The 64,961-nt window shown below is 42.4% G+C and overlaps 1 protein-coding gene and 1 pseudogene across 2 annotated transcripts; one reads left to right on the forward strand and one right to left on the reverse strand.

The window, feature by feature from the left end:
- Positions 1–13,631: 13,631 nt before the first annotated feature.
- LOC101717216 (putative RNA-binding protein 15B) lies at positions 13,632–17,271 on the forward strand (annotated as a pseudogene).
- Positions 17,272–17,347: 76 nt separating this feature from the next.
- On the reverse strand, positions 17,348–52,918 carry Bms1 (BMS1 ribosome biogenesis factor). Of its 2 annotated transcripts, XM_004874090.4 has the most exons (23): positions 52,723–52,918; positions 51,726–51,934; positions 50,558–50,748; positions 49,222–49,301; positions 45,726–45,914; positions 45,055–45,197; positions 44,361–44,482; positions 43,401–43,594; positions 42,543–42,679; positions 39,079–39,800; positions 38,772–38,873; positions 37,750–37,907; positions 34,541–34,622; positions 27,076–27,149; positions 26,191–26,367; positions 24,507–24,695; positions 24,223–24,403; positions 23,963–24,021; positions 23,065–23,187; positions 21,534–21,681; positions 21,048–21,223; positions 18,310–18,471; positions 17,348–17,872 (listed from the first exon to the last, which is right to left on the reverse strand). In XM_004874090.4, exons 2-23 carry the CDS (start codon positions 51,899–51,901, stop codon positions 17,648–17,650), a joined length of 3,810 nt encoding a protein of 1,269 aa, XP_004874147.2. In that variant the 5' UTR covers positions 51,902–51,934; positions 52,723–52,918; the 3' UTR covers positions 17,348–17,647. The 2 variants fall into 2 exon arrangements, with proteins under 2 accessions (XP_004874147.2, XP_021107272.2); XM_021251613.2 differs by lacking the exon at positions 23,065–23,187.
- Between the last annotated feature and the right edge of the window lie 12,043 nt (positions 52,919–64,961).

Raw genomic sequence — 64,961 nt, forward strand, 5'->3', positions numbered from 1 at the left:
ATAAACATTTACATTTTCACATTAGCTGTATACTTGCTTACAAAACCTAAAAGACAACATCAGAAATAAAAACCTATGTGAGTGGTTCTGCCGCCTGCCTCACAAGGTCAAGGTCCCAAGTTCGATCCCTGGTACAAAAAAAAACAACAAACAAACAAAAAACCTACGTGAACTACAATGTAAATACAAACAAAAGTCTACCACAGAAATAATCTTTACTTCAACTGTCACAACCAAGGCAGTCTTCACATATGACAACTGCATGTTCCATGCACATGTCTTGCTTACACTGACGGCACATGTGATTGGCTTTCCTTTCCTATGTGGCAGGCCATTCTTGTCACCTCTTTTCCTGTTTTTTCAGGAGCTTCCTACTATGTTGTACAATGCACACTTAGCAGTAAAATAAGATATCAATAAAATAAAATATCAAATGTGTAATGAACAACAACATTTTCACATCAGCTGTTTACTTGCTTATAATAGCTAAGGGACAATATCAGAAATAGAAACCTCTGTGAACTACAATGAAAATACCAATAGAACATGATCACAAAAATAATCTTTGCTTCAACTGTCACAACCAAGGCAGTCTTCACACATGAAAATTGAATGTTCCATACACAAATATTGCTTACACAGATAGCATGTATGTTTTATTTTCCTGTCCTTTCTTGTAGGGTATAGTTCACAGCTTTTTGGTTTTCCTGTTGCCCTAGAAAATCTTTGAGATGCTGTGCCTGCCTGTTCACCTTTCAACTCACCAGTGTGCTCCACAATTTTTTTGCATAGTTCCCTGGGCAGAAACATTTTGCTTTTCCTCTGCTATCAATCTCTTATGAGTTCCAGTCCCAATCCTCTAAGAAAATTTTTCCATAGTATTTTGCACTTGTTATTTTCCTTTTAAACTATCAAACTATTTATGCCACACACATTTAGGATCGAGTAAAACACAACAATGGGTCAATGATTTGTGTTTCAAGTGACATCATAGTTCCTGCATAACTCATCAACAACATCTACTCTACCCCTGGTTTTGTTGTAGAAAGTTTCCATGTCAGGATTCCATTTTGTTGAGGTTTCCCTGTCAATATTTCCATCATGGTGCAATGTTGACATCAGCAGTACCAGTTTGTTTTTCTTTGCCATATACAAGGCCAGTGTAAATCTTTCTGAAATCCAAACATGGTACTATACAATTCTCTGTTTTGAAATTGCAACATTTCATTTGGAATTTCTGCTCTGTTCCTGCATACAGTTCCTGTGCTGGTCAACTTGTGCTCTGTTAGCAATTGTAATATCAATTGGAAACTGGTAAACCAATTATCAAATGTTAGGTCCTGATTAGTTTGGGAGAGAAGAGCAACAAATCTGTTCACAGCATCATTCGGTTTATTTACTATATGAATAAGAACCTGATGGCTGAGTCAGGATAAATTTCTAAATTGAAAAGCATAATAAGTCTTGACATCTAAAAGGTCATAAATTTTTATGCTACATTTTGACCCATCACTTTTCCATTCCTATGATTACCATGAGAAATCCCTGCTAAGTACAGCAGATCTATGAATACTTCAGTTCAGCTAGTGAGGTGTTGTAATAAGTACATTTTTTAATATGGCTATTGGTGCATACAGAACATTTTACTTGTATTTCAACCTTTGTGTATTTCACAACATCATCTAGCATTTTGTCTGTTACAATTTCCAAATTTGAATGGCAGTGCTGGCATTCTGTTCAATGTCTTTCACCCCTGCTAAGACCCTCATTATGTGTTTGAGCCTAGTTCTAACATTGGATCATTCCATTTGGCTGTGCGACCATTTTGCAACATTTCAACTGGTCAAATATGTACTCACATTGGTGTTTTTTTCATCATCTGAAACAAGCAGGTCTGCATTCCCTGTATCTATATCAGTTGATTCTTGCTCCATTGCACTGTCATGGGAACTTTGGCTCACATGGCCAACATCAAAGTCATCATCATCGTCATTGTCACTGTCGTCATCATCTAGCCACACCACTCTTCTGTTATGAAAAATGTATTTTACCATAATAAGTCATCTTCATCATCCATTCATAAGTAATCTGATGATTCACTTTTGACCTCCTCTAAAACTTGTAAATCTGGTTTTCCACATGCCATTGTACTGAATTGGGCTACTTCTACCAGGAAAATCAAAAGAAAAATTAAAAAAAAATAAATTCTAGAGTGATGTGGGTGTATTATACCCTTTGTGGTACTCAGGTAAGCATACACAAACTTGTTAGATGGAGCATAATGTGGATGCAAATCCAGGTTTGGTACTTTTGCACATGTGAACACACCTTACTGTTCATCATACCAAGTGGATAAACACAAAGATTGCTTCCTGCGTCCCTCAAGGAAAGGTACTAGGATGACACACAGCCAGCCAGTATATGCTAAAGTAAAAATTTACAGTAGAAAAGTAAGGGATGGGTTTATGGAACCTAGTGTTATGCTTAGTGAGCTGAGGAACATAATGAGATCAGTTTATTTCTTCTACTGTCATGGGACAATGTGGAGGAAAAAAAAGGTGCACTTAAGGATCCATATTCTTAGGTCAAATGTCACAGACACCTGAAAACTTCTAACTGCCCTGCTGCAGCCCTCCTAGCTCCCAAGATTGCTGAGAACAGACTCAGAATCTCATCCTGAGGCTGACTGCACTCCCAGTCCCACACTGACAAGGAAGGAACATGGAAAAGGAAAAGGTGCTGGAGACGCATAAGTGAGAAGACCCTGGGAGAGCTGAAAACATGGAGCCTCCTAATCATGAGGAGCCTCAGTTGCCAGTGCAGGAGGCCTTGCTGTCCCCCATTGGGGTCACCTGCCCTGCATGAGGAAGCTGTTGTGGCCTCCACAGAGATGGGGCCACACAAGGCAGTGCAGGACTCCTCAGGACCCACCTCCACCCCTTCTGTGAGCTTCAAGACCCAGATACTGGATTATTATGAGGTTAACCAGGTGATTACTCCAATTACAGCTGCTGTACAAGATGTAGCAACTGAATATATTGACAGGTCTGCTGGAGCCCAATGAGCAGTACCCATCTGGTCAGTTTATCTTTCTTCACACAGAGCAGTTCAGCTTGCAATGCACCTTTGCTGTCCATTTTGCAGCACTCCAGCTTTCTGCACTGACTTAATTCAGTTCACAGGGATCTCATCTGACTTTTTCTTTTCACACTGCTTAAGGACAGCAATGACATTCTGCTGAATGAACCTAGAGAGCAACAAGTAGCAACTGTGCCAGACTTACTAGGACATTTCCCCATCAGAGAGCAGGAAATCAATTTGATAAGAGTCTAGTAGCTTTTCCCTCAGTGAAGTTCCTGAGGGTCTGGAGGCCTGGGGTATGCTGAGCCATCACTTACAAGATAAAGACAGTTGTTGATCTGTCCCCTCTTATAACACAAGAGAGGCACCAGGCCTAGTGGGCCTCTGGATTTTTGAGGAAGCACATTTCTCATTTGAGTGTGTTATTTTGGCTCTTGTAACAAGTGACTCCAAAAGCTGCTGTTTTGCATGAGGGCCATAACAGGAGAAAGCTCTGCAATAGGCCTGGGATATGGTGCAAGCTCCTCTGCCACCTGGCCACATGGCCCAGTAGATCTGAAGGTGTTGGCATCAGTGCAGGTAGGAATGCTGATCGGGCTCTGGTAGGTGAATCATAGCATAAGCCCTTAGGACTCTGGAGTGAGGCCCTACTATGCTCTGCAGGTAACTGGTTCCCTCTAGAGAATCAGCCCTTGGCTTGCCGCTGGCTTTTGTGGAGCCAGAATGCTTAACCATAGGTCATCAAGATACCATGCAGCCTGACCTACCCATCAGGAACTGTCTCTCATCTGAGCCACTCAGCCATATAGCTGGGTTTGTACAGAACCCTCTGTATTCTGTATTACTTTCTGGTTGCTGGGACACATTGCCTGACACTTGCAATTTAAAGGAGGGAAGGTTTGATTTGGCTCACAGTTTTAGAGGTTTCAGTCCATGGTCAGCTTGCTCCAAGGAAGGAACATCATGGCAGAAGAGCATAATGGAGCAAAGGGGATCACTTCATGGTGGCTGGGAAGCAGAGCACAGGGGAAGGGCTAGGAAGGAAGGGCTCAGGGGCCAGATATACCACCCCATGTTCCACTTCTTTCAACTAAGCCCCACCGCCTAATAGCCCATTCAGCTATGAACTCATCAGTGGGTTAACCCCCTGGTGAAGTCAGTGGCCCCTCAACCCCCTTCACTTTGCCAAGCATCTCTTAAAGCAGTAAGGGTGACAATCAGAGTAACCGGCACACCCTTCTTCATCAAATGGGAAGTGGTATGCATGAGATTAAGCCTAAGCACCCTGAAGACACAATTGACATGAACTGGCCCAAATGTGCACGGTCCCCATTCCTGTTACACTCCCTCTCTGCCTGTACCTATGGCCCCATGAGGAGCTGCCTATGACCAGTTAACAGGAAGAGGCATGGGCCAGGTATACAGATGATTTTGCATGAAATGCAGGCACTACCCAAAAGTGGACAGCTGCAGCACCACAGCACCCTAGGGGATGTCCCTGTAGGATAATCATGACGCAGAATTTTCCCTGTGGCCAGAACTCCAGGCAGACAGCTGGTTGTGCACATGCCTTAGTAGGAGAAATGGCCAAACATGGGATTATACACATAGGCTGTGGCCAATGATATAGCTGGAAGGTCAGGGACTTGGACGATGCAAAATTGGAATATTGGTGACAAAGAAATTTGATAAAGCAATATAGAGCTCTCTGAATGGGTGAACACATGAAGATATCTGTGTCTTATGTAAATGCTCACCAACAGGTGACTCTGCAGAGGAAGACTTTCATTATCCCATCGATAAGGTGACCTCCACTGTGGGCACCAGTCAGCCTATTCTCCCAGCCACCTGTCATCACCAGTGGGTCATGAAACATGGAGATTGCACGTAGACTCAGCATCATGGAGCTCCATTCACCAAGGCCAGCCTGGCTATGGCCACCACTAAGTGACCAAATGCCAGTAGCAGAGACTAACAGTGAGTCCCCAGAATATCACCATTACCTGGTGGTAGCTGATACACTGGACCATTTCCATCGAAGAAGGGGCAGCACTTTTTTCTTGCTATAATAGACACACTTACCTTCCCTGAATGCAGTGCTTCTGCCAAAATCACCATCTATGGATTTAGAGTGGCTTATCCACCATCATGCTATCCCACACAGTATTACTTCTGATCAAGAAACTCGCTTCACAGTAAAAGAAGTACAACAGTGGCCCAAATGCCCATGGAATCACTGGTCTTATGTTTCCCATCCTTCTGAAGCAAGTGATGTGTAAAACAGAGGAATGGTGTTTTGAGGGCTCACTGCTCCAACCGGGAGGCAACACCTAAAGGCTGGGGCAAGGTGCTCCTGAAGGCTGGATATGCTCTGAGTGAGCATCTACGCTATATGGTACTGTCTCTCCCATAGCCAGGATTCACAAGTCCAGGAATCAAGGGTGGCAATGGGAATGGTACCACTCTTATCCCCAGTGATCTACTAGCAATATTAGTGATTCTTGTTTCATTAGCTTATGACCATCTTGCCTGGCTCTTAGGTACAGAAGGGGGAAATACTTTCACCAAGAGACACAACACCAACCTACTGATTTAAAGGTTAGACTGCCCAGCCACTTCAGTTTCCTCATGTCTCCAAATCAATAGGTAAGGAAAGGTTAAAAAAAAAATAGCAGCTGGGTGTGGTGGTACACACCTATAAGCCCAACATTCTGGGAAGCAAGGCAGGAGGACTGCAAGTTAAAACTCAGCATGGACAACTAACAAGACCCTGCCTCAAAAAAACAAAACAAAACAAAACCAACTAGGGATGCAACTCAGTGTAAAGGTCCTGGATTTAATTCCCAGTATCACAAAGGAAAAAAATAAGAACATGACTAGAACATGGGATCCCTTGGAGTATGTCTTAGTCTTACCATATGCTGTTGTGACTAAGGCCAATGGAAAACGACAACAAGCTGGGCTAGCCAGGGTCAGTAATGGTCCAGATCTTCAGGAATGAATGTTTAGGTCTCTCCACCAGCTAGAACAGAATGGCCAGCTGCAATTTGCTGAAGGAAAAGGACACAGATGGGGAATTGAAGGTCATTATGTGATCATGTGGCCATCTACAGAATCAAGGATTACACTTGCCATGTCTTTCCTCTTTATTTGGTACACATGTTTATATGGGTATGCAGCTGTGTGTCTGAGATATACAGGTTTCAGAAGAAAACACAGGAGGAAATCTTCATGACTTCAGGTTAGGGAAAGAGTTCAGACATGAACCAAGTAGAAAATCCATAAGAGCAAAAATTAATAAACTTATCAAAATTAACTTACTTGGAAAAAGACTGATAAGACACCAAAAAGACAGCTATAGATTGGGAAAAGATGTTTGCAAACCACCTATCCAACTAAGGATCTATTCCAGCATATATAAAGAAGCCTCAAGGGGCTGGGGTGTCGATCAGTGCATAGCACTTGCCTAGCATGTGCAAGGGCCTGGGTATGATCACTGGAATCACAAAGGAGAAAACCCTCTTGAAGTCAAGTTAGAAAATCATTCAAATAAAAAGTGGGAAAAAGGCTTGAACATAAACTTCACCAAAGAGGACAATGAATATGGAAGGCAAATAAGCATGTTTGATGCTCAACCTTATTAGTCACTATGGACATGCAAATTAAAACCACAATAAGATACCATGATACCAGAAGGGCTAACATAAAAATACTGGCTCTAGGCAGGGAATGTAGCTCAGGAGTAGAGCACTTGCTTAGCACGTGTGGGGTCCTGGGTTAAAGCCATAGCACCACAAAAAATAGTACTAATAACAATAAAAAACATGAAAACTGGCAATGTTGGTGTTGGTGAAGACACAATTCAAAACTCTCATTCATTGCTGATGCAAGTACAAAGTGACAGCCATTCTGGTAATGGCTTGATAGTTCTACTAAGCCACGTGGCCCAGCCTCCTTACTCTTGAGTTTTACCCTGGAGTAACAAAAAATTATGTCACACAAAATCCTCTACAAAAGTGTTTACAGTGATATATTCATAATCACCAGTCTGGAACAACTGCAATGTCTTCCCATTGCTGCAGGGATAACCGTCTGTGATCTCACGGTAGAGCTGAACACCATTTCATAGTCAGAAGGAACATCACTGACATACAGAACTGTAGCGACCTCCATGCATTACATTTAGTGAAAGTAGCCAGTTACAAAAGATCACATGCTGCATGTTTTCCATCACATCACATTCTCGAAGTGGCAAAGCTAAAATGATAAAGAACACATCAGTTGTCTGGTCAGCAGTTGGGGAAGTTTGGGCCACAGCACCAGGGGGCTTCTGTGTGAATGACTCTGTTGTACCTTCACTGAGATGGCAGTTTCATGACTCAATAACTTTACACCCTAAAGGTGACAATAAAAACCAACCTGAGTCCAAGATGGGCAAGGATGTGATTAGATATTTCTCCAGAGAAGATACAAGGATGGCTAATACACATGTGAAAAAAATGCTCAACACCACTAGTCACAGGCACTCACTAGTCATTCAAATTGCCTATTCAAACAAACAGAGCAAAACAAGGGTGTCCACACTGTGAGGACAGGAACCCTTGTGAATGTAAAATGGTGTTGCTGCTGTAGAAGCAGCATGATTGTTCCTCAAAAAATTAAATATAGAATTATATTTGATCCAGCAATTTCACTTCTAGGAACACCTACAAAGAATAAAAGGAATAGACTCAGTATTTTTACACAAATATTCAGAAGTCTTATTCATGAGAACCCAAAAGTCCTTTGATAAACAAAATTGGTACAGTGGATCATTACATACTCAGGACATGGATGAACTTGGAAGACATGGTGCTAAGTGAAATAAATGGACAAAAAGACAAATATTGTTTGACTCTACTTTTATCAAGTATTTGTAGTAGTCTCAAGTTCACAAGGACAGGAAACAGAATGGTGGTCAACTGGCTTGGCAGGGAATAAGGAGTTTAATGGATACTAAGGTTCAATTTGGGATGATGAAAAGTTCTGGTGATGATTGCACAGCACTGTGAATATAATTAATGCTACTGAACTGCACAATTAAAATAGTTAAAATGATAAGTTTTATGTTTTATATTTATGGCTATTAATTGTGATGGTCAACTTGATTGGATTAAGATGCCTAGATTAGTGATGCACACTTCGAAGTGTGTCTGGGTCACGGAGGCCAGACTTTGGGTACTATATATGGTTTCTGGACCCTTCTCCTCTGGCACTGCTCCCCTCTGCTTTTGGAAAACACTAAAGTGAGCAACCCTACTCTACAAAGCCCTTTGCCATATTCTTACTTTTCAGCCAGCTAATCATTGACTAAACTCTCTAAAACCATGACCCAAATAAACCTCTCCTTTAAGTTGTGGGTGTTAGGTATTTGGTCTAGACAACAAGAAAACTAATACAGAAAACTGGGACCAGAGAAGTGGGGTCGTTCCTTTGACTATATTGTGTGGTTCAGAAACCTCTGGAACTAGTTTACAGTAGTTTGGAAAGGTTTGCAGATGTGGACTAGAGAAGCCCTAGAACCCTAAAAGTCCTAAAAAAGCAGAGATTGATGGATGATTCTGATTGGCATTCAGAAGATCAGAATATTGATAGAAATATGGATGGCAAAGGCCAAGCTCAGAAGGTTTCAGATGGGAACTCTACTGGGAATTGAACTAAAAGTCATGCATGTTACATTTAGCAATATCTACATTTTACCCATATCCTGAGACTGGGAGGCTGTTTATGGGTGGTGGACTAATTGATCTAGTGAAGGAAATCTCAAGGTAGACCAAAATTCAGGCTGAGGTGTGGGTAGTGGTGGCTTCTTTTAGCCATATTTATAGTTAAGAATTCAGGCAAAAAGCTGAGAAGAAAGACATGAAAAACTTAAATTTTGGCCCGAAAGGAACCACATGTACAGTTGCAGGCAAAGTAGGTGTGGTTGAAGAGATTAGCACCACTAAAAAGAAACCTAGCATGCATGAGGCTCTGTGTTTGATCCCTAGCACTACAAAAAAAAAAAAAAAAAAGAAAGAAAGAAAAAGAAAAAACCAAGAACTTTGTGTAGGAGAAGAAGAAAGGTGGCTTTAGGAAAACTCAGAAATCAAGACACCCACCCCCATCATAGGCTCAAGGGTGCAGAAGTGTAAACCATTCATTTAAATAGACAGTTCTGGGTCTCTTGCTTGAGAATGGCCACCAATTCATTTCACCATGCTCAACCATTCAGGCACTCAGATCCCACTGCCACCATGGTCCAAGGTGGCTACTACTCCAGTTGACAACAGACCTTGGCACCACTCACATAATCTAAGTTTTTTAGGCATGCAGAATGCATGGGTTATAGGGTCATGAAGCCTTCCACACAGATTTCAAAGGAAGGCCTGAGTAGCCGGGCAAGGGGCTCCTGAGGGAGCAGTTTGTGTAGCTGTGGGAAGGATGACCTAAAAAACTGGAGATGTCAGGAATGTGGAATGCCTGCCACGGAAAGGTACAGGCAGTGAGCAGGGCCAACCCAAGAAAGGTCATGTGGGCTGCAAGCAGCAAGGCCATAAGGGTGGACATCCAAGCTCCCTGGAACTCACATCTTGCCACCATGTGCTCTGGAGGTACACCATGGAGCTACAGAACTTAATGTTTGCCCTGTTGGGCTTTGGTCTTGCTTTCATCTGATTCTTTTTTATCTCCTTATTCCTCTCTTTTCAAATGAGAATCTTTACCTTATGCCACTGTACTTTGGGACTATATAACTTGTTTTTTATTTTTACAAGTGGTTCACAGCTTAATTTGCCTTGAGTCTCAGACACTGACTTCAATTTGTGAGCAATGCTGGAACTGTTGAGACTTTGGGGAAGGAATAGTGGGGAAGGCCTACTGGTTGTACACAGGAATGGTTGATCATGTTAGGTAGAACTGTTATTGCCTTCATTTGTAGATTAAGTATAGATTAAGGTGAGGTATTTGGGTGTCAAGTTGACAAGGGGTGGCTGGGGATTTAGCTCAGTGGTTCTGCCGCCTACCTCGCAACCACAAGGACCCGAGTTCGATCCTTGGTACCAAAAAAAAAAAAAGTTGACAAGGGGTGGATAGTGACTATTAATTCTGATTGTCAACTTGACTGGAATAAGAGACACCTAGAGAATTAATAAAGCATACCTCTAGGTGTCATGGGGCATGACCTTGGGGAGTCTGTGTGATTCCTAGCCCTTTCCTCTTTGATACTGTTCCCTGCTCTGCTTCTGAGAGATCACGAACTAAGCAGCAGCTCTACTCTACCACACACTTCCATCACGATGTTCTTGCCTTGGAGCCAGTCAACCATGGACTGAAACCTCTGAAACCATGAGCCAAATTAAACCTCCAAGTCATGGGTGTAGGGCAGTGATAGGAACCTTTTAGACTGAATGCCATACAAAAGCTCAGATGAGTCATGGCTAATGAGTTGAGGCTTGTGATATCATCACCTAGCACCATTACTTCTTTCTGAGCACACACGTGGTCTCTATGTACGCTGTTATCCGATGCTTGCCTGCTAGGTGACACTGGGTCAACTTAGCTCACATGCTGATGGAGAGGGCTCTGCATGCCCACTGCAGCATGTGTCTCATAGGTTCACCACTGCTGGTGTAGGACAGTGTGTCCCCAGTGATGGGAAAGATGACCAAACAGTGTCTTACCATACTTTTTGTTGTTGTTGTTGTTGTTGTTGTTTACTGAGACAAGGTCATGCTCCGTAGTTCAAGCTGACCTCAACCTCATGGCAATCCTACACGCTCAGCCTCCTGAGTGCTTGGATTACAAGTGTGCACCACCATGTCCAGCTACCCATCATTATTTCTAAAAATTGAAATAAATACTTCAAAAAAAAGTTACTACTTACCTAGTCTAACTAAATGTATGAAACATCTTTCCCTCTCTACAAAAAAGTGGCAACCTTAATTTAGAGTGTCTTAACTTTGCTTAAAAAAATATTTTAACTATTCCTCCAAAAACCCACCTAAAACCGGGCATAGTGGCATATGTCTGTAATTCCAGCAGTTGGGAGGCTGACATAGGAGGATCACTGTGAGTTCAAGACCAGCCTGGGCTACATAATGAGTTCAAGTTCAACCTGAATTAGTCAGACCATCTCAAAAACACAAAAACAAAAAACTCACCCAACAGAGGTTTCCTAGCTTTCAATCACAATATACCAGCACAAAATAGAAAATGCTTGGCACTCAAAACATATTTAGAATTTGAAGTCCAGCAATTCAGTTTTCTATCTTATTAGTTTAAGGATTTCAAAAGTGTACAAGTCTGAACTAAACCAGGTAGTGAACTAAACTAGGTAAAACTAAAGTATTTTTCAAAGATTTAAAGTACTTTTAAGGTAGATTCTGAATTATGGTTTTGAACAATATCTCCATCTGGCAAAACATCAGAGAAGAGGAATAAGCAGTCGGGGCCACTACGCAGATGGCCCCCATCAGAGGCAAGCTCTGAAGCCCCCAGAGCTGAGCATAGACCACTTGGCTCTCTTCATTTATTTTCAAAAATGATAGCATGTCCCAAACACTACTACAGCAATTTTAAATAAAGTAAGTTCATGTGATTAAAAGAAGAAAAAAAACAATATAGTATGTATGCCAATAGGAAACAAGCTATCCAAGCAGATCCACCATAACCTACTTTAATGGTATGGAATGACAGGCACACTACAGGCCAGTTTAGCGGAAAAACACCCCAAACCTACGGCTGCAAGTCACAGTAAAAAGATCCAAAGGTATGAAAATCTGTGGTTATGGTATCAATCTGTGTCATAGTATCACAACCAAAAAAAAAAGCAAGCAAAAACCATTTTACAATTTATAAAGTCTAATACAATTAAGAAATATTTCTATAAAATTGTTAACATATTTTAGAAGGCACGTACATACTCTATGTGGCATGCTTCAGCCGTCTAAGTACCGTCCCCTCCCTTCCTCCTTTCAAGCCAATATTAAGCACTTATTTTATGCTCAGCGGCTCTCCTCTAACTGCCAAGGAGGTGAACAACCCAGTTTCTGCTTTTATAGAATTCATATTCTGATAGAAGCTGCTTCTATACATTTCTTAAAGATATCAAATTACTACAGCATTAGAAATAATTCCCAAACTCTCCCAGGCTGGTCCCCCTTGGAAATAACTCTTTCTTCTAAAGTGGATCCAAACTTCATACAGTTATAAAAGCTATGCACAAATTTTATCTTCTTCTTTTTTTTTGGACCGGGGATCAAACTCAGGACCTTGCTCTTGCAAGGCAGGCGGTGGCACCACTGAGCCAAATCCCCGCTCCCAAGTTTTAGCTTACTGACCAAACCAGCTGGGACCTTAGCTGTAAGAATTCTATATGGAAAATAACCATTTTCGGTTACTTTCACGCATAAGAGGTTTCTTGACTTTTCATTTCCTTTGCTCTCCAAATATGATAAGCCAAGATAATATTATTTCAATACTAATATTAGCAGATATCATACATATATACAGTCTTTAGAAATTATAATTACCTGCAATTATGCCTAAACATTTTTTTTCCTTCTGGTACTGGGGATCGCACTCAGGACTTTGCGCTTAGGAGGCAGGTGTGGTGACACTGACCTAAATCCCCAGTACTGCCTAAACATTTTCTTTCTCCACTGCTGAAGGATTTCATTCATTCTTCAGGCTAATATGTGATAATTACATATATTGTATTATTTGCAATGCTTACACTTCAAACAAATTTACTTCTGTGTAAGATACTTTTAAAACTAGGTTTAATCTATTCTGGGAGGCCTTGTAACTACTTAACTGCAAAATGTGGTATAGTCTGCAGAACTTTGTACGGTTTGAGTTAGTTTCTTATTCTACGTATCAATTATGCCATGTAACACCACAGAAATTAATCACTTTTAACAGTTTACTCCAGGCGTTACTTGGGCAGTGTGTTTAGGTACTATCCCAGGCATTGCTTGAACAGGTGTCACTTCAACCAGTGGATTCTCAAATTGATAAAGTTTTGTTTTTATATTTCATTATCTATAAAAGTTAACAAAAATATGTAACTTTTGGTCATCCTCTATTTAAATAATTGGACTGGTAGGTGGTTAAATTGCTTTATGGGTTTGTTTATGCATCGGCTCCAGATCTGTTTGGCATATTAAGCAGTAAGAGTCCCTCTGCTCCTGGGGAATGGGGTAAATGTACACCCAGAATCCTCAGAAGGGTCTGGGCATGTTCCAACAGCTGCTTCCAGGTGGAGAGCCCTGGCAGGATGCTCACACCCCATCACTTCTGAGGAAGACACAAGGCCAAGCACTTGCCCACTGACAGTGTTAGGTTATTTATATAAGCTCCTAGACGAGGACAGTTGCTCATAATCCTACCTGGAAGCCCTAAGTAAACTTTCTTTGGCCCACGTGATGCTGTAAGAGGCAACATGGTACTTGCATTAGCAGCACACATACTAAAATTGGATCCAGACAAACTAGTAGTTTGTGCAAAGATGACACACAGGTCCAAGATGGCGGCGCTGGGAGCGCGGCCTCCTGGGCGGCAGCCGCCGCTGCAGCTGTGAGGAGCCCACGGGCCGCCCCGCCAGGGCCATGAAGCGCCAGAGCGTGGGAGACTCCAGCCCGAGCGGGCCTGGCTCGTCTTCGTTGGCAAAGCGTCCGCGGGAGCGCGAACGGGAGGCGGAGGTAGACGGGTGGAGAGCGGTTCATAAGGCCTCTGGCCGCGCCAAGCATCCAGTTCGAGCCTGGGCCCATGACAAGCCCCGCCCCCGCGGTAACGAGGACGGCGGGGGTGGGCGGGTGGGAGGAGCTTCGTGGCGCCGGGGACGCAAATCACCGTGTGAGCGCGGAGCTCCTTGGGCTCCGGAGCTGGTGGCAAGGACTCGGGGGACCCGGGCGCCTCGGCCTTGTCGTCCCACGCATCTCCGCTGTCGCCACCCTTGCCGCCCTCGCCGCCGGCGAGCCTGCAGGTCCTGGCTCTGCAGCCATGGACGAGTACAAGACGCTACTCCTCAGCAGCTTGAGCCCTGCGCTGCCCCCTGAGCACCTCGAGGGCCGACTGTTCCACCAGTTCAAGCGCTTGGGCGAGATCACCCTGCTCCTGTGGCACACGCCGGAGCTGGAGCTGGGGCGCATGGCCTACGTGAACTTGCGACACCCGCAAGACGCACATGAGGCCCACCAGCTGCTGCTGTGAGACTGCCCGTTCAAGGTGGAGCCAGTGTACCTTCACTGGGAGGGGGCGGGAGCTGCCGGAGAGGCAGCAGCAGTAGTGCCGATGCCACCACGCCACAGGCGCCCGCCAACCCTCTAGGCTACCAGCCGCTGCTCGGGGGATACCAGTAGGAGCATCGCGGTCCCCGGTCCCCGCCCCTGTAAGAGGCCCGCGCCCGCCACGCCGCCTCAGCCTTCCTACTGGACGCCGCAGCCCCCGCTGCTGTGGGCTGTGGAGCTATCCTGGGAGCTGGCCCTGGACTACTATGGGCTGTATGACGAGCGCGGGCACCCGTGTGGCTACTCGGCCGTGTGCGAAGAGAACCTGATGCCTGAGAACGACCAGCGGGCCACATGAAACCTGTTCATCGGCAACTTGGACCATAGCATGTCCCAGATGGAGCTGCGCTGGGCCTTCGATTGAGGAGGTGGTCATCAAGAGGCCTGCCCGAGGGCAGGGTGGGGCCTATACTTTCCCAAAGTTCCAGAACCTGGACATGGCCCAGAGGGCTAAGGTGGCTCTGTCAGCCCGGTGATTGGCAGAAGTCCCATTAAGATAGGTTATGGCAAAGGCAACCCGACAACTCACCTCTGGGTGGATGGCCTAGGACCCAACACTTCACTGGCAGCCCTGGCCTGGGAGTTTGATTGCTTTGGAAGCATTCGGATCATTGATCACATCAAAGGATAGTTTTGCCTACATCCAGTACTAGAGCCTGGATGGAGCCCAGGCTGCCTGTACTAAAATGAGGGGCTTTCCTTTGTGTGGTCCAGACCGAAGGCTCTGAGTGGATTTTCCCAAAGCAGAAGAGTCTTGGTATCCCCAGCAGTACCAGCCCTCACCCTTCCCTGTGCACTAAGAGCTTCTCACATTCTCACAGATGGATATACCCAGCACCAAACCCTGGATGTGGACCTGGGGGTGCAGGATAGGACCCCTCCACGCCGGATGTTTTTGGAAGGGGACTGGACCAGCCCCGGTAAAAGTTCTGACCGCAGAAACAGCCTGGAGGGTTATAGTCGTTCAGTGTACCACCGGAGTGGTAAACGCTGGGGAGGGGAAGGGGAGAGAGGCGAGCCCAAGCCCTGGGAAGACAGGTGCAGGCAGAGGAGCCTTTCCAGTGACTGGGGAAGGATAACCCACTCTCCTTATGAGGAACGGAGCAGGACCAAGGGTTGTGGGCAGCAGTCTGACCACACCCCTGAGCACAGCCATAAGGAGAACCGCTCTGGTGAACGGACCAAGGAGTCAAGAGCAACAGTAGACATGGGGCTGAGGAGTGGAGCCACCACTACCACCACCACAACCACAACCACGACCATGAAGCTACAGACTCTTCCCAGGGGAAGAAAACAAGAGAGAGCACAATCATTGGACCACTGAGGCTGAGCCCAAGCCTCTCGAAGAGCCAAAACATGAGACCAAAAAGCTGAAGACACTCAAGAGTATGCTCAGATGCTGCAACTGGGTTGGACTGGGCTTTTAGGGTTGAAAAACAGCTGCTTCCCAACATCTATGCATATCCTACAGGGGGACTGGGGAGTCATCAGCGGTCTCCTCAAAGACCACACTTCTGGGAGCAAGCTGACCCAGCTGAAGACCACCCAGCACCTTTGACCAGACCAACCCCAGCTTGACGAGGTCACACGACGCATCAAGCAGGGGGAGCTCCAATGGCTACACAGTGCTCCTAGCTACCCAGGCAGGACCCAGTGGGCCTGGCACTGAGGTGATGGCCACAGAGGAGCCAGGCCTGCAGAGGCGGCTTCTCAGGAACCTGGTCTACTTGAAACAGAAGCAGGCTGCAGGGGTAATCAGCCTCCCAGTGTGTGTGGGGTGGGGGTGGCGGGTGTCCAAGGGCAGAAGACATCACAGGCATGCCCTATGCCTCCCTGCCCTGAGACTTCTCCCAGCAGTACCTCCAGTCAGCACTGAGGACATTGAGCAAGCTGGAAGAGGAACACATGGTGATAGTTATAGTAAGAGACACTGCCTAGCCCAAACTCAAAAGCAGTTACTTACAAATCTGATTCCTTCTCTACCTGCTCCCTTGGTTTGAATTATCTGCTGGATTAATTTGGTTCATTTGGTAGGGGGATCAGAGTCTGTCCACCACCAAATCTAAGTTCTTAGATTTTGGGGGACTTTTTTTACAACGATGACAAGAACCCCTGTTACGCTGACTTCTCTATGAGATACTGTCTGCTGTATTCTGTATTTTTAAATTTTTTGACTGTGGAAAGTTACCAGTAAAGCCTTTGTCAGAGGATGGGAAAAAAAAAAGATGACACACAAATGTGTAAAGTGTTCCATATTTTTACACACACATACACAGATATAAGTAAAGCTAGAAAAAAGCTGAAAAAAATCAGCAGATTGTATCAAGGTCAACATCAACTGATATTTACGTAACATTACCATTGGGGGAAACCAAAGTGTGCACTGTACATGACTCTCTCTCTGATCACATCACAGAGGATCAGGTCATATATGGAAATGCAACAAATGACCAGATAATATATACACTATATACAGGTCAGGTATGTTACACCAACATATGATCACACAATTACACATCAGACCTAATAGTATGTACAGATGAACCCATCCATCACTAAGTTCAATTAAGAAAAGCAATTCAGCTAGGAAGATGTAATGGACAAGCATAAGAAGCCTACTTCATCGGTATATTCCATTTCCACGGTCTGTTATAGGCATGTGAGATAGCAATCCTCTAAAGCTTTAGAGAAGTATTTACTATCATCTAGCTATGAAACTAATATATAAAATATATGAATACGATATAGTATTTCCATGAGGGTCAGTGATCAATGACTCCAACAGACATAATCTAAATAAAAACAAACACAGCCTTCTATAAGATTTGACATTAAAACTAAGAGTTAGAGTTAGTATTTTTCCCTCTTAGAAGACTCATCATGAAGACAGTACAGCAAACAATTATTCCCAAGCAATTGTCAGGCATTCATTCCTAATGAAAACCACTAAGCCAAAATTAACTGGAAAATATTTTAATGGTATTTTTATAGGACAAAATTATTCAACTGAGAAAGGCAGAAGATAATACAATGATAAGTTACGCTGTTTCAAATCCCCACATCACAGGGTGCAGAGAATGAGCGATAATCCTACTAGTAGTCTTCCCATTTCTCCTCCTGAAGGCACAAATGGGGTGATGCATCCAGCAGAGGTTTCTCCTGGGCTCTAGGGCCCCGACTTATGAACAAGCACTATGAGACTCAGACCCATCCATCTCCGTGGAGCCAAAGCCAGCCTTTCCACCTTACAGGACCCTTCAACTGCCCCCAGCTCCCTTCAGACTGGACTTCTGATTCCTTCTCTCCCTCTGGCCCTGAATTCTAAAAAGCTTCTTCCTGAGGTCCTTCTGCCGCTTCAGCTTCTCCTCCTCCTCCTTCTGCTTCACTCTGGCATGCTCCTTATTATGCAGATGCCGCTGCTCCTTGGCCTTCTTCAATTTCTGGCTGTTCACTGTGCTCAGAGCATCCAGCAGTGCCAGGATCTGCAAGGACAAAGCCTGTAAACACCACTCATTCAGCTGTGGCACATGTATGACCTACACTTCTGGGGCCTGAACACCTGGCTGACAGGACCAAAACTGGATTCAGTCCACAACCCACATACAGGTTAACCAAGTGAAGAGGCATTCTGATCTCGGAAAGCACAACTTGCACAGAGATGTGTGTGAGTACATTTTACCCCTACCATAAAACCACCTCTGTTCACCATTCTGTGGATACTCTATCCACCAGCCAAGAGAGGAGCCCTCACCATCTGCCCCACTCCAGATTCAAACCCATACACAGCATGGTTGAGCTATGGATCCAGGACCCTTGTGGCCCCAATGAAGACTCGGTGCACAGTGGAAATGCTGACTGTGCTACCAAGAGCACAACTTTCATGTCCAAACAGAAGGCAATAATCCATCGCTCACAGTACCTTCCTCTCGTGAGGCTCTCGAATGACAGCAGGCCTCCACTTGTCCCTGGGCACCTTGCCAGCCTTTGCTTGGAGCTTGGGCTTATTCTTAAATGGCAGAGCCTTCTGCAAGGCTTTGGGAATGTGCAGTGAGTTAAAATGCTTCTTTTGCCTCAGGATTGGCTGAAAGAGAAAATAAAACAAAAACTATGACATATGTAAACTATAACCCAAGTCTATATAAAACTTTGGCATAAACTCTTCTCCATGGATTGACTTCTCCACAGGTCAGTAACACTAGCATTAGCTGCCCTCCAGAAGTCATCATTCATCACCCATGCAGGATGGCTGCCTCCAGGGACATCAACATCCCACACAAAGTAGAGGAGCATGCAGAGTATGCTTAAAGTTCAAGAGAGTGCTGGTGGGCACTTGCATGGATGAAACTGTGAGGTGTGCCTAAGCTGCTTCTCCTGAAACACTCGGGCCCCACCTTTGAGGCACTGAGCTGGTGTTCTTCCAGCCTAAGATGAATGACCTGGCTAGCCTCTCATTTTAAACCTCTCTAGATGAAGAACACAGTTATTCCTCAGCAGCTGAAGTATCCCTATTCCTGCCTGTAATTAAGAAGTTTAAATTTTTGTTTCTGCTAGAAGGCTGGCAGAGAAAAATGAAATTTAAGCAGCACAGGAAGGCAAACTCAACATGGAATTTTCAAGGTGATAAAAGTTCTAGAGCCAGGGATTTAGCTCAGTGGTTCCACTGCCTGCCTTGCAAGCGCAAGGTCCCAAGTTCAATCCCTGGTACCAAAAAAAAAAGTTCTATACTTTTCAGTGTATGAACTGCCGAAGCGAGCACTAAAAGTTCTATACTTAAATTAAGACAACCAAATTTTTAAATGCCTCAGAAATATTAGCAGGAAGTTGAGAGTTTTGCTCAAGGCAAACCAAAGGTCAACATCAACTATTCAGAGAAGACTGCTATGCTTCTACTGTTAAAAGAGACTGGGAGCACAGCACACATGGACATCCCAGCTATCCAGGAGGCAGACGCAAGATCACCTGAGCACAAGACCAGTGGGCAACACAGGAAGATCTTGTCTCACCATAAATAAGTAAGTATATGAGTAATAGTCAATATCTTTTGTTCAGGCACCCAAATTGGTTTAAAATTTAAAAATCCAGAGAAATCTCCTAAAAAAAGAAGTGTCACAGGTTGATAATGAGCACACCTCAAGTATATTTCACTAAAAACTCATGAAAGACTATACAAAATCTTACAATAAACCATCTAATATGAAAGACCATTTCTACCATAATGGCAGACTGATTATTATGAAAATACCCCTTTTTTGGGTTTTTGAGACAGGGTCTCACTATGTAGTTCAGGCTGGCCTTGAACTCACTATATAGCCCAGGGTGGCCTCAAACTAGTGGAGATCCGCCTCAGACTCTGAGTGCTGGGATTATAGGCATGTACCACCACACCCAGCGATGTGCCACTACAAAACAACTGAATGTCTTGGATTAAAACAATCTATTCAAATGCATTGTTAAGCTGTAAAGAAAATAATGATAGGGAGAGCCCAGAAGCAACTCCAAACATACAGATCAACTAATTCTTTTTTTTTTTTGGTACCGGGGATCGAACTCGGGAACTCGAGACCATGCACTTGCAAGGCAGGTGGCGGAACTACTAAGCTAAATCCCGCACCCCTGATCAACTAATTCTTGACAAGGGCAACCAAGAGGACATGACAAGGAAAGGAAGGTCCCATCCGTCCATACGTGGTGCTAGAAAACTGGATCTCCAGATGCAAAAGAGTAAGACGAACTCTTGCACACAAACCAATGCACAATGGGTGAAGATCTGAATGTAACACCTGAAACCTGAAAACTCCTAGAAGAGAACACAGGTACATTAGCCTTGGCAACGACTTTTTGGATATTATATCAAAAGCCAGGCTATGAAAGCAAAACTAAATAATGGGACTACATTATACTAAGAAGTTTCTGTAGTGCAAAAGAAACCACAAAATGAAAGGGACAACTTACTGACTGGAAAAAAAATACTTGTAACCTTTTATGTGTAGAGAGTTAATAACCAAACTTCACAGAACTTATACAAGGGAACAGCAGAAAACAGCCAGATTAAAACATGAGCTGAGGGATTGAACAGAAATTTCTCCAAAGACATAAAATAGTTAACAGGAAATGAGGAGATGCAGGTCCAAGGGTACACAATGGCAGACATGTAAGATGAACATAGATACAGATCTAATATACCACATGAGAACTATAGCCAAAAATGTCATGTATTTGGAAGTTTCTTAAAATAAGTAATCTTAACTGCTGTCACACAAAACAAAGTTATGTGAGATGGTAGATATGCTCATTTGCTTCACTGTGGTAAATACTATCTATCCAGTATATCCCAAAACATCATGCTGTAAACCTCAAAGGTACACAGTTTAAATTCTTTACTAATCCAAAAAAAAACAACTACTATTTTTCTGTGTTCCTTTCCAAAATATTCGATCGATTTACAACAGTTAAAATTTAACATTTTATATATAAAAAAACAACAAATTTAACATTATACTTGAAAATTCAAAGCACACAGGACATTGCACATAAAAGCACTGGTGTGACTGCGGAGAGCACAGCTGTGCCGTCTTCCCTGACGTGTGCATGCATGCGCACGCACACACACACACACACACACACACACACGCACATGCACACACGCATGCCCTGTACCTTATACAGAGAATCTTTGTTGGCCTTCAACTTGATCCCATGGTCAAGCCTGAGCTGACCTGTGGTCCGCATTCCTGACCAAGTGTCTTTCTCACCCACTGGTTTCAGCAGAGATGTAACTGGGTTATAAAAGGCTGGGACGGACACAGGGTACCATGTTCGCATGAAGATGATATCTAGAAAAGAGGAAACTTAACAGTTTCAAAACAAGATTCATATCCACCTCTGTGTGTCTCACACACAGACAAACTCACCCCAAATTTCTCTACCTCACACCAAGTTTACTATTCTTGTGCATCACACACCTTTCACAGGGTGTGAAGCCAGAAGCTGCAGGCACTGTTAACTGGCAGTGGTACAAGATGCTCTAACTGGGCAAAGGTGGCGCTGACTCTAAGACACCTAACTCCAACTTCTACTCGACGCTGGCTAGGTGTCAGCAATGAAAGACAGCATAGTGTCGTGAACACCTCACAGTGTGCTTACCACTCATCAATAGCTTGTCTTCGAAGCTGGCCCGGAAAGCCCCCTCTGGAGCCCGCAGTGCTTTCTTGATCTGTCCCCTAATTCCACTGACAGTCCGAATCACAGCACCTTCAAATTTGGCCACTTCCAAGGCAGAATTAAACATTCCCTACAGGCAAATGAACAGAAAAGTACATACACATAAAATCATATACTTTACCTCTGAGTTCATCATTGGTTAAAAAATAAAGCACCTCACTGAAGGGGGACAAAATAAAGTATTTTCCTCCATAAAAATGACATTACTATGTCAAGAAGTACAACAGCTCTATTTTACTTTTCCAAAGTAACATCAGTTCAGACTGTTGTGGGCTCATTAACATGCTCATCACTGGTACCCTGGCAGAAGAAAGAGCAGAGATGCATCTGCTGGAGGCACTGAACACCCGCGGCTGGCACCCTGCAGGCTGGGTTGCAGCTCACATTCTATCATTTAGGTTCATCCATTTAAAGTAAAAAGAGTTAGGCAGGTGCTGGTGGTATCATTACTTGACATCACAAGAACATTTAGAATCCTCTTTTTTTCCCCCTGTGGTGCTGGGGATGGTACCCTGCTGTGCTCTACCAGTGAACTACACCCCCAGCCCTCGGGATCTTAACTGTTTTTAAGGAAAACATTTCCACTAAGGAAACTTTCAACAAATGCTGCTCCAACTACCCTCTCCAGATACTGTAAAACATTGTGCCCATTCTCTGAAACCTTGTCAAGTTTCCTGCAACCTGTTTTTTTTTTTTTTTTTTAGTTTATTAGTACCTGTGTGTAGTACATGTGTACATTCCATGTGGAGTTGGTGCATGTACATAACCTATCTCCATTCCTTTTTTCATCCTCTGACCCCTCCCTCCCTCCACCTTGTCTGTATTTTCTACTTTACTGTTAGACAGATGTATGATTTTCCTCCTTTCTTAACACAAAACTGAAGGGTGGGACACAAACCCAGAGGAGCTGACATAAGTTTTTGGTATTAGTTGTGAGACAGGATCTCCTGGAAGTAACAAGCGCCCCAGGCACTAAGTATCTCGACTTCACTTTCAGTGTTAAAGAATATTTCACAAAGACACAGACACAAACACAAAGAAGTCAACTAAAAAATACCAAAGGAAACCATTCAAATACTATGCTAAAACCCATTAGGCCCATATTTTAGATTAGGAAAATCCAAAATGTTTCAAGAAGTGAAATTTTCTGAGGCAGACATGATGCCACTTATGGGAAATCTGACATCTGATGTCATGTATGAGTCCCAGTCACAATGTAGGCACACTAACGACACTGTATACAGTGACCTTCAGATCACATGGGTAAGGTAAATGTGAATCACATGCGAGTCATCTTATTATGTGTATGTAAATTTCCTAAAATCTAGAGAAATCTAAACTTTGAAACACTTCTGGTCCCAAACATTTCAGATAAGGGATCTTGAACTTGTACTGCAGGCTTCCATGGACAATATAAACATTTATAAGTATGTCAATAGATAGATATACAGACCTTAATAAATGAAGTATTCTTGAAAATTTTATATGGAAAACCAGTTAGCTTTAATTTCTTCACAATTTTTATAGATTTATCCAGATCAAGGACAACTCCCGTTGCAGCTATCCGGAAATCAGGCTAAAAGAAACCCCCAAAATTTGAGTATAACATATCAGTAGGATGAGGCTAGCCTGAGCTACATAGCGAGTTAAAGGCCAGCTTGAATTGCATAATGAGACCCTGCCTGCATAATCAACTGGAGAAAATCTACAACTCTCTGTGAGGCACTAAGTTATCAAAGTTCACTTCACTTATAATCAGCTAAGAAAGAATAAGAGAGCATGTGAATGTGTCAAACAGTATTTCAGCAAAGCATCAAAAGCTGCAACACTGGTAGTCAAACTGACAGCAATGGCTCCAAGGCCCTCCTGAGAGTGACTTCACAATAAAGGTCAATTTGGAATGAAGAGGAAGAGCTAAATTTAGCTGTAATTTATAAAAAGCTAAATTCTGGACTTCTGGGGGTAGATTCTTCCACCTCCTCCTCATTCCTGGGATACTTGCTCTGAGCAGTCTCACACAGAGGGCTTACGTTTGCTCAGCCTCCCCAAGAGCTGCCCCTGGTGAGCTGGCTGCCCTGTGTCCCCAGAACAGGAACAGTGCCAGCCCATGGAGAACACTGCTCCAATGTTCCTTCAAGGCATGAGAACAGTGTCACCTATGCCAGTATAATTTTTCTAAACCACTCTTTTCTACTCCCAAACCCTTCTAAAAAGACATAGGAAAATCAAAAACAAAGAGAAATTTACTATATATTACACACTAAAAATGAACTTGAAGATTCGTGTATATGACACAAATTCAAGATCAACTTTTCAAACAATCTATGAAATAAAATATCCAAGACATTTACCATTACTCCACTGACGGACTGTATTGCCAAAAACCCAGTTCCTTGTGGAGTGATAGGACCTTAAAGGAAAGGAAACAAGCCAGAGTGAGCCACGTTTGGATTCTGTTTTATGTATATACTCCAACCCCTCACTCAAGGAGACAAATCTCATGACAAACTGGGAGTTTATGAAAGAAAAGAGCAAAACTTAATCATAAGGTCTAATAAATAATATGTATTAGTGTAATCTTACAAACCAAGTTATTTTAACTGCATTTTACCCCAAAAGGTTGCTCCACAGTGCATGTGCTGCGGGGTGTATTTCAGAAGCCTCTGTCGGCCATTGTGGTCTTCAATGTAATAAAGTGGGATGGTCTGAAACCTCCTCCACCCAAGAGAAAAAATGACTGGATCTCGAGACTTCAGGATTTTCTTATACCAGCGATGTTTCTTCAGACGCATCTGAGAGAGAGTATTTCAACACAGTGGAGAGCACGCTCAACCCAGTAGTCATACACAGTGAACCTGCCCATGCCCCAACTACCTTCACAACAAGGGCACCCACCTGCACATACCCCACGTTGCCCTCACTGTTGCCCAAGCCACCCAGGATTACTGGGTAATGGGGGTCAAAGTTCATCACAAATTCACAGGGGACATTTTCAATCTCAATTCGGACGTACATCCCAGGTCGTAATCCTTCATACTGAACTCGAGCTTCATCATCTTGATCTTTAAATTCTGCTCGGTTAAGCTATATATGAGAGGGGCAAAAAACAATAAAATCCCATCATGCTATTATCTTTAATCAACCTAAGATTAAAATGAAAAATAAGCCACTTATTAAAAGAACCATGGACAGAATTCTTTAGGTTTCATCCTCATCAAAAACAGTGGGCAGCCACATCTGTGATGGTTAGGAAAGTCCCTGCTGTGTTCTCTCTTGCTTGGGACACAACAAATGCAGACAACTCTGAAAGAAGTTGACTGTGCTGTCAGCAACCAGCTTCCCCAGGCCACACCTTCTTTCGTCACTGCAATTTCCTACTTTTCCACTCCACATCAAACCCCCCAGTGACTCCATGGGTGTGATCCTCCTTCACCTTTACAGTTCGTATCTTCATGTCCGCCCAAAGCCTCCTGAGCTCACCAGGGGGCTCTGGGGAGGTGACTGGATCATGGGGCTGGGATGAGTTTACAGCTAAATGTGGTGTTGGGAAGTAACGCCTGGTGGCACTGGGGGTGTGGCCTGGAAGGGTCTTATCTCCTCTCCCTCCCTTGATCTTGCTCTGAATCCTGACTGCCTTGCCATGAGCTCTTTCCCCTCTGCCATGCCTTGGAACCAGCCAACTATCAACCGTTTTGAAACCTCTACAAACTATGAGCCAAAACAAAACTTTCCTCTGTAAGAGTTGTGGGTGTCAGTGTCAGGTACTGTGTCCTACCAATGAGGAAGTAACTAAGACACACGCCACATGAAGTCCACCAGGAAATCCTACAAAGTGCACCAGATCTGGCTCTTTCACCTATACCATCTTAACCTGAGTCCCTGCCAGAGCAATCTTCTCCACAGGGACAGCACCACTGTCTCTCCTTTGCTCCAATCCCACAGGAGCCCCATTTCACCCAGAATGAAAAATTCAAAGTCCTTTAGGATGGCAGGTGACTTTAATTGTAAATAGCACAGGCTTCAAGACTAGCTTCACCTCTCTCAGTCACTTCTGTTAAGGTCAACACAGACTGGGAACGCTAAGTTATGTCATCAAAAGCCTACTGAGTGCAATCTGAACTACAGTCCACCAATCACAAATGCTCATTTGCAGCCATTGTTTGTCTGCTCCAGAATGGGGCCACCACCTCAGACAGGTGGCTCAGCCACAGGTAGGAGCTACTCTGCCCCTTCCCTGCATCTCTGTAGAAACTTTGTGAATTCTGACTGAGCTGAGTTCAGGAAACTTGCTCTGGAGAGCCTGGCTGTCCATAAGTTACATGGGCCACAAATGCCCTATTCACTCAAATCAGGGGCAATGATCAGAACGTGAGCCTTGCTTGTGTGAAGCCCTCAGAAATCCCTTCTGCTTCCTCAGCACTGCAGTCCTAGCAATGTGGGCTCTGGTGTTGCTCTGTGAGTTTCTGAGACCATGAACAACCACACCTAAACGCACCTTGACCAGGAGCCACATGAAAGGCACAGAGCAGGCCGGCAGGAGTCAGCCCTGGGAGGAGGAGCAGAAGAGGAATTCTCTCACCTGCGCTTGTTTCTGCATTTCCCCCTTAAGGTCATCAAAATAAGTGCTTTCTCCTTCATCATATTCTGCATCAAACAGCTCCTTCAATTTTCTCTTCTTCTCCAAATGCTTTTTCTTGGCATCTTCCTCTGTGCTGGGATCAGTTTCTTCCTTAAATTCTCCCTCTACATCTTTAGTCTTAAATTCACAGAAGAAAAAACATTTTTAAAAGTTTATGGAGATTTTTTTTCTTTAAACATAAAAGCAGATAAGCTTCTTTTTGAACTGCAAAAACCTTAGTTATGACTATCATGAATAAAATAAAATGAAACACAGCCTTTGGCTGTAAGATACTGCGCCCTGCTACAGGAGAGACAGCATTGTTAACTACGGCCTGCCCCTCAGGCCTGGAAAGTGACAGAAACTTGGCCCAACCGAGGCGTTCCCACACATGGCACAAAGACTTGCAAAAAAAAAAAAGAAAACTGGTTTTCTTTAAATGACATTTAAATTTAGTAAGAGAGGAATGATGGCGAAAGGGAACAATGGAGAGGAAGAGCTGAGCTAAAACCTTCATAAATGAAAAATTGTAAGGAATCCAGTAAACAATCATGGCAAGAAGGGGCTGGAGGTTTCATGTAGAAGACTGAGAATAAACCAATGTCCTGCACCTCACACTTCTAGAAAGGACTCTATCCACGGGTCTGAGAGAGTTACACAGGTTGCCATTAGAATTGTGTTTCTCAGGCCAGGGGTTTAGCTCAGTGGTTCTGCTGCCTGCCTAGCAAGCGCAAGGTTCTGAGTTCAATCCCCGGTACCAAAAAAAAAAAAAAAAAAAGAATTGTGTTGATTGTGACTGTGACTGTGACTGTGGCACAAAGGGACATGGCTGTGGCAGAACCATACCTGAGCATCCGGGTCTGGCTTTCCCTTGTGCACATCCCCTGTTTCTAGGTCTTCAAAGTCACCAAAGAGCTCATCTGGAAAAGAGCATCCACAGGACCATCTGTGAGTGGGGCCTGTGCATGGCAGCACAGAACACTGTGCTCTCCACACTCCAAGCTCTGATCTCCTAGTTCCCACAGTTTCACTGTCACTATTCCATCATCGGTCAGGCAAAGAAAATGGACCCAACACACATTTCCAGACTTATCAGACATCTCACTTAGCTGAGGGCTGTTCTTCCAGCACAAGTGTGGACACTGGAACAGTATCTAACAGAAGTGACACCAACGCCCAAAGAGTGACCAGGAAAGCCGCAGCACGAGAGGAATAACCAACATAACACATTTGCACAACACACCTAGGCGAAACCTTAGCCTATACAGAGAATGCAGATGAGTGCAAGGATACCCCAACAGTGCTGAGACCACAGAAGAGTTTGTTCATTCATCCATTCGTCTGTGCCTGCAGCACTGAGCTCAGTTACAGGTCCTGTCTTAACACCCCTTTGGGAGGGGAACATTTAGAAAGGTATTAAAACATTTTCACACAAGCGCCAAGCAAATAAAATAACACACGGGAAGCTCCTATGTGCAATAAAAACAAAAAAGGGAAAAAACACTCACATAAACTTAATAAAAACTGTGCTGGAACTTTTATTTAAAAACACACTGTAGTATGTCACCACAGAGCAGAGGAATAACACTATCAGCCATGTCCCAGCCACCCCTGGCCTGTGCTGTAGAGCGTGCCACGTAAAGCGTGCACTAGTGTTATCTCCTGTACAAAGGATGACACAATTCTCCTAATAACACAGCCACAATCAAAACCACTACCAAGGACTTCTAGTCTGGTCCTCCTATAACTGCAAGCTCCAGAAGTAATACTGGAAATAAGAGACAATCAAAGAACTCTAGAAGGTAGGGAAAAAAATACAAATTGGTGAGTGACCCCAAGACTCGAGGGATGAACTGGTGGCCATCAGGAAAGGGACCCAGCCCCAGTGTTTCCCCACCCTCACCCAGGCAGAGGGTGGCCAGATAGGCTCTTTCCCCCAAACAAAACCTCACTGGCAGTACCAGGGACACTGGGCAACACAAGGATGTGGGGCAGGGCGCACCTCTCAAAAGGGTCTGGGCCAACCTCCATTCCTCCCACCAAGACACCCAGGGGCTGAGGTTACTGGCAAGGGAGAATCCAGCAGGCCCAAGCATCCCCTCCTCACTCAAAAGCAATCCACAGACAGACAAGACCTACAAGGACACGCCCTAAGCCAGCAAATGGCCTGCAGCCCATAGTCCAAAATACCCAATCCCCCCAGGGCACCAGTAGTACCCAATGAACCAAGCAGACGAGAGCAGCTCCACAAAGGCTCTGAAGTCTAAATTAGCACAGGAACTACACCCAACAAAGTACTAGCACCTGTGTGCTACAGCTGAAAAGGATGATACCTGTGAACAGCAGAAAAATCACATAGGAACCAGTCTCCTATCACAATAGCCAAAAGGTACAGGAGACAACAGAGACTCACCAATTGTACTTCATACTCATGCATAAACCTAACACATCCTAAATTTAATGTATAAAGATGACTGAAGACACCAATTCTGAAATGGATCAGATGCTGGAACTATTGACTCATATTGTAAAGTAGCTGCTATAAAAATGCTACAACAAGCAACTAAAAATCCCATGGCAACAAACAAAAAATTGAAAATCTCAGCAAAGAAACTGAAGAATCAAATGAAAACAAAAGAACTGAAGTCTACAATAACTAATTGAAAAACCACTGGATGGGTTGGCTCATTAAGGAGGGTAAGCAGACTAACTGGAGGCCTGATCAGCAAAAGTCAGTGTCTGGACAACAAAGACAGCAGCCTGGCAACTGAAGGCCTGTGGGAGGTGGACCACCACATCTATCCCACCAGAGTCCCACAAGAAGACCAGGGCTCAAAAGCAGGCCAAGAAGGACCAATGCTTCCCAAATCTGAGGAGAGACTTTCACATTCAAGAAGCCAGGAAGCTTCAGAAAGGAACCAAAGGAATACATGTCAGTTGAACTTCTGAAAACTAAACAGAAACAATATCTGCAGGAGCACCCAACTCAGGGGACAGCATCTTCCCCACTGAAGTCAGGAGGCTAGAGGTTGTGGCACTTGTATTTCAAGGACTACGAGAGAAGTGTGGAGACATCGGGTTTCAGGCAGAGAAGTTAACCTCAACAAATTTAAAAGAACTGAAATCATTAAGAGTATACTCTCAGGCTATCACATAATCAAGCAAGAAATTCATAATAAAAAGCCAACAGGAAAATCTACAAACAACGTACTGCTAACTAATTCAAGGCCAAAAAGTCTCAAAAGAAACTTAAGAACGGAATAAAAATGAAAAGCCATGAATATTTGTGAGGTGCAACTAAGTAGCACTGAGGGAAATTTATAACACTACCCACTTTACCAAATGTAAGGTTTAGTAAATGGCGAAAGGTCTCAAACCAACAATACTTGAAAATTGAAAAAAGAAACAGCAAAATAAATCTAAGCTTAGCAGAACAGAAATCAACAAAATTGAAAATGGGAAAACAGAAAAATCAACAAAAAATTAGTTATTAAAAGAAACAATCTTACTAATAAAGTTTTTTTAAAAAATTCAAGAATGAAAGCAGATTATCAAAAAGGATCCTACAGCCATTAGAAGAGTGGTAAGCATATATTATCCATGGAGCATTATTCCTCTACAAACAAGAAGGAAATCCTGCCATTTGCAGGAAAATGGATGGATCATCATGCTAAGAGAAATAATCCAGACACAGGAAAAAAAAGGACTGCATGTTCGCTCTCATATGTGGAAACTAAAAAAAGACTTGAAAGTAGAAAAGTACCATTAGGGACTGGGAAGGGGTCTGAGAAGATGGGGGAGAGTAGAAGGGTGGCTGCACACGATCAATGCACAATGTGTATGTATGGAAAAATCAGCAAATGCCATTAACTTGCCCAATTGGGATGTGTTAATAATTAGAATTCAAAAAACAAAATTTTAGGAAAAAAAAAATTAATCAAGTAAACACTGTTTTGTGAACATCACCTTCAGAATACTCAGGCTGGCCTGAGAAGGTACTTGGCTGACTCTCACCTCACCAACAAGCCTTGAAATTCCTTGAAAATCATAAGCTTCCATAATTCAGTCAACATGAAAACTAATAACCCCAGTCATCTTCTAACCATCAAAGAAATACAACTTGTAACTGGAAGCTGAACTGGAAGCTGAATAAATAATCTTCAGGCCCAGACAGTTTTACTGGAGAACTATACCAAATTATTTAAAGCTCTCATCCTTCAAATTCTTCCAAAAAACAGAATAAGAAACATCTTTCAACCCACTGTATGAGGCTAATATTTCCTATCATCAAAAGCAGATGAAGACAGTACCAAAAACGTAACAAAACCAAAAATAAAACTACAACCATATCTGTCATAAACATGGATGCAATAAAAATCCTCAACAAAATACCCAGTGGAATCCAACAACATATAAAAAGATGTACATACTATGATCAAGTGGGGTTTATTCTAGATATAAAGTTGGTTCAGTCCAAAAAGTTATCACAGTCCATGACAGCAAAGAGTAAAGAATATAATCTACATGATCATATCAATGGATCCTTCATGGCACCAGACAAAATTCAACACCATTTGTGACTTTAAAAGAAAATCCTCAGTATTCAAAGAATAGAAGGAAAGAGAGCACACAAACAGTGTGTGCAAAATAACCAAACCAACATCAGACTTCCCAGGGAAAAGATGGGGAGAAAGGCAGGGTATTCTCTCTCAGCCTCTTATTCAACACAATGCTGACATCCCAGCCACTGCAATAAGGAAAAAATAAAAAATACAAGGTAAATGGGTGGAAAAGGAAGAAACAACACTGTTTCTATTTGCAGATTACACAACTGTCAATGTAGACAATCCTAATCTACCAAAAACAAAACAAAAATGTCCCAGAATTTAGTGAGCAAAAGATACCCATAGACATTTTCTATCTGTATACATTTGCGATAAAGCACTCCAAATAATCAACAGCAAAAACCATCAGCCCAATGAGAAAAAGATTCAGACATCCAGACATTTTACATAAAGATGGCAAATAAGCAGACTGAAAAATGCTAAAAGTGCTGCACAATATAAGCTATCAGGGAAATATAAAATAAAAACACGAAGAAGTATCGTTAAATGTGTGTAACTATGGCTGAAATAAAGTGAGAGCACCACACGCTGGTGAGGACACAGAGACCGGGTGTCACTTGTGCACTGCTGTGGAAATACAAACTGGCCCCACCACTGTAGCAGTTTCCGGTAAGACTAAATATTCAACTACTTACCAGATCACTCAGCAACTGCATTCATGGGCATGTATCCCAGGAGGTTGGAAGTTTGTATTCACACAGAAACCTGTACCCCAGTGTGCACAGAAGGAACTGGGGATGTGGCTGAGGGGTAGAATGCTGGCTACGCATGTGCAAGGCCTGGGTTCTCCCCATCCCAGCACTGCCTGTATGAGAACGCACGTTCATAGAAGCTCAGTTATGAGTACCCCAAACTGCAACAGTCCAGATCTCTTCTCCCGATGAGGGGTTAAACACACTGGCATGTGCATTCCATGGGACACCACTCAGCAATAAAGAAGGGTGAGCTAGACAGACAGCGGATAGTCTGAGGATCTCCCAGGAACTGTGTCCAGTGAAAAACTTCAGACCCTAGAGGTTACTGATCATATGACTCCATGTATTGCACATCCTAAGAGAAGACTGTAGACATGGAACAGACTAGGCTTCCTACAGGCCAGGGACCGGGAATGGGAGGACAGCATGGAGGGGAGTGGGCTCCTGAGAAAGTACAACAAGAAAAGGGGTCCTGTTGCAATGGGATGCTCTGTGAAGTTTGTACACACATAGACCTATACATGTGAAGGCATGCACCACCACACACAACCCTATACACGTGATGAAGGCACACACCACACACTCTACACACATGAAGGCAGCTGTGCATAACTGTCAAAACTGACTAAGCTAAACACTGCTCTACCTCAATTTTTAAAAAGCAGGCTCTAACAAAAACAAAAAAATTTTTCTAATCCAACTAAGGAATATAAGTAAAAGTCAGACCTCGTTAATTTTCTGATCATGAAGAAAACAGAAAAATTGAAAATAAATCCACAGGTTGAGAAATAGATAATTTGTAAATCTAACTTGAGAGGAACAAACCTGGAAATGATAAAGTGAATACAACAGATAAAAATTTTTTATTCTATAACAACTCCAAATTCCAGTGAAACTTCTATTTAGTGAAAAAAAATTATGATTCCCAAAAATATTAAAATATAAACCACTACCATCAAAAACACTTAACCAATGATCACAGAAAAACTCAAACTGATAACCAGAATTACCCCAAGAGTACCATTTTCATACACATAGGTGCACAACTGCTAGGAATGCTTAACCTGAATCTAATCAAACCTTTACTCCTAACAACACAGCTTACAGGACTGAGAGAAATGGAAGAGAGCTTCTTAACACCACAAGGAACATGTTGCACAACAATGGGCCAGATGACTTCCAAAAGTCACTGTCACTATTCGAGTGAGTAGGCATTTGAAGTATCACTCTAGATCTGGGCTGTCAAACTTTTTTTTTTTTCCCCCAGACAGGGTCTCACTATGTAGGTTCAGGCTGATTTTAAACTCACTATGTAGCCCAGGCTGGCCTCGAACTAGCAGTGATCCTCCTTCCTCAGCCTCCCAAGTGCTGGGATTACAGGTGTGCGCCACTATACCTGGCTCCTGGGTTGCCAAACTTTTGCAAACAAACAGGGAGTAAATATTTAGGCTTTCTAGCTGTATAGCCCTGTTGCAACCACTCAACTCTGGTACTAATAAACTCATGTGACTATTCCAGTAACACTTTATCATGAAAACTGAAATGTGAATTTCATATAGTATTCAAACCATAAAATATTTTGGGTTTTTTCTTTTAGTCCTTTGAAACAAAATCCGTTCTCAGTCTGATTTTTGGAAGCAGGGGCTGCCAGAGCTGGAGGCGGGCTCCACAGCCACAGCTTTCAGAGGGAGGCAGCAGCACCTCCCAAAGACACTGCATCGCTCCCTCGATGAAACACAAGTTTAAGCACTTTCTTTTGGGGCCATAGGAGTCTCTCTAGCAACAGCCTGTGAAACCACCTCTAGGGAAATAATACATAAGGTATCTCCATGGAAAGATTAAGGAAAAGAAATCTCCCCACATAAGGATTTTAGACATAATTACATAATCTTTTTACATGTTTATTATCATAGTAAAAATTCAAAAATTAAACAACAAAAAGGAAATATTTGGAATAAATGAACAATAAATGTCTTTGAGAAACTTGAGAAAGCTTATATATCAGTAAAAATATAAATACCCATCAGAAAAATGGGCAAGAGACACAATCAATTCACCAAAAAAAATGCCACCACCAAAACACCTTAAATATTCTCACTTATGAGTAATCAAATAAATGTTGATTACAAATAGAAACCAGTTTTCATCTATCAAATTGGGAAAAAAATTATAGACAGTACTCAATACTGAATGATGGTAAAATAAGTATTAAGATACATGCTCACAGGACCCTAACTAAGAATGGCCTCCTAAAAGACCATTTGGTAAGAGCATAATTTTAGCTTACGAAAATAAAAAATGTGTACCAAGAGTTGCTTAATAGTCATCCAGTACAGAGCTCTTTACAATACAAACTGAAAAAGTGTTTAAAATCTCAAACAATAGTACTGTGACTTGAATTACAGTATGGTATTCAAATCATAACAATGAAATCTTTGAAAAAAATCTAATGGGAAAATGTATTATTACATATGATAACAATCAAACACAATTTTAATGATTAGAAGAAAAAATCTCTAAGGTTAACAAAGGCTTTTTTTTATGGATTAAAGAACTCTACTATGATATGCACTTTTAATTCTAAATTTTCTACAATGCATAGTACCTTTAACCTCAAAAGAAAAATAAAAACATTATTTGGGTACATTTTTCACACACAAAAAAACCTACTTTTAAGAAATGCATGATCGGGCCGGGTATTTAGCTCAATGGTGCCGCCACCAGCCTTGCAAGTGCAAGGTCCTGAGTTCAATCCCCAGTACCAAAAAAAGAAAAGTACCAATAAAGAATTAATTTTAAAAACAAGACATGCATGATCAAATTTATGGCAAGCTTCTCAGTTTTCTTTAAGGTCCATATCTATTCAATGGGTTAAAAGAGGGGAGGAAGGAGACAACAGGGCACTACCTACAATTGCCAGAGCTCCCCAGAGCACGTACACCATCACTCCCAACTTGTGGTTAAGACACAGAGGAGGACACATAGCCTTACCATCTTTTGCTAAGATCTTGGCTGCGTCCTTGTCCTCTTCCCACTCCCCCGTCACGAAGCAGTCTCGGATACTGTTCATAACCTGACACAAAAAGCAGCACTCAGTGACATGCTCCAGTCACGCCAAAAGGTCCTGCTACCGAGGTGCCCCGCAGGCAGCAGCTGCCCTGCAAGTGCTTCCTAAGGTGCTTCCAGGGACAGTTTCATGCCAGGTGAGCCTTCAGGATGACTCTGCCAATATGACCACAGAGCCAAAACACAAAGATCACAACATTACACAGTGGATAAAGAAAGTACCCTTAGGCCACTAACCTCGTAAGTAAACAATATTTGGTAATTGTCAGTATATTAATGTTTCTAATTGGGCTGGGGATTTAGCTCAGTGGTTCCGGCGCCTGCCTCACAAGCGCAAGGTCCCAAGTTCAATCCCCAGCACCAAAAAAAAAAAAAAAAATGTTTCAAAGGCAACGCAATGGGACATTTTAGCAAGTTAGTCTTGCTACTTGTCAATCCAAATCTACCACTTCTGCTTGAAAACTTAATTCCCATAGAATGGGAGCATATACTTGCAAATTATGTATCTGATCCTTATCATAATAATATCAGACTTGTATCCAGAATACATAAGCAACTCTTCACCCATGTCCAAACAATATGAATAGGTATTTCTTCCAAATATTTATAGAGATGGACGAAAAGCACATGAAATGATATGGGAATCATTACCTGTCAGGGAAATGCAAATGAACACCACAGTGAGGTATCACTGTTTTTCTAGGACAGCTATAGTCAAAAGACAGATAACAGGATGGGATTTAGCTCAGTGGTGCCACCGCCTGCAAGCCCAAGGTCCTGAGTTCAATCCCCGGTACAAAAAAAAAGACAGATAACAAGTGTTGGTAAGGATGTGGACAAAGTGAAACCAAAACAATGCTGGCAGAAATGTAAAATGGCATAGCTGCTTCTGAAAGAGAAATCCTATAAAGGAAAAAGTGAAAGAGTTTTCCACAGTCATATTTAGGGTACTATGTGTAGTGCTGGTCTGACATTGTTTTATGTATAATAAGGGATAGACCAAATAAGGAATTACATGATTTTCTAATTTCATCTTCAGATTCAACCAGGGCATAATTCTCCAGCAAAAATATGGACACAGACTTAAGATGCAGTGCGGAACATGAACTGAAAACATCTGTATAAATCCCTCGGTCTGGCCACTGAGAAGGACTGGAAACGACTGACTCATACTTATAAGCACTCTCATGCCTTGACTATGAGGCTAAAATCCATCTTCTACTATAGGAAATTGGCACTTCTTATGGAAATGGTACCAGATGGAGGCCAGAAATGTGGCTCAGTGATGAGTTTACACGGCACGCATGAAGTGTTGCAATCCATTTCCAGAACATTTTTTTTAATTTAGGTTTTTACTGTTTATATGACAGTATTCTACTTTTTATATGAAAGTATCCTACTATTATTTCTACATATTATTTTATATGAAAGCATTCTACTATTATTCTATATATATGAAGTATGCTAGAGAAACAAGTGAGTCTTCCTTCTAGAGCATTAAGAAATCTGGGCCCCTCGACAATGAATATCACAAGTGCTGATATGAGGAAAGACAGCGAGACTCTACTGGCCTCCTACTGAAAAACCACCAGCACCTAGGAAGTACGCCTGTCCACAAATCAAATCAAACCTCACCTTATGCAACTTTTGCACGCTTTGTCTACAATCATTAGGCTATTTAAATCAATCTTATACTACTCAAGATTAAATAAAACATTTAGTTCTTCAGTCCTAGCAGCTGACCTAAGTGCTTAGCCCACAAGCAGCTCCTGGATGGCTGAGGGACTCACTCCCCTCCCCACATGGCTCTGAGCTGATCTGAAGGGGACCCGGAGGAGAGGGACAGGCACACCGCCCACAGGGACGCAGCGCACCCATGAGGTCTGGATAAAAGAAATGTTATCCAGCAAATACTTGGCTTCTTCCACAAAGGAAGTGTAAGGGAAACAACAGGGACAGGAGGTGGGGAAGACTACAGATTAAGAGATTTAAAAGGCAAAGGAAAAATAATAAAAACCAAGTAAAACTAAACTACGCAGTTTAGTGATAACAAACTCAAAAGGCAAACTTGTGGAGAAGAGAAATGGGCAGTCCGGATGTACTCCTTGACTGGAATCAGCTTCTGGAAGCTCACTGAGTCAAATGATTATTTTTATGTGATTTTTTAAAAGTCTGTATTAAATTTTATCATTAAAAAATTGTTAGATAAAATTTGTAAGAGCTACACAGTGAATTACATTAGGCAATATGAGAGTATCTAGGCTTCTCTGAGGAGTAATATTTATGCTAAACTGGATGACAAAAAGCAGTTAGGCTTGAGAAGATAAGAACATTCCACGAAGAGAAAACAGAAGGTGGAAAGGTCCAATATGGGATTAAGCTTTGGTAAGTTTGAGAAGTGAGTGAATTCCAGTTTGACTAGGGAGCAGTGGCAGGGGGAAGAACACTGCCCGTGTCATGGATTTCTTTACAGAAAGTAGAAATTGTAAATTTTAACTTGGGACAGTAGGCATATCCCAGTAATAAGATACACAATGTTTCAAACATACAAAAACTCTCTGCAGAGGCTGGGGATTTAGCTCAGTGGTTCCACTGCCTGCCTCACAAACGCAAGGTTCCAAGTTTGATCCCCGGCACCAAAAAAAAAAAACAACACGGAAAAAACATCTCTGCACAATGCTTGAAATCAAGGTAATGCTACTATCCACACTAAAAGGTGAACAATTTCCTTTTCTAAGATACATGCACATGTTGTGACTAAACTCAGAGCAGGTTACTGCTCAGGATGCATGAAATACCTACTGCGCTCTGTGAGAAAATGACCTGCTGTGAAAATAAGAGGCCAACAGTGGGGAAGCAACACTAAGCAGATAAGATTCTAAAAAAACGGCAGTGAACCTCTGGCACACGTGCCACAATGGGCACACAGAGCCCTCTCTGTCGGCTTGCGAGCCAAGTGTATGAGCTGTTTTTTCTAAACTAAAATCTCAGTATTCAGGTTTAATTGTAGTGTTGGCACTTTGCGGTAAGTGGGTTTTGGGCTGCAGTTTGGGCCCTCAGTCTCTAAAAGGTTTACCGTGTTCTAACACAATCCTCTTATTCATTCCTGAGGTGAACACGTGGTTCCGCCTCACCTCCTCCAAATCCCAATTATGAGGTGCTTGCACAGGAAACCTGGAGCAGTCCAATGCATCAGCCTTATACTTGCAGCCTCCATCAGGCTGCCTGATGTGGAACAGCCCTCCCAGCTCTTCTTGGCCATCTCTGTCATCATCTTCAGCATCTTCTGTCACTAAAGGGACCACCACAATGGCAAAATGAGATCAAAATCTTCAGCCCTAGAGGATTATGTACCAACCAGTTAAGCCCCTTGTCCTAGAACCCCGGGGACTGCACGTCCTCGTGTGTGGTGGGCACAATGGTGGCCCTGAGACAGCCACAAAGAACACCTCAGCCACAGATGGAAATGCCAGGAGATGCCACCAGGAATGGAGCAAGAATTGGGGCAGGTCGTGACACTTAAATGCAGAGCTTTAAATTACTATATTGTTTCTATGCAGAGTGCTGAGTCCTTAATGACTGAAGTCTTTCAGCAAATCTGAAAAGAAAATCAACATATACCAAGCCTCCAATTTGATGCTCCTATTTCAAAGTGTCTACTCATATGGTAACTGAAGAGCACAGTTTAATGTACACCACTTTATATTCATTTTTCCAAAACGAACATACAGGTGAGCCTGAAGCTATAAAATCAGAGGACCAGGGTAAAAGAGAAACAGGCTGTATTACCCAGAGTTCGCATTCTCAGAAAAGAAAAACAAAAGTTTTTATAGACAAATATTTTCCAGAAATATTTTTAATTCCATTGAATTTTACAAAAATTTCTCATGTACGACTTTTAAATATTGAGTATGAAATGACATAATGCACAGTATTCTCATCAAAAATTTTATGGCAAACCCTAAGTCTACTTCATATAACCAATCTGTGGCGCTCATGAGCTGATTAAAAACATCTGCCAAATGTAAACTATGACAGCCAGGAATTATGGATGTCAAAAGTACTGCCCCAGTCTCCCAACCAACTCCTTCATCTCTTTTACAGACTATAATCTAAAAACACTAAATATTTGTAGCTCTAAGCCAGAGCTCTTTACCTGTGCCATAAACAAGCTTTCGGAGGTTTGGTGCTGCCTGCTGCTGCCGCAGAAAGGCCTCTGCTGCCTTCCTGGAGAGATCTTCCTTCCACTTGACAGCCCCTGGAACACAACACTGAGAGCCAGTTACACCTGCTTACCATCCTCTCTGCTTCAAGCTCACAGCGCAGCATCTGAACAGGTAACAAAATCTCCCAACAGCAGATCCCAAACATGGGCACCATACTGACAGCAACATTTCACGTGCCAAGTTTCTAGAAGCAGCCGATTAAACTTAAGCATACTTGAAGTTCCTGTAGTTACTCACCTGATGTTTCCGTGGAATAGTTATTTTCTTCCTTGTAATCTTCTTCTTTCTTGAGTAAATCTTCGATATCACTGGTCTCCTCAATCAAGTCCTTTGACCCTGGTTTCTGACCATGGTATCTTCTAGAAGGCCGTGCATGCTTGTCCCCAGCAGCCTCTCTGTCTCCTGCATCCTCCTCCTCTGAGCTGGGTGAGGAGCTTTCTCCAGATGCAAGGGCCTCCTCCACTGTGCACCGGCCAGAGTCGGAAGTGGCGAGGGCTGTTTTTCTCATTGGCAAAGACTTCTCCAGGTTCTGGTGGTCACTCCACCAGCCAGATGGCAAAAGTCTTGCTTTGCCACCTTCTCCATCAGCCTTCAACTTTAAAATGTCCCCCTCTCCACTAAAGTCATCATCTTCACTGCTGCCATTGGCTTCCTCCTCTGAGCTCCTCTCAAGGTCATCGTCACTGTCAGCAAATGCTGGCAAGTCCAGCTCATTATCTTCCTCCATCTCCAGTTTCTGCCGCTTAATGCCCTTGACAGCCATGTACTCACATTCAGTCCCTTTAGCACCTTCCTCTTCTATCTCATCACTAGAGTCACCTCCCAGTCTGTCACTGTCAGACCCTTCATCATCTTCCTCATCACTACCTCCAGATTCATCTCCATCTTCAAACACGGCTCTGCGACGCACTCGACCCGTGCTCACATCCAGCTGCTTTTCTTCTTTTGGCATCCACAGCCTGCATTACCACATAAATGAAAATAGTTCAGCATGTACAGTAACTGTAATCTAGAAATGGCATCTAGTTCATAAAAATGCAAAGAAACAGAAATGTCAAGGAATAGTTTAAAGGAACATCGCACAGAAAAAATGATCTGATAAACACTAGCATAGTTAATAAGCAAACTTATACTCTAGCAAGACACTTGTAAAGAACTGACAGGAAGAATAAAGGGAAGAGTTTTTAAAAAACAAAATGAAACAAAAACCCCTAATTTCAGGAAAACTGTTCAAAAGGGAGGTTAGTGTTTAGTAGATCTTTTGGAAAACAGATTTCCAAGTAGGAAATGCTGGCTCCAGGCTTGCAGCAGGGACAGGACAAAGTAAGATGGACCAAGGGGCTGGGGATTTAGCTCAGTGGTGTTGCACCTGTCTCAAAAGAACAAGGTCCTGAGTTTGATCCCCAGTACCAGAGGAAAAAAAAAAAATTATACCAAAAAAAAAAGTAAACTGGACCATTCTTTGGTACAGAACATAAGAGATACTCAGAAACTAGCAGAGATACACAACAGGATGCAGAAAACAGACTGAGCCCTCCTGTGGCCAAATCGGGGACAACGCAGATGTAAGAATAATAGCAGCAATGGGGTACTAACACATGGAATAAAGCAAAAGCTCATTAGTCAACAGCGACACTGAAACAGAGAAGACGTGAATGCTCTTTACTAAAGAAAGCCAGCTGATGTCAAAGGAATGACAGACAAGAAAACTGCTGATGTGGTTTAGATCTAGATGTCCCCTAAGACTTCAGGGGGCTCACTGCTGATCTGCTGTTAGGAGGTGGGGCCCAGTCACTGGGGACAGGACCTGGAAGAGTCTATTGACTGCCAAGCTCCCTTCTCTCTCTGCTTCCTGGCAACTGTAACATGGGAAGCTTTTCCCCACCCAGGCCCTTCTGCCATGCCATTTTTTAAGCCTGCCAAACATGGACTGAAACTCCTGAACTGTGTGACCCAAAATAAGCCTCTCCTCTTCAAGTTGCAGGTGTCAAGTATTTTGTCCCAGCAATGAGGAAGTGACTAAGACAATTGCCATTTTGAAGTCACTAACACCGTAACTGCAGAATTGTTAAGATTCTTTTTTTTTTTTTAATTCTTTTATTGGTACATTTTAGGTCTACAACACAATTACATTTCTCATTGGGAACTTGTACCTTTACATAATGCATCTTGGTTCTTATTTTTTCCCCATTCCTAGCCCTCCCTTCACCCCCTCCACCCTTCCCTATAGACAAAGGCTTTGTTTCCATTTTTTCCATTTCTCATAATTTTTCCTTCCTTTGCCCCTCCCACTTCCCCTACCCCTTTGGACCTTTTCTTCCTATTTCTCATTGTCAATTATTCATTCTAATCATTGGTACATTTTAGGTATACAATATAATGACATTCATCATTGGAAATTTGCACCTTTACATAATCTCTCTTATTTTTCCCCCTTCCCCTGCTCTCCCTTCATGAACCCTCCACCCCTCCCTATTTACGAAGACTTTGTTTCCATTCTTCCATTTTCTCATATTAAAAACTGTTAAGATTCTAAAGCTACAGGATGAAATAAAAACTACATAAAGCTACTTAACATGGTGCTACATATAAAATTAGGAAAACATCAAGTGTAAAAAACTGAAACGGCACTATAAGAGAGTAAGTCAGAGTACACCAATAATAACAAAATAATGACTATATGGAGATTTCAGAAAAAGAAAATGCTGACAGCTGTGGTGGCACATGCCCATAATCCCAGTACTCAGGGAGGCTGAAGCAGGAGGATCACAAGTTTGAACCCAGCCTGGGTAACCTGGCAAGATCCTATCTCAAGAAAAATTAAGATAAAATTTTTAAAAACAAAAACAAAAAAACAGGGATGTAGTTCTAGGGTTCAATCCCTAGTACTGCAAAACAAAAAGAAATGCTCAGGATACTAAAATTTAAAAAATTTTTAAATGCATTGTAACTGTTAGAAAGGAGAATCCACACTGACAAGGATGACAAGAATAACACATAAAAATGCAAACAGCTAATTATAACACTGATGACAGTAGTAGGAACCTTTCAGTGAACACTTCTTTATCTGTTAGGTACAATGCTGAATGTTTATGCACACCAGAACAAATTATATACTAGATAATCATGATCATTTCCAGACTAAGTAGGTGGCATAAATCAATACACCCCGTAAGCATGAAAGTAGACAAATTCCCAACCCTGAGTCAGAAATAATTCACATAAGCTCTACATTAGTGGACATCACCCCAGAGATACAATACAATTCAGCAAAACTTCCAGACAAAGTGTGTGGCTCTGGACAGCACTGGACTCTGCTCTACGTTGTGGGCCACAAACAGAAAGCTAAGCAGCCTCAGGTCTCCTAGGAAACTACAAGTTCCCCATAGAAAAGACACGATGGTATTTGAGGACTTTTTTTTTTGGTATCAGGGATCAAACTCAGGTCCTTGTGCTTGTGAGGCAGGCAGTGAAACCACTGAGCTAAATCCCTGGTCCCTGAGGACTATTTCTGATGAAAACAAATCCTAAAAGTTGAGAAATGCTCCCACATAATATCACATAAGTCAAAAGAACCTTGAGAAACGCATGCACAATGCAAAATAGCAACCTAGTGCTGGTGTGATACAACAGCAGAATGATGGGTGACAGGATGCTTTGTAATGCAACATTTACTAAAAACAGGGGAAAAGTACACTTACCCTTGGTTATCTATATCCTCTGAACCCAAAGGTTTGGAATCAGAAAAAAGTGTCACTCTGCTTGAAGCCATCTTGGCATCAATAGTGGACTGGGTGGCAATGAGACTCTGGACCAGCTCCTGGGTGGGCCCCACCGCCTGTCAAACCACCAAGGAAGGCAAGTGAGGAGAGCAGAAGGATTCTGGAGACACTGATTTCAATCAGCATCACAAAAAGTACTCTAAACACAGTTCCTGAAAACCTTTCTTATGTCCTTAAAAAGAATCCTTACAACAAAGTTTGAAATTCCATCTTCTTTAATTCTTTTCCAACATCCATGGGGTATATCATCAAATGCTTAGCTAGAAAAATCTTAGATCCCAATGCTTTTAAAAACATTATTTTAGGTCCAGGGATTTAGCTCAGTGGTTCTACCGCCTGCCTCACAAGCACAAGGTCCCGAGTTCAATCCCCGGTACCAGAAAACAAACAAAGATTATTTTAACCCAATAATAATCTCACTTCACAAAATAAAAAATCTGGAGTCCATTTCAAAAAACAAGACAAAACTATTCTGAATAAGAGACCAGCAAGAGCTGGAAAACAGGCTGGTTTGTATGGAGAAAATGGGCCTCACAGGTTCCTCCCGAGCCAGGGTGCCCATGCTGGGAGCCATGGGTCAGGGCTAGAGAGGAGAGGAGGATAGGATGCTTCGTTTCTGGTTGATACAATGAGGCACTCAGATATTTTACCTCCTTGAAATATGTTTTTGGGCCTCAGTATAAAGATGGATGAGGAGAAAAGGCTTCAATAAATAAAAATGATGCATTACTGTGGTGAAACAGATTGGAAAGAGTTCGGAGTAGCCTCCCTTCTTACCAATTCCTGAAAGCCATGGCTGCCACCGAGGTCAACATAGACAGCATCTTTGTCATACAGCACACCCCCAACTCCAGAGAGAGGTGCATAAACCAGCTTTTCCTTCTCGTTTAGACAGCGCTTCTTTAGCTGTTCAGGAAGAGCACAAGGGTCTGGGAGGAAACTGACATCGCTCACAGCAAAATCTCCAACACCTGGGGGGAGGGGCAGGTTAGCTGACAGCAAGCCAACAAGTAGCCACAGCTAGAAAGTGTCCCATAGGCTGAAGGCTCAAACTGGCGTATAAGAAGGGCACCATTCAACAGGGTGTACCATGCCTCTCTAGCCACCTGACGACAGCATCCACTTAGCACTTTTGCTGCATGACACATAAGTAGGGTTGGGTTTTATTTTGTTTTTTGGGGGGAGCCATACTGGGGATCAACACCCAGGGGTGCTCTATCACTTAACTACATCCCTAGCGCTTTTTAAAATTTTGAGGATGGGGGGCGGGCCCCTGGGGATTTAGCTCAGTGGTTCCACAGCCTGACTCGAAAGCACAAGGTCTCGAGTTTGATCCCTAGCACCAAAAAAAAAAAGTTTTGAGACAGGATCTTGATAAACTGCCCAGGCAGAAGTGGAACTGTCAATGCTCCTGCCTCAGAGCCTCCTTATGGTTGGGATTACAGGTGTATCACCACACTTGGCTTAACTTTTAAAACCCCTAGTGAGCTAGGTATGGTGGAGCCCAGCCTAGGTAATTTAACAACTAGCAAGATTGTGTCTTAAAACAAAAAATAAAGGGTGATGGATGTAGCTCAGTGTAAAGGCCCTGGGTTCAGTTCCCAGTACAAAAAACCCAAACAAGCAAATAAACAAAAACCCTCCAGCAAGGCATTTGGTCATTTTTCAGTTTTCTCCAAGAAATGAAGTCATTCCCAAAGTTCCACAAATACACTATTTTTTTTTACAAGGGGATACCTGGCATGTGAATTTGGCTTTTATTTTTCAAGTGTGCTCCTCGTAAATAACCATACAGAGACACCTTTCGGTCACACTTGATGTTTGTCCGGATATCCTCAGGGTTTGTCAAATCTTCCATCCTAGAAAAATAAAATTCAGTCACATGGAAGAAACAAATGCCAACAGCCCTCTAATCTCCCTTCATGTGCTGATGACCCATCAATTTCTTGTTCATTAGGCATGTTGTTTAGAAAATGAGAAAATACAGGAAGCACAGTTCACCATCGACCAGAGGAGAGGGAGCAAATGCACCATGTGTCTCACGGATGCCAGGGAGGGAGACGACATCCACCTGGGGTCAGGAAAATCAGAGGGCTAACCTGGGATGCGGCATCCTACTGCAGCTGGGCTCCAGTAGGAGGAAGGGGGTCCTAGAAAGCTAAAAGCAAGCACAGTGCAGACACTCTGGCCAGAGCACCAGGACCTGAGAGTCACACCCCGGGAAACCAAGTGGAAAAGATGGCAGGGGCCACATCTGCAGTCTTCGGTGCTTCAAGATCTTCTGATTCTAAACAATTCATGTTTTATTCACTCCCAAAGGCACAACATCTTTCAATGATGGCCCAAAGTAAGTTCTATCATCATTCTTTTTCTAACCTCTTCAGCTTTGAAATACATGAGCCAGGAAGGAAAAGTTTGTATTCATTTTTACCTGTCTGCCAGGATATAAGGATGAGAAGTTTGCCACGTGAGAGGCCTGAACTTCATAACTGTGATAAAACGACCCAGGTTGTGAATCTCTTGGTTCTGATATTCTCCATGTACCATTCCAGAGAGGTAAAAGAGCTTGGCGCCCTAACATCAAAATACATACATACATAAATATGAAATTTCAGTGACATTCCTATAAATACTGTGCCAAAATAACAGCCTTAAATGAGAAGCAACCCTAAGAGGAGAGACCTCCAGCAAAGCCCGTCCTGGTACTTCTCCAGGACTTGTCATGTGAGGACCCCATGGCTCTCCAGTCAGTGGTGCCTGTGCAGACGCCACAAGGAGGGGATGGTGAGGATCCCAAGCAGAGAAAGGATCCCGTGACCAATGGGGTCACAGTGGTGTGAAAAGGAGGGAAGAGAGGTACCTCCTGATCCTTAACTTGTTTCATTCATGGCCCCAAAACACAGAGCCAGACACTGTCTGCTGGGGGAGACACATGAGATATACCAAGTATCCCAAAATAAAGACTCAAGAGAAACAGGCCCGGGACTGGGAACAGATACATACAGGAGACTCGAGAGGTGAATCCCAGAGACACTCATTAGCCTCTCTTTATTCTAGTTAGAGAGGATTATCTTAGTATTCAGTAATGATTTCTCTTCCTACCGGATAGACTTCTGTCCAGAATCTGTGTTTTAATCGCTTCTTGGTCTTCTTTAATTGCTTATTATGCTTGAAGGAGTCCAGATGGGTGAGAATTCCCATAATTTTAGGAAAGCCATGTACTTGACAGATGTTTAGAAACTCAAATGTTTCCATTTCAAACCCAAAGCTGGCATCTATAAGCATTAGCACCTAAAAATAGAATACACAAGTTCTCTAGGAAACCACCAAAATGGACCATCTAGACCAGGGGTCAGGATAAATCTAGCCCATACCTTTTTTTGCAACCAGTTTTATTGGAACATGGCCACATGGATTTACTTGTCTGCAACGGCTTCTGCACTACAACTGCAGGGCTGAATAGTAGCAATGGAAACTATGGGACACATAAAGTCTGAGACGTTTTCTCTCTGGCCCTTTTCAAGAAAGGGCTGCTGCTCTCTGCTCTAGCCTCAACCCCATGACTGCCAGGATGCACCTGGACAGAGAAACCAACGCTCTCTCACCAGACCAAGATGCCCACCGGGACATCAACTTCCATCTCAAGAATCTGTATGACCACAGCAACATATGTGCACCCATGTTTACAGCGGCACAGTTTGTAATAACGAAAGCTTGGAAACAGCTCAAGTGCCCAACAACTGGAAACTGGATAAAGAAGATGTGGTTTTTTTTATAAAATGGAGTGCTACTCAGCCAGAAACATTTATAGCTAAATGGATGTATATTGAGGCCATACTCTTAAGTGAAATAAATAGGACCCACATGTGTAAATACCAAACAGTTTCTCTGGTGTGAGAAACTGAAAGTGTAAATAAGGATTAAAATGATTAAAATGAATAATTGATAACTTCAAATAGGAAGAAAAGGTTCAAAGGGGTAGGGGAAGTGGGAGGGGAAGGGGAAAGGGAAAATTATGAGAAAAGGAAAAAATGTAAACAAAGTCTTTGTAAATAGGGAAGGGTGGAAGGGGTCAAGGGAGAACAGGGAATAGGGGAAAAAATAAGAACCAAGATGCATCAGGTACAGGTACAAGCACCCAATGATAAATATAAATGTACTGTATACCTAAAATGTACCAATAAAAGAATTTAAGGGAAAAAAAAAAAAGAATCTGTGGATAAGAACTCAAAAAAGGCTGGGCCAAATCTGCCCCCTGGATGAGAAATCCTGACTTCAATAAATGAAGCTTTTGATAACATATTTTCAAGTCAATTAACCTCTAATAAGGGAACCAAATAGGCCTCTGACATCCAAAAGATGAGAAAAAGTGATAATCAATAATAAAATATTAAAAGTGTATAAAAACTGATCTTTAGTTTCAGTTTTCTAGTAAGAGAAAGCTAATCTTTTTTTCCTAGAGTGTATATAGTAGGAAAGTTCTGTTATATGTTAAGTGGTTGCATACTATTATTTGGCTTTTTTTTCTAGTACTGAAGATTGAACCCAAGGTCTTTGCATTGAGCCACATTCTCCAGCCCATTTAATTTTTTTGTTTTGAGATAGGATCTCGCTAAGTTGCCAAGGCTGGGCTCAAACTCGCCATCCTCCTGCCTCAGCCTCCCAGACTGCTGGGACTACAGGTATGTGCCACCAGGCCCAATTAGAAATTATTTTTTTAGAAAAGCTGTTCAGAACTGAGTCAAAAAATAGTAAAATTATGAATAATGATCTATAAAGCAAAATGAGCAAATGAGACCAATTATTAAAATTTAAAACTCTTCAAATATGCAATTAATATCAGAGTTGACTGCTGAAGACTGTTTTAGCTATCAAAGACATTTTTGTTCTCATCTTTCTGTAGCTAACTTAAATAGTCAAAAAACAGAAAAAACATCTATCTTTGATTAAATGAGGGAGCATTCCATGATCCTAAGCCACAAACACATGCATGCAGGCGCCTGTGTGTGCTGAGAAGCACGGGTGCTGCTGTAGACTGCAGGCCAGGAAACCTGCAAAGCTCTTGAGTGACTGGAACAAGGTGGGTGGGCTGTGGCTGTGAAGTCAGCTGACATCAGAGCTGGGGGTGGGGGGAGCCAAGCTACATCAGCAACAGGCAGCAAATGCTCTTTGGCTGCCATCTTTGCCAACCATATTTCCCTCCTTCAGTCCACACCCTAACCCACGTGTCCTGTGTCTTCTGCCATGACTTAGCAGGCATCAAGACAACGCAGAGCAGAGCAGTCAACATAAATCAGATTAAATAAACAATAGCAGAGCCAGAATACAGTGCTATTATTAAAAAGAATGAGGTTAAGCCATAAAACTTGCTGATTTAATAGGTCCAAGAAATAGTACACGAAGAAAGGAGAGCACAGAAGAGTCTATCTAATCAACTCTCACTTGTGTGTGCACAGGGCTGGATGTGTGTTTACATGGATCTGGGACACAGCTCTTAAGGGAACCAAAGACGGGACAGAACAAGGAAAGAGAAAATGTGCACTGTTGTAGACCCCCACAACACAGCTGGAGTATTTCATCAAGTTTGTGTGTTTACTAAAATCTTTACAATATTTATGTAAAAGGAATCTTTGCTAGTATGATGCTTTCTAAATTAAATTATTACTACTTCAATCATTTCAAAACTAACAGGTTAGTACATGAATGTCACTTTGTGTTGACAATAACATTTATTTTTACTAATGGTAGTTACATGTTCAAAACTGAAATGGTGGCCAGGCATGGTGGCACACACCTGTAATCCCAGCACTTGGGAGGCTGAGGCAGGAGGATAACCACAAATTCAAGACCAGCCTGGACTATATAGTGAGTCTGAGGCCAGCATGAACTGCACAGAAAGACCCGGTCTCAAAAAACCCCAAAAAAACAAAAGAAAACAAAAAATTGAACAGTACTTGGTTTTCTGTCATTAAAATGGCACAGCTAGCCAGGTGTGGTGGTGCACACCTATAATCTCAGCACTCAGGAGGCTGAGGGAGGAGGATCACATGAGTTTGAGGCCAGTGTGCGCTACAGTGACCTCAAGACCAGTCTGCACTACAAAGCAAGACCCTGTCTCAAATAAATAAATAAATAAATAAATAAATAATAAAACAAAATGGTACAGCTTTAAAAATCTACATAAATTTTACTTCATGTTTTAAGAGTCTTCCTGGGCAAAGGAAAAAATCTATCGCTCTTTATAACCAAACAGCTTTCTAGAAGCAGCTGAAAAGGGAAACAAAAGAAAACCCAAAACAAACAAACAAAACCACCCAAGATACTGCTCATCCTACCATACTAGTTTAAAACTAATAATGAAATTATCAGAAATAATGACCACTACGAATTCTAAAATACAATCAAGACCACATTTTTTATACATGTGCTGTGTAACAGTAGTTAAGAGTGTTACTATCATTCAATTCCATCTACTGTATCCCTGATGATATTCATTATTTCTCCAATGACTACATATTTCTTTCTTCCAATACGGGATGAGTAATCCACCACACTACTGCAGGTCCCATCAGAAACCCAGGCTTCTCCAGTGACTTACCAGATCTGCAACTTTAGCCAGATCAATCATCATGTTTATGTCACACCCACATTCAATGAAGGTGAGTCTGCGCTTTTTACCTATAAATGGAAAGACAAAAACTTGGGACCTTGAGCCTACAAAGCAGGCGCCTGAACCATTGAGCTAAATCCCCAGCACAAAAACTTTATTTTTTAAAAATCCTGAAAAGACTATTTGTTAACTCTATCATTTTTTTTTTTTTTTTGGCGGTACCAGGGATTGAACTCAGGACCTTGCACTTGCCAGGCAGGCATGGCACCACTGAGCTACATCCCCTGCCCTAACTCCATCATTTAACTGCATCCAATAAAATACCATATAAATTTATGGGAGTACATGAAATATTCTTTTATAGGAGAAAAATGGTGAAATAAATTTGTTGGTTTTCTTGCTATGTTCCCTTTAATTCTAAAATATCAAGTGTACCCAAGTAAATAAAAGTGCTCACATAGACAAAACTGACTTCAGGTTTCACAGCTGTGACCCCACCTTCATCAAATTTTTCCACATTCATTATAACTAAAAGCGTCCTCAAACATAACACAACAGAATGCTCATGAACAGTAATTATGTCTAACGCAAAAAACAAAATTGTCAAGAACACAAGGATGCCTTAAAAATAAAGAAAAGCCTCACCAGGTGTGGTCGTGAACACTTGTGATCCCACTTATGCAGGACGCTGCAGCAGGATCACAAGTTAGATGCAGCCTGGGCAACTTGGTAAGACCCTGTTTTGAACAAAAAGGCTAGGAATGTAGCTCACTGGTAGACCACTTACCTAAGATGTGCAAGGTCCTGGATTTAATCCCTAGTATGGTCCAAAAAATAAAAAATAAAGCATCTATCTGACTACATTATTGTTATAACACTAGATTCAGATTTTACCATTGCCATTTTGGTAATTTGATTTTTTTTTCCCCTCTAACTTTTAAAGACCACCATTAACCAAAGCAGGCAAATTCTCAAAGAAGAAGAAAACTTGCTCTTGTCTCCACAAGACTGTGGCTTTGAGATGGCAAACAGCTGTGCATGGTGCACATCTTTATTATTAAATGGATGCCCTCACAGGAACCAGGCTGTTAAGTCTTTCTGTACACCTGGCCAAGTCAGTGGAGCAGTCAGAGTACGGTGCGTATCTACATCATTATTCCTAGGAACCTAGCCCTTTCTGATGCTACAGCCAACACAAAAGAGCAAAAGAGAGATAATATGATGTGACAATATCATTTTAACATTTCTACTCATGGAAACAACAAAGACATCCATGTCCCTCAAATGACACTTGCCACATCACCTCTGAGGCAGCAGGCCTTACCTGAAACGATCGTCACAGGGCCTCTGATCTCAGTCAGCTTCTGCCTGGTGAAGTTCCGAATGAGGCACTGTATCAAAGTGCTCTTCCCAACTTTTGGAGGCCCCATCACCACTACCACTATTGGTGGGGGCTCTAGTGGGGTTCGGTCAACCACCGGAATGTGATGCTTTTTTGTCTTTAAATCCTGAGTCCTATTTATAAAAAAAAAGGAAATTGACTTTTAATTTACAGAAGGAATAAACCTTATAAGCTCAACCTTATAAGCAGATTTTATAGAGAACAGACAACACATGAATATAATGAACTAATTAATCTCTGGCTCCAATCCAGATAATTGCTCTTCAATACAAATATAACAAAGTATAAAAGTAGAGAGTTGAAAATTCAATACATCTTAAATTTGACTGTTTTATGATTTAATAGTTTAAAAGAAAACAAAAAGCAAACACTGAGGCAATAAATATATCATAAAAAATCAAAGCAAAGGCTTTGGAGATAAGTTTGGCCATTCTACTTACTGGTTTTATATGACTCGGGGTAACTAACTCTGAGTCTCAGATTTCTTATCCATAAAATTCAGGCAATCATAATTTTTGCCAGGTGTGGTGGCACACACCTGTAATCCCAGCACTGAGGAAGGGGGATTACCACAAGTTTGAGGCCAGCCTGCACTACATACACAATGAGTCCAAGGCCAGCCTGAACTGCAGAGGGAGACCTTGTCTCAAAAAAAAAAAAAGGGCCAGGGGTTTAGCTCAGTGGTGCTGCCACCAAAGTACACTGCTGGATATATAGCAAGGACTCCCTAAATAAAGTGGTAAATTTATTAATAAAAATTATAATTTTAGTATTTCAAAGTATAACTAAAATTATATAAAAGATATTTTTTAAAAGCACACATCACCAGAGAGATTATGTTTGAAGTTCAGAAGTAAATTTCATAAATTCTATAAATTCTTTTTCCTTGGGTAAAAAAAAAAAGCCAACATGTCAGGAGATGCTGGAGGAAAAGTAACATCTACGGAAAAGGCTTCTCATACTTTGGTAAAAGCCATACAGCACGTATTATGTGAGCTGGATTAGACTCATAAAGCCAAATGTCATCTGTGAGGCTCCTATCATTTAAGGAAGAATAAATGAAGAACCAACAGAGCCCAGCTATACACACCTATGAAATGATCGGGCCATACGCACAGCAGATTGGACCGCAAAAGCTCTGGGGTTTCTCTTCCGAGCATCTTCTTCGTCTCCAAGATGAAGATCCTGCAGATGCCGCTTCTTTTTTTTCTCAGCTTTGGGCCCACTGTGTTTCTTTCTGTGTTTCTTCTGATCTTTAGTCTCCATAGTGGCTACTTGTCAACTCACAAGTAACTCAAACTTACATGGAAAGAGATGGGAGGATGGGGGAGGTATTTTACAATTGGGCATCACCAGAAAAAACAGTAAATTTTATTTATTTCTTCATTTAGAGATTATTTAGCTGTTCACCCAACAGAGGTAGAAACTGCTTAATACCACGCTCAATTTCACTTCGCTAGAATGTACCATACATAGTTACATAAGTTCTCTGTGCTAAGGCTCCCTTTTAAACTTGTTACTCTTTGTTCATCCTGTCAACATCAGCAGGGCTTGTGCCTGTAATGACGGAATATTCTCTACCTGTGCTTTCAGTATAGTAGCTATTAGTCGCACGTGGTTACTGTGACTCTCAAGTGCACCAAGGAAAACTGAAAAACTGAATTTTTCATTTTAATTTATTCTAAATTTAAACAGCGACAATAAGCAGTGGCTAACACACTGGACAGCTCAGGGCTATTAAGTGGTTTTCTAACTTCAATTAAAACTGAAGTAACCGCCGCCTGCTTATTTAGCACAAGGTCCCGAGTTCGATCCCAGGTACCAAAAAAACCACAAAAAAACCCCCCTGAAAATGTCTGAAGCATATTAAAGGCTGCCCAGCTTCCTTTGCTGGGCAGAGGCTGTCCTATCGCGGGCAGGCCCGGCCGTGTCCCGCGCGCGGACGCTGGGGAACAGCACCGCCCGGGGCCCAGGGAACCACCGGGCCCATACTACACCGATCCCTCCGCCACTCTCCACTCCCGCGGAGAAGCGTCGGTCCGGCCGAAGCTCTCGGGACACCGGGTCCGGGCCTGACGAGGACTCACCGGGTAGACTCAGGACCTGACCCGGCCCACTGCCGTCGACTCTGCCGGTCTGCGACAGTTACTTGACTGACAACAGTTACTCCTCAGGTCCGCATGGAGACCACCGGAAACGGAAATTCGCACCACGCAACAAGTCGCCGGAGGGAAACAAGAGACAGAAGAGGCCAAGGCAAGACGATTTTCAGAGGAAGACCGGAAATAGGTTCTTGATTGGCCAGAGCACGCGTAGGCCTCTCCCCCGCCTTTCGACTTTTGGAGCAGCGCAGAGCCCCGCCCATGGCCACGCCCCACGCTCCGCGTAGCCTTGCACCCCCAGGCCTCCTCTGGACGGATTTACGACGTCCCGGGCCCGCCCGCGCACCTTAGACGCCCAGACCCGGAGGGCTCTCTATCCTGCAGTCCTCCGGAGTTCGCTCGGCTCCTCTCTCCAGCCCTTTCCTTCGCCTCTACTGTCCTTGCCGCCTAGCTCAGAACGGAAACGGTGAACTGTCAATATATTCTTCGGTTCCCCGGGGAAATTTCATTTTATATTGGTACATTTTGGGTATAAAATATTGACATGCATCACTGGAAATTTGCACCTTTACATAATCTCTCTTGGTTCTTATTTTTCCCCCTTCCCGCCCTTCACCCCGTCCAACCCACCCTATTTACAAAGACTTTATTTCCATTTTTTCATTTTTTCATATTCCATTCCCTTCTTTCCTTTCCCCTACCCCTCCCACTTCCCTTCCCCTTTGCCCCTTTTTTTCCTATTTCACTTTATCTATTATACCTTTTAGTCCTTATTTACACTTTCAGTTTCTTACACCAGAGAAACTATTCAGTATTTACACGTGTGTCCTATTAATATCACTTAAGAGTGTCGCTTCAATGTGCATCCATTTAGCTATAAATGTCTCTAATTTCTCATTTTTTATGGCTGAGTAGTACTCCATTTTATTTTAAAAAACCACAACATTTTCTTTATCCAGTTTCCAGTTGGTGGGCAATTGGGCTGCTTCCAAGTTTTAGCTATTACAAATTGTGCTGTATGAGCATGGGTGCACATATATCACTGTGGTATGATTCTTTTTTTTTCCTTAAATTCTTTTATTGGTACATTTGAGGTATATAATATGTTTTCATTTATCATTGGGTGCTTGTACCTCTACATAATGTATCTTGGTTCTTATTTTTCCCCCATTACCTGTGCGCCCTTCACCCCCTCCACCCTTCCCTATTTACATAGATTTCGTTTCCATTTTTTTTCCTTACTCATAATTTTTCCTTTCCCTTCTTTCCTTTCACCTTCCCCTCCCACCACCCCACCGCTTTGGACCTTTTCTTCCTATTTGAAATTATCAATTATTCATTTTAATCATTTTAATCCTTATTGTCAGCTTCTCACACTAGAGAAACTATTTGGTATTTACACGTGTGTCCTATTTATTTCACATCAGTATGGCCTCAGTATGCATCCATTTAGCTATAAATGTCTCTAGTTTCTCATTCTTTATGGCTGAGTAGTACTCCATTTCATAAAAAAAACCACATCTTTATCCAGTTTTCAGTTGATGGGCACTTGGGCTGTTTCCAAGCTTTAGCTGTTACAAACTGTGCCGCTATAAACATGGGTGCACATATATCGCTATGGTATGATTCTTTTAATTCTTTTGGGAAGATACCCAGCAGGAGAAGAGCTGAGTCAAATGGGACCTCTAGTCCTAGTTCTTTGAGGTATCGCCATACTGATTTCCACACTGCTTGCACCAGTCTACACTCCCACCAGGAGTAGAGCAGGGTTCCTCTTTTCCCACAGCCCCACCAGCGTTTGTTATTGGTTCATTTCATGATAGCAGTCATTCTTTCTGGAGCGAGGTGGAATCTCAGCATTGTTTTCATTTGCATCTCTCAAATGACCAGTGATGTTGAACATTTATTCATGTTTATTTGCCAAGTCTACTTCTTTGAGAAATGTCTGTTCATTTCAGATGCCCATTTTTGGATGGGGTCTTTAAATTTGGGAGGTCTTATTTTTTTCAGTTCTTTATAGATTCAATATAGTAGACCTTTTTCTGAGGAACAGCAGGTGAACATTTTTTCCCACGTTGTGGGTTGTCTCTTCACACTGCTGGTGGTTTCTCTTGCTGTGCAGAAGCTTTTAAATAAGAAGAGATCCCACTTGTTGATTGTTTGTGCTAGTTCACAGGCACCTGAAGTTTTGTTCATACAATCTTTTCCTACACCAATGTCTTCAAGAGTGCTACCTAACCTCTGTTCCAGTCGGTTCAGCATTTCTGTTTTAATATTTAGATGTTTAATCCATTTTGATTTTAGTTGAGTGCATGGTGAGAGATATACTTCTAGTTTTTATCTTTGGCAAGCTGAAACCCAGTTTTTCCAGTACCATTTATTAAAGACGCTGTCTTTCCTCCAGTGAGGGTGTTTGGCTCCTCTGTTGAAGATGAGGTGGCTGAGTGTGTCTGGAGTTGTTTCTGCATCTTCTAATCTGTTCCACTGGCCCTCAGGTCTGTTTCTTTGCCAGGACCATGCTGTTTTATCACAGTACCTTTGTAATATAGTTTCAAGTTGGGGGTTGTGATAGCCCCTACCATGTATCTGTTGCCTAGAATTGCTTTTGCTATTCTGGGTCTCTTCTTGTTCCAAATGAATTTTTGGATTGTTTGCTTAAGGTCCGTGAAGTATGCTGCTGGGATTTCAACTGGCATTGCATTGAATCTATATAGAAGTTTTGGAAGTATGGCCATTTTCACTATGTTGATCCTTTCTACCCAGGAGCAAGGGATATCTTTCCATTTTCTGATATCATCTTCAATCTCTCTTTTCAGAGTGCTATAATTTTCAGAAAAGAGGTCTCTGATTTCTTTTGTTAGGTTCATCCCTTGGTATTTCAGTTCTTGGGATGCTATTGTGAAAGGAATTGTTTGCCCTATTTCTCTCTCAGTGAGTCTGTCATTCATGTAAAGGAAAGCTATTGATTTTTGTGTGTTGACCTTGTAACCAGCTACTTGACTGAATTTGGTTTTTATGTCTAGAAGACTTTTGGTGGAGTTCTTGGGGTCTTCTATATAGAGTATCATGTCATCTGCAAATAATGACAGTTTGACTTCTTCATTTCCTATCTTCATTCCTTTTATTTCTTTCTCTTGTCTGATTGCCATGGCTAATGTTTCCAGAACTATATTGAACAAGAGTGGTGATAGTGGACATCCTTGTCTTGTTCCTGATTTTAGTGTGAAGGATTTCAGTTTTTGACCATTTAGTATGATATTGGCTATTGGTTTTTCATAGATGGCTTCTATCAGTTTGAGGTAGAGACCATCTATTCCAATTTTTTGTAGGGTTTTTATCATAAATGCATGTTGGATTTTGTCAAATGCTTTTTCTGCATCTATGGAGATAATCATATGGTTTTTGTCCTTGGCTCTATTGATATAGTGCATTACATTAATTGATTTTCGTATATTGAACCATCCCTGCATCCCTGGGATGAATCCCACTTGGTCAGAGTGTAAGATCTTCTTGATGATCTTCTGCATTCTATTTGCCAGTATCTTATGAAGGATTTTTGCATCTATGTTCATTAGTGAGATTGGCCCATAGTTCTCTTTTTCGGTTGGGTCTTTCTCTGCTTTGGGGATCAAGGTGATGCTTGCTTCCAGGAATGAATTTGGGAGTATTGCTTCCCTTTCAATTTCATTGAAGAGTTTAAACAGTAGTGGCAGTAGTTCCTCTCTAAAGGTCTTGTAGAATTCAGCAGTGAAGCCATCAGGACTGGGCTTTTCTTTGTTGATAAGTTTTTAATTACATTTTCAATTTCATTGATTGATTTTGGTTTGTGTAGAATTTTTAGGTCTTCTTCATTCAACTTTGGTAATTTATATGTATCTAGGAATCTGTCCATTTCTTCTGTGTTTTCCATCTTATTGTTGTATAGGTTCTCGAAGCAGGTATTGATGATCCTCTGGATTTCTGCTGGGTCTGTTGTAATTTCATCCTTTTCATTCCTAATTGCATGGATTTTGGCCTTCTCTTTTCTTTTTCTGATAAGATTGGCTAAGAATTTGTCAATTTTGTTTATTCTTTCATTGAACCAACTCTTGGCTTCATTGATTTTTTTTGTATTGTTCTCTTAGTCTCCATTGCATTGATTTCTCCTCTGATCTTTATAATTTCCTCCCTTGTATGAGCTCTGGGGTTGTCCTGCTCTTTTTTTTTTTAGAAGGTTAAGGTTCAGCATCAGCTTGTTTAATTGGGCTCGCTCTGTTTTCTTAATATGAGTATTCACTGGCAAGAATTTCCCTCATAAGAATGCATTCATTGGGTCTCATAGATTCTGATATATTGTATTGTCATTGTCATTTAATTGAAGGAACTGTCTGATTTCTTCAATTTCCTCTGAGACCCATTGGTTATTCAGAAGTGTGTTGTTCAATTTCCATTATGAAATTCTTTCGGTTTCTTTTGCTATCGATCTCCAATTTCATCACACTATGGTCTGATGATATACAGGAGATAACGTCAGTTCCTTTGCACTTACTTAAACATGTTCTGTGAGAGAGTATGTGGTCTATTTTGGAGAACTACCAGTGTGCAGCTGAGAAGAATGTGTATTCTGATTTTGTGGGGTGGAAGACTCTGTAAACATCTGTTAAGTTCATTTGTTCAAGAGTTTGATTGAGTTCTGGTATTTCATTACTTATTTTTTGTCTAGTTGATCTGTCTATTTGTGGTAGTGGGGTATTGAGGTCCCCCACTACAATTGTATTAGTGCATATATGACTTTTCATGTTCGTTAGTATTTGTTTTATATAGTTGGGCACACTAGTGTTTGGTGCATAGATATTTATGATTGTCATCTCTTCCTCTTGGATTGTTCCCTTTACGAGGATGTAATGTCCTTTGTCTCTCTTAATCACTGTTGGTTTGAAATCCACTTGATCTGCAAAGAGGATACCTCCTGCTGCTTTTTTTCAGTTTCCTGTCACATGGAGTACTGTTTTCCACCCTTTAACTTTCAGTCTATGAGTTTCTTTTTGAATTAAGTGTTTTTCTTGTATGTAACATACTGTTGGATTTTGCTTCTTGACCCATTCTGCCAGTCCTTTTCTTTTGATTGGTGAATTGAGACCATTAACATTGATGGTTATAACTGACACATATTGATTTATCATTGTCATGATTTTTTCTTTTTGTTGGGTCCTCCCCCTTTACATTTAATTTCTTGTCATGCCCATCGGATTCATTCTGCTGTGTTTCATGGGGCTGTGATCCAAGTGGTCTTTTCCTAGGATACTGTCTAAAATATTTTCGAGTGTTGGTTTGGTATTCATGAAGTTCCTAAGGTGCTCTTTGTCCTGAAAGTATCTTATTTCTCCATCAATTTTGAAAGATAGTTTTGCAAGGTACATCAATCTGGGTTGGAGGCTGTTTTCCTTTAGGGCTTGGAATACATCACTCCAAGCTCCTCTTGCCTTCAGGGTTTGCATTGAGAAGTCTGCTGTGATTCTGATGGGCTTTCCTCTGTATGTGATTTGTTTCTTTTCTCTAACTGCTTGTTGAACTTTGTTCTTCTGTTGGGTTTCTGGAATCTTAACAATTATATGCCTCTGTGTAGATTTCTTTTGATCAAGGCTAGCTAGAGTCCTATATGCCTCACTTATCTGTATGTCAAGTTCTTTTCCCCTGCTTGGGAAGTTTTCTGTCATCACTTCTTTGAACAGCTTTTTCATGTCATCTGCACTCTCTCCTGTTTCTTCATTGACTCCGATCAGTATTATGTTATTCTTCTTTGCATCGTCTAGCAGCTGCTTGGTTGATTTCTTGTGGTCCTGTACAATTTTAAAGCAATTTTTCTTTTCCTGGTCACTAACTGCAATCTTATCTTCTATATCTGAAATTCTGTCCTCACGTTGGCTCATTCTGCTGTGTAAGCTTTCAGTGGAGTTTTAAATCCCCTAGAAATCTATTTGCATGTGTTTTATGGATTCCATTTGTTTCCTATGTTGGGATCTCATCATGTTCCTCAGCTCCTTTCTAGATTTATTAATCATGTCTTGCACTATGAGCACAATCTCTGCTGTTATCTGAGAAATTATTTCTGATTTCCTTTTTTCTAGATCCTCTTTTGTTGCTAGTTCAGGGAGTTCAGGTTGTTGAGTATCAGAGTGTTCCATCTTGTTTCTCTTTGGTGTTGCTGTAGGTGATCTGGAAGTCTGGTTTTGAGACTTGTTTACGTGTCTTCTCATTTCAACGGGGGGTGGGCGGGTGGGGGTGGGGGTGGTGGTATGTGGGGTATGGTGGGGGGGGGGTGTGTGTGCTGTTGGTGTCCATGTGACTCACCTCCTCTGCTCTGGGAGCAGTGGTATGGCATTCCAGAAGCCTCCTCTACTCTGGGAGAGGTGCTAAGGCTGCCCGGAAGCCTCCTCTGCACCAGGAGCCATGGTATGGTGGCCTGGAAGCCTCCTCTGTGCTGGGAGAGGTGGTATGTTGGCCTGGAAGACTCCTCTGTGCTGGGAGCAGTGCTACAGTGGCCCAGAAGCCTCCTCTGCACTCAGAGAGGTGGTATGGCAGCCCAGAAGCCTTCTCTCTGCTGGGAGAGGTGGTATAGTGGCCTAGAAGCCTCCTGTGGGCTGGCAGAGGTGGTACAGTGGCCCGGAATCCTCCTCTGCACTGGAAGTAGTGCTGGGAAATGTTATTTTTCACTACTGGGGATGGAATTTACCAAGTGCTCTACCACTGAGCTACATCCCCATCCCTTTTTGAGACAGGATCCTATTTGCCCAGGTTAGGCTCTGACTTGGTATCCTCCTGTCTCAGCCTGCAATTACAGGCATACCCTACCATGCCTGGCATCCAGGGGAATGGTTTAAGGAGATGCTAAAATGTTCTGTGTCATGCAGAGTGGTGGGTACATGACTTGACCCCATCAAGCCCACAGAACTATACATCATGAAGAATGAACCTCTCTATATGCAAAATCTAAAATTCACCCAAGATGTCTGAGAGTCCAGAAATGGAAGGCTATGACAGTGACCCAGCTGAACTCTAACTGTAGGACATAATCCCACTGAAGGGGTGGAGGGAAAAGGAGCTGACTCCAGCAGTTTTGCAAAAGGATATTTTGACTGAAAATTGAAGCACAGAGGGAACTCTGTATAAACACTTGCCTCTTTGGTGAATGCTCCTGTAAGGGTGTATGGTAACATTCAGAAACTGTGGGCTTTGTCCCAGCATGAGCACGTGGGCAGAAGCTGGCCAGAGCCAGAGTTCTCCATGTTGGAGAGGAGCCACACGTCAGCAGGGGGACAATATTGAGGAGACCCTAGAGGAGTGCAGACTCTGGAGTGTGTTGTGCATCCTAGTCCTGCCCACCTAGAGGCCTAGAGCACTGAGCACCCAGCTTCCAGATCCCAGTTTCTAGTACCATTGTCCAGTGTGAGATGCAGAGTTCCTTGGAGAAATGACTGCTCTAGGGCTGCAGCAGGAAATGTATGAAGAGCCAGGAGCATCTTTATTGCCAGAGAGTAAGAAAGTGCTGAAAACCAAAGTCTGATGTGAAGGTTTGTTTTGGCAAAGCATTATTCAGGGTATTTCTATAGTATAGTTAGAAACAAAGGAGCTAAGTGAGTCATTTAACTCTAAACAGCACCCTACTGTTATTCCTGCTTCCACTGCCCTAAGGGGTAAAAAATAACAAGCCTAGGAGATCAACATCTCCTAGGTGACAGCACAGGCACCAGAGATCTTGCACCAAGGGAGATTCAGTGAGACTGACTAGTAGAAAAGGGTAGAGTCCAAGAGGCATCAAAAGCAGAGGTTCGGGCCTTTCTGAAAGCCTGAGTTATCATCCCCCTTCCTTCCCCTTTTCCTATTGCTGTTGCAAGCTTTGACCCATGTGTGGTGCTTTGCTGTTGCCCCAGCACCTTCCTTGGTCTGGGTTATACCTTTTTTGGCATTGACTGGCTCCAAGGACAACTTCCTGTGATCTTCAGTAAATGTAGCTGCTTTCTACTGGGTGTACGCTTGCCAATTCTTTCCTTGTCATATACAAGAAGCTGGACTACTACTGGCCCATTCAGCTGTGACATCTATGAGGCACCACATTCTGGGTTCTTTGGCACCAGTGGTCCTCAGCTTCTCAGGCCCTCAGTTCAGACTGGAGGAAGGATCAGTGTTCTTGGTCTGAGGCTTCCAGCTTCTTGGACTATGTTGTCACTGCCATCTTCTCTGGCCCTTCAGCTCACAGCCAGCCACCGTGGAACTCTTCAGCCACTGTGATTGTGAGCCAGTTTCTTCATAGGCTCTGTTTCTCTGGAGAACCCTGACTCATATAGATAGGGTGGAGGGGCCACTGCAAATCGAAAGTGCCCATTGTGGCCAGGCTGATGCAGTGTGAGCTTGTGGGGGACAGGTCTGTATGGAGCATGGCAGGTACCAAGTGCTTCACAGGGCTGACCAGGGAAGATAGGAATGGGAGGTGAGGTGGCAAAACCACAAAACTGGCAAGATGTTTAGAAGAAGCACTTGGGTAGAGTCTAACGTTTAGCAAGGAAAAGTCAGGGGGTGTAGCAGACGTCCCTGCCCAGTGTTGGTGGGCTATGAATGGCACCTGCTTCTTGCTTTCCATAATTTGGCTATATTGTTTTATATCAGGAGTCAGACCACAGCTCTACATGACTCAATTGGACATGTCAGATGACAGACTGGGCAAGTATAGCCCCTCCCTCAATGGCTGCCATGGAAACCTAAGTCCTGGTTTATGAAGTGGCAGGGCTCTGCTGAGTTATGAGCAGCTGAAGTCAGTGTGACCTCAATTAAAATCTTTTCCCCTGAATTATGGCTTCTCAGTGACCTGCTGGGGGACACAAAGAGATTCATCCACCCTGGGCATATTTCCTGAGTCTTGGGGTCTGGTTCACCCTGAATCCTCACTTTCTACTGTCCCTTTCTGCCTCTCTGTAAGTAAGAAACCCACTTTCATAACTTGCTATCTATGTGTTGTCTCACCAGACTCAGGAAGTACAGCTATGCATCACTTAAGGACAAGGACATATTCTAAGAAATGTGTTCAAGAGACTTTGTCACCATGTGAATGAACATGAAGGAGTGCACGTGTACAGCCTAGATAACATGCCCTACTTCACACCTATGCTGTATGGAATTTAGATGTGGTGCACCTACTGCTCCTGGGGCTGTGATGAACAAAACAACCCAAGAGTAAATGAAGCACAAGAAAACATGATGCAACTGAGTCACAGCAGACATGAGAAAACATTGGGGAAATTTCCTTGGCAATGGTCTTGGCAGTAACTCTTTAGATGATACTAAAAGTAGAGGGAATAAAAGCAAAAATATCTAAGTAAGATTACCTCAAACTACAAATATTTTATACAGCAAGAGAATGAAAAAGAAGATCCAAAGACTGGGAGAAAATATTTGCAATCTCTATGTATGACAAACGGCTAATATCTAAAATGTGTAAGGAACTCCTATAACTCAACAGCAGAAAAACAAATAACCCAATTAAAAATGGTCAAAGGACTTGAAGAAACATTTCTCCAAAGAAGATATACAAATGGCCAAAAGGTATATGAAAAAAGGCTCAGCACTAGTTGTCAGGGAAATGCAAATCAAACCCTCAGTGAACCATCACGTCACACTGGTTAGGAAGGCTATTATCAAAAAGACTAAAGACAGTAAGTGTTGAGGGTGTGGAGAAAAGCCTCTGTATATTGTTGGTGGGAATGTAAATTAGCACAGTCATATGGAAAACAGCAGGGAGCCTCTCAAAGCATGATGCAGAACTACCATATAATCCAGCAATCCCTCCTCAGGTATGTAGCCAAATGAATTGAAATCAAGATCTCAAAGAGATATCTGTACTCATGGTCAGTGCAATATTCACAGTAGCCAAGATAGGGAAACAACGAAAGTATCCATCAGTGAATGGCTGAATAAAGAAAATGTGGCATATTCACACAATGGAATATTGTTCAACCTTTAAGAAAGAAAATCCTGTGGTTCTGCTGCCTGCCTCAAAAGCACAAGGTCCCAAGTTCGATCCCTGGTACCCCCCAAAAAAGAAAGAAAATCCTGCCATTTGTAATATTAACAAACCTGGAAGATATTATGTTAAATGAAATAAATCAGTCACAGACTAACATTCTCAGCACATATATACAGAGGTATGCAAAAGACTCAGTTTACAGGAGCAGAATAGAATGGTGGCTGGGAGTTAAGGAGAAGAAATGGAGATGTTGGTCCAAGGATATGAAGTGTCAGGCAGGATAAATAACAAGATCTAATGTACAGCATGGTGAGCAGTTATTAACACTGTGTTGTGTACTTACAGTTTTCAGATAGATTTTACACATTCTCACCAACAAAACAAAACAGTAACGATGTGAGGTGATAAGATTTTGATAATCATTTCATAAACATTATGTTTTACTTCATAAATATAGATAACTTTTGTCAATTATAGCTCATTATATTGTAGCAAATATAACTTGAAGTTTTGTAGCTCTAGGTGATATAACAGAGTCAGGCCGAGAAGAATCCAGCACACACCCTGGAAGTTGGAGGCAGGTTATTTCACTAGCACACTGATGGGGACTTCTCCACAAAACGATCAGGCCCAGCTTGGGGGTGAACAGGCTTTATATAGATTTGGGAACGGAGAGGTAAGGATTCAGTGGCAAGATACTCAACATTAATTCATTGGTTGAGGTAGATACATTCAGCTTATACAATTGCATAGAAAGGTACACTAGGATTCACCTTATTTATGTAAGCGGGAAGCAGGGGTCACAGAAACCCTACTGAGAACAAAGGACAGTGGAAACATGTCTGGGACTCACTCAGACTTGCTGGACATGTTTTACGTGTGGGAGGGGTCAGAGCTAGAAGGAGCCTTTTGTCTGCTACCTGGTTAGCTGCAGCATCATCAAATGATTCATGGTCAGAATCATTTCCCTGTTCAATGAAAGCTGGAAAAAACTTGTTATATAAACCTAACAAAGGGGTTAATGATTATTCCCAGTTTTTCTTCACTTGACAATCCAATTTTGTCTGTTCTTCAAAGCCCCCTGTAAGATGTATTTCCTGGGTCATTAACTATTCTGAGTATGATGGAAGCCACTGACATACTCCCCAAAACATGTAGTTCATATATGAACAAATTCATAAAACACTTGAGTGCTAGATTAAACAGTATGAAGAGAAAATGAAGAATGCCAGTTCCTCCCTTTATGCTTATAAAACTCTTAAATGTGTTTCAGAGCAGAGAAGGTGAGGGCTTCAGAATCCCAAAGGATGAGAGAAATGATGAGCCAGCCACTTATCCTGGCAACATCCCTTATATCAAATTATCCATATTAGTTATAAAGGTAGTTATGGTCAGATAGATGGCTAGTGAAAGCTATCACCTAGTTAAAAGGGAGTGAGAACCTAGTTACATTAGTAAGGCAAGAAGGTAGTCAGTGATTAGAATGCTGCTCAGGCAGGCAAATACCAAACTGAGGTCAGAACCCAAAGAGGAGTTTCATTATTGTCTCAATATTTAGGGTGGAAACACCTGCTCCAAAATAGGATCATCAATACCCCCAAATTATAGTAGGATAAAGACATTTCTAAGAAAGTAGTGGGGAAAACCTAAAGATACCTGTGCCTCCATATGAGGCCTCTAGTTGCTGGAAAGAGACCTGTTACAAAGGACCAGAGATGAGGCAAGACAAGGTCCCAGGGAACTGTCCCCACAAGGACGTTAGGACTGTGGCGAGGATTTTTCAGGAAAGGGGGAAAGCATTGTCAGCCTGAGCCCCCAGTCCCTCCATGCTATACTAATAAAAGAAGGTTGTCATAAAAGCCTAGACCTGGCCCCACTCAGCTGTCTGCTTCTGGTTCACACACTTCCTCGCACACCTGAATCCTGCTTCCCTCAGTATAAACTCTCTAAAACACATTTTTTTTGGCACTGGGGATTGAACTCAGGGAGTGCTGAGGTAATTCCCTGGCCCTTTTAAACTTTGAGACAGAATCTTGCTAAGTTGTCCAGGCAGCCTTGAACTTGTGATCTTTCTGCCTCAGCCTCTTGAGTCAATAAAGTATGTTTTGCTAAAAACTTAGAAAATCAAACGTTTGTAGGATTTTATTCTCCTCTTACTTACCTGAGGCTCAGAGAGATAACACCTTTCAGTAAATCATTTTCTACATCTTTTGTAATCTCTAGATTT

This window comes from Heterocephalus glaber, unplaced genomic scaffold (assembly GCF_053883595.1).
Source record: "Heterocephalus glaber isolate CG9 unplaced genomic scaffold, H.glaber_assembly_v1.0 deba00001195, whole genome shotgun sequence".
NCBI lineage: Eukaryota > Metazoa > Chordata > Mammalia > Rodentia > Bathyergidae > Heterocephalus > Heterocephalus glaber.

Coding starts and splice junctions, on each gene's coding strand:
- Bms1 (XM_004874090.4), bottom strand. CDS start 51,901: ATGGAGACTAAAGATCAGAAGAAACACAGAAAGAAACACAGTGGGCCC. Junction 37,908..38,771: donor AAAGCTTGTTTATGGCACAG/GTAAAGAGCTCT, acceptor TGGTCCCTTTAG/TGACAGAAGATGCTGAAGAT. Junction 24,404..24,506: donor GCAACGTGGGGTATGTGCAG/GTGGGTGCCCTT, acceptor ACTCTCTCTCAG/ATGCGTCTGAAGAAACATCG.